Raw genomic sequence first — 51,700 nt, 5'->3', positions numbered from 1 at the left:
TTAGCCAAGAATGGAACAACTTAATTAATTATAAATATAATAATTAGTTTTATTTAGTTATGATTTAAAATTTTGGTTATTAAATGTTTCCCCACGTTCAAATTAGGAGGAGATACGTTCAGTATCATTACAATGTGAATCACGGAAACTGATTCAATTAGCCGTCTCTTCACACTCTTTCCCTCTCCAAATATCTAAAACATGATAAATAAAAAAATAGATTCAGAACAATCCAATTTACAAAGAAAATAAACATTCTAATGCCTAGCATAAGTACAATCCACATAGAGGTTTTGGATTTATCCAGATGCATTTGGCTGATTTTTGGCTGAACCCATCTTGTTCCCTAGCATTATTATTATTATTTCTGTGGTTTGTTATAATTGTCAGTTATATATATTGCATTTTAGTTAGAATAACAGTTGGTAGTTTTAGTTAGTTAGCAGTGATTGACACGTGGAAATTGTAGTTCAGTTAGTTAGCATAGTAGCTCTCTTGTATAGAAGCTTCTTTCCTCTCTCTTCCAATGGAGATTGAAGCTTCTAGTTCTATGTTATCAATGCATGAATAAGAGAAACTCAAACTCTCCCTCCTCTGTTTCTTCTTTCTGTTCCTTACACCACAAGCTTCTTGCTTTTCTTCCTTTCCCTCAATCAATGCAGATAGATTACCTATAAATACCACTCTTCACTCTTCACTTCGGTTCTCTCTACTTTCACTCTGCTCTTCTCTCTTTTCGATAACACGCTCTGTAAGTAACCGCGTCTTCTACAATCTTTACTCTCTCTCTTTTTTTTTTTGGTCCTTCAAGTTTTTATTTCTCTTAGTTATTCAATTTCATTGAAACGCGAGCTTTTTTTCGTTGATTGTATATAACCTGATGTTTTTCGTTTCTTCTAGGGTTTGATTACTACATGTGATGATTGTGTTACTGTAATGCCTAATTAATAATCATCGGTTGGTTTTAAACTGGAAACTGCATGTCCATGGAGTTCATTTTGTATTGTTTGATTGAATATGTTATTATTTGGAAGGTTTGAAAGTTGAAATGGAGGAGAAGCGGATTGATTTTGCGCAAGAATGCAAGCAAATGGTGAAAGGGATTCTCAAGCTTATATGGATCCTGGAAGGTTCACCTGAACTACCTTTCAATTCAAAGGAATATATGATGCTATACACGTATCCATTTCTTTCTTTCTCTTTTCCCCTCTGTCTTGTACGTGTTTATGTGTTAATATGTTGTTATTTATTTCAAGATTTTAATAGCGTTGTTCAATTCATATAGCTGATAAGAATTTGATGATGACGGAGTATGAGTTGCATAGTATTATTTGCAACTGCACCTTGAGAAATTTGGATTGCATTAGACACTTGTTTTGCAACTTTTTGCATTTGCCTCCATTGAATCATCTAGCTTTAGCTCATCAATGTATTTTGGTTCTAAGGTTTCCCATTGTTGTACACCATGACAGAAATTGCTGCTGCATCAGTCATGGATTCTTGTAATATTACATAATTAGATTAGCAACTTGGATCACAGCTGCAATTTAAAACAACTGGCTTTGGTTCTTGTTGTGTTTAATTGATTAGTCTTTGATTCTAGTGTTTGCAGCTGCATCATCGTGGCAATGATTGTGATCATGTGATGTCAATACTATATTCTTGTTCAATTTTTGCATGATTGTTAGAATTGCAATCCAACTGTGGAGAATATAATGTTTTTCCCGCCCTTGATTTTTTTTTTTTTGTTTATGAAAAGAACAAAAATGTTTTAGATATTCCTATGGCTTTCCTTAAGTTTGATTAATATAGAACAATATATAATATGTGTATTGAGAGGGATCTACAGATTTATGTCAAGTACAAGAAGGTTCTTGAACTATATCTTGAAAACTTTGTAAGGAAGCATCACCCCCTCACCTGATGTTTTTCATTTATCATGATTTTTCTTTTGCTTTGATCATGTGACTAAGTTTGATAAAATTAGCTTCTATATGAATTTAATTGTTCTTGTTCTAAAGGCTTTGCGGGCTATAAGAAATAAGCACGATGAGTATATGTTGAAGGAGCTTGCCCAAAGATGGTCAAACCATAAGGTCATGGTCAGGCAGCTTTCTCTGTTCTTCTCTTATCTCCATCGATGCTACATCACGAAATGCAATCTCCCTGGATTCAATGAAGTTGGGATATCTTGTTTCCGGGATGGGGTCAGTGTCGATGTCTTCATGACTTATTTGACACTGATAATGTCTTCATAACATTGTTTGATTTATTGACATGCTCATTTTTATTAATTATAGGTTTATATGATGGTAAAAGCTGATGCTAGGGAAGCAGTGATCACACTTGTAAGAAGATAATCCTTTTTTTATATTATACTCTTGCGGTGCCAATGACGGTTGGAATAAGCATTATTTCTTTTGCTTTTGCGACAGATTAACAAAGAACGAGAGGGTGGACAGATTGACAGATCCCTATTGAAAAACATTGTAGATATATTTGTTGAGGTTGGTCTCGGGAAGTTGGATCATTACGAGCAGGATTTTGAGATACAAATGCTAGATGATACAGCCAATTACTACAAAAGCAAGGGCACAATATGGATTGAGGTTGACTCCTTTCAAGAATATCTGTCGAAGGCAAGTGTATCAAGAATTTGCCTCTAGATTTTGTGTTCTATTGGTTGACCAGCTCTAATAGTGTGTGTGTAGGCTCTGGAATGCTTCAGAAAGGAGAACAATAGAGTATCTCATTATTTGCACTCTAGCACTTGGCAAAAATTGAGAAAGGTCGTCTTTTGACTTATTCTTGATTACATGGATTTACCTGATGTTAACTGTTATATCTTTTGGTTCATCAACTGCATCTAGAATCACATACTGCATGATAATGATGTAAAACTAGGGTACTGTGCCGGTTAAACCTTGTTTTGATGATTAAATTAAATATTAATGTTATTTTAATTAGATTCTGTTGTTTGTGAATAACATGTTATCATATATACTTGAATAACACCTTTGGATGATAACTTTGTAACTGACAAATAACAGCTAAGTTTGAATACTCATGGAGCAAAGTTCCCATGTTGCTAGTCCCCCCCCCCCCCCCCCCTTCTGTGTATCGAGAACATGTTTGACTTTTTTAGTCACTTTTATTACTTTTCATCAGAAAGTGCATCATGAATTGTTCGGGACAAATGGATCTCAATTAACTCGAAAGGTGTACTTTGGCTTCCCTGCCTTGCTTACAAATGATAAGGTATTTGATAATCTCATATAAAGCCCAAAAAAGTGTTTTGAGACTAAATTACACTCCTCCCATGAGCTGATGATTAATTTTCATCACTCATACTATTGACTATTTGGTACCTTGGAAGACAATATGATGTTTTGAGCATGATTTATCATTGTTTATTAGGTATTGGAATTAAGAAAATTACCTTTTTAATAATATTTTTAATTGATCAAAATATTCTTAGTACACCAATGTTATGTCAACAATTATAAATAACTAGAATGAGACCCGCGCGATGCGCGGGATGGTAAATTAACGATAGTATATAATAAATATTAGAAATTGCTATGTTTTGTAGAATTAAATTAAATGTGTAAATTAAAGTTAAATTTGAAAGGTGTTTTATTTAAAATAATTTGTAATACAAAATATTTGGATGTTAGAATTGTACAAAGTAACATTTTTACTTGGTGGTTTGATTTTTGTATTTGCTTTTGTTGATGGACTTAGTCTTCTTATGTAGTGCTCGTCCTCTTTTTTTTATTATTGGTTGTTGTTAGAGTTGTTGCTTTCTTCTTTCTGTCGTAAATTCTTGTGAAGACGTAGTCTTTATAAATTGTTGAGTTGTATGCACTTTCTATTGTGTTGTTTGTTCCGTCTTTGCATGTATGTTCTTCTTCCCAAGATGTGTCTTGAATTTGTATGATTTTCTTTCTCCTTAATCTCTTGATGGGTATGTGATCTTCGTCTAATGATATTAGTGTTGGCGAAGTTGGTTCCTATAATCAATAAATAATCTAAATTAGAAATAAAAATAATCTCTTGAATAAGTGAATTTTTTTTGGAGTATTACCTGTTTTATTTGTTGTAATGGGTGTTGAGGTTTAGTGTTTTTTATTGGAATAAATGTCTTCGTAACCGTGTATTGTTGACAATCTTTTTTTAGATTAAAATCATTTACTTTGACTTCAAATATAAGTGTAAGGTTGCACAAATTTTTCAATTGGGATGGTGTTTCAATTCATTACTTTTCTAGAATGTCATTAGATTTGAAGCAGTTGTTCCCAACACTTTTTTTTCTTCGCCATCAAATAGTACAAAAATTGTTGTAGCACTTTGATCTGAAATAAGTATTGGGTTAGTAACTAATAATTTGATAGATGAGATTATGAAAAGTATATTGGGTTACCTTATTGTTGGATATTGTGGTTTTTGATTACATGTGCCACAAATGTAGTTGTCTCATTTTCATCTAATATAATCATTTCTAAGCAAAGAGGCTCCTCTTCATTTGTGGTTATTAATGTTTTTCATAGATGAACCACGCAAACTTTGATAAACCAATCGTCTGTTTGTTTGGTAATATTATCCAAAGAACGATGTTTCGTTAAGTAAGTTTGAGATGTTTTATAGTTTGAAAATAAATTTCTTGTGCTAAATTTGATATTATTTGAAGGAATAGTGATAATAGACTTATATAAGTAGGTCAAATAGTATGAAATTTGAATATTTGTAACGTAAAATTTATTATGATTAATAATATTATTATGACATTTGTAATATAGATGTTTATTACATTTAATGAATTATTTATAAAAATTAATTACTGGGCCTTATAAATTTATTGTATTGTTTATAACAGTAAGATATAATAAATATAGGGATATGCATTCAAGGTCTTTGTAAGTTAATTTTTAATTATCGGTGTTTTTTATTTTTTTTATAGTTTATTTTTTTTACTGATTTAGAAATAATAGGTGATTTGGCAAAAATGGAGTGGTTGATTCTAAAATTTTGCCAAGTAAGCGACGTTGCTGACATGACATTAGTAGGAAAAGAAACATGTCTTAAAAGTAATGTATGTAAACTTATATATCTACTTTTATATATTAAGAATAGATAACTACTATTGACACTTATAAATTACACTCCTCCCACTAACTGCTAGTTTTAATCACTCTTACTATTGACTTTGGTACCTTGGAAGACAATATGATTTTTTGAACATTATTTAGTTTTTTTCTTATAAAGTTCAAAGTCTATAGTAGTGTTGTATGCATGATCCAAACTGGCTGTTGATGCGAGTCTCAGAAATAGGAAAGTCTCCGTATCGTACACATTTTCATCTTTGAAGTGTTCAATTTTTAAAAAATAATGGGGATCAAAGTGTAGTTTGAGCCTCCCAAGGGAGAAGAGAGTGTACCTAGACTTCGAAACAACTTTGTTTTACTATCTTATACCGGCAGCATCATTTCATTCATGAGCATCTGGTTGACCATTTTGATTTATGTGTAGGTGGAAGATCTCTCTAGAATCTATAGGATTTCCCAGCGAATACCTGGATTCTTTAAACTTCTTGTCGATTTATTCAAGGAGGTTGGTTTCTTTGGTTTTATTGTTTGGGATCAAAGTCAACTATTTTTTCAGAGTCTTGTTGCAATGATAGCATTGTTGATTATGCTTCCATTGCAGCATATTACAGCTGAAGGTACGGTATTGATCCAACAGGAAGAAGAAGCTGCTAACAATCAGGTTTATATGCATTCCCTTTATGTGTTGGCATACCTGCAGTAGTTATGCATCTTATTCTGACTTTAGTCATTGATTATCTAATGCCGACAAAAAAAGTTTTTCTTCACTTCAGACTGCAAGAGGGTCTAGCATCCGTGGACATGTTAGTTTCCATGCCTTTTTCTTTTAATTTTTTGTAGTAATAGCTGTAAGGCTGTAAGTATAATCATGTCATGTAGCAGGTACTAATCAGAAAAATTATCAAGGCCCATGACAAGTATATGGCATATGTCAATGATTGCTTTATGATTGATACTAAGTTTCACAAGGTTTGAGGCAATTTTGATATTCTGTTAGTTTCTTTGAAGAACAAATACTCTAAATATCTTAAAAAAATTTAGTTATTAAATGATATATTTGATTTTGGTTGTCTACAGGCACTGAAGGAAGCATTTGTGATATTTTGCAATAAAACTGTTGCTGGCTGTACCACTGCAGAACTATTAGCTGCATTTTGTGATAATATCCTAAAAAGGAGAGGGAGTGAGAGGCTGATTGATGAAGCAATTGAAGAAAATCTTGACAAGGTACTTTTTATATTTTCTTCATCAGATTCCCATTGCTATGAATTGTGTTGACAAATTTGTTTAATCTCCTGCAGGTAGTCAAGTTGCTTGTTTATATCAATGATAAGGATCTTTTTGCAAAATATTGCAGGTCAAACTTTTATCATCGTAAATTTTTACATTTGTTTCAGCCTCCATATTGTAGTACAAGAACTATTTATTTATTTATTTGTGCATTCTATAATTGCAGGAAGAATCTTGCCCGCAGATTACTTTTTACCCCGGATGCTAATGAGGAGCAGGAGAGGATTCTTTTATCAATGCTAAAGCAACAGCTTGGGGGAAATTTCCCATTGAACATGGAGAGAATGGTCAGTTGATTTCATTGCCAACTAACTAAATTTTAGTACTATCTTCTTTTCTTGGTTTGATAATATAACGTCGTGGTAACATGACATACACAACTGTCATGCATGCAGGTTAATGACATGATATTGGCCAGGGAATGTCAAAGTCAATTTTTGAAGCATCTTCATAATAAGAAAATTCAAAATCTTGGAATGGACATCACAGTTACTGTCCTTACTACAGGGTCTTGGCCAACTTACAAAACATTTGATCTCAATCTCCCTTCCATGATGGTAAGAACATAGTGAATTACTTCAAGTTTCCATCCTTACTGTATATTTTATTTTATTTTTGTCTTTTCACAGATTAAATGCATGGAAGTTTTCAAGAGATTTTATGATTTAAGATACGGGAGAAAGACAAGAAGACTTAGGTGGATTTACTCATCGGGGACATGCAATGTCAATGGCAACTTTGAACCAAAAATCATTGAACTAATTGTATCCACAAGTCAGGTGATTTCCTTCCCAGCAACCCAAAAGAAAAGTCAGCACTATGGAAGTATTGTACATAACAATCATTGGTTCATTACTCATGTTTATGATTAGAAAATTTTGTACTTTACAGGCTGTTATCCTGCTGCTATTCAACAATGCAGATAGATTGAGCTATTCAGAGATTATGACTCGGCTGAACTTGAGCCACGAAGATGCAGGTAGATTACTCCACTCGCTGTCCTGTTCGAAGTATAAGATACTTAACAAGGAGCCCAACACAAAATCTATATCTCCAAATGACATCTTTCAGTACAACTCTAAATTTACTGACAAAATGAGGAGGATCAAGGTTTGTTCTTAGTTTTATCCATAGGCCACATTTGATTTGCAATCTCATAGCTAGTTTTCATTGTTTCAGTTTTCTTTGTTGTCAAAACATAACAAGACATGTTGTCTTTTTATTGTAGATCCCCATTACACAGCATGAGGACAAAAGGAAGATGGTTGAAGATCTCGACAACGATAGGCAGTATACCATTGACGCTGCAATTGTGCGCATTATGAAGAGCAGGATGGTTTTGGACTATCAGCAACTGCAATCGGAGTGTGTCGAGATGTTAAGCCCCTTGTTCAAGGTATAGCAATATGCATGCATCTCCTAATTTGAGTGAATTTGTATTGGCTGAATTATTTTCTGGTTTCAAGTATTATCTTAATTTGCAAATGTTGGTATTTGATTTGCAGCCTGAAATCGAAACAATCAAGAAACGCATTGAACATCTCATTGCAACGGACTATTTGGAAAGGGACAGAGATAACCAAAATATATTCAAATATGTGGCATAATGGAAGCAACTAATGTGCAGTGGCCAATGTTTATTGTCTAGTAGTTAAATGTAGTTAAATGCATGATAGAATGATTGCTCCATGCTTCTTTGTCGATTGTTGTAGACAACAGAGGCTATAAATATTTGGAAAGGAAGAATTACTGAAAAGAAATTGTTAAAATACGTGTCTAGCAACATAAGATATAATACATTTTTTTCATCTTAGTCTATAAGGAATTTGGACAATCTGTTTTTAAAATTTTAACAAAATGAAAAGGAGATCTCACATCAAGCGATATGTCATGCAAAGTCCCGAGAAGGGCAGCATCTAAAAATGTAAACCGGTAGTATTAGGGTTAGTTTGGTAAAGCTTTTACTTTTTAAAAGTAGCTTATGAAAGCTGTCTTTTAAAAGATGACTTTTTAAAAGCTACAGCACTTGCGTTTGGTAAAATCACGTTAAAGATAGCTTTTAATAAGCACAAGTATTATAATTGTATTTGGTAAAACAACTTTTAAAAATTAAAAAATTATAATAAACATATTTTTAACTAAGAATAATACTTTTTTTTCAAATTTTAGAGACCAATAATTTAAATATTTATTTGATTTACTCTCTATACTAATATAAATAGAGTTATCATTAGTCAATAATAAAACTTGTATGTAATCCAATGTTAGTACTGATATGTCTATTACCCATCTATATATATTGACTCACTTCTACAAATCACAAAAAATGAGACACATATCTCAAGTAAAATTATATGAAGATTGTGTTAGAATTTGTGAAGGTTAGGTTGAGAAATTAGAAATATATGATGATTCTAATGACAATATAATGACAAAAAATATGTGTGAAAAAATAAATAAAATCTAGTGTTAATAATTAATAATGGTAATTTTGAATATTTATTATATTAGATTTTTTTTTTTTAATTTTGATAAGCACAAGTCAACTTTGAAAAGCTCCCTCTTAGGTGCTTTCAAAAGCACCCCTAACTTTTAAAAGCCGCAAGCACAAGCACTTGGGCTTTTTAATTTACCAAACGCAAAATGAGGTGCTTATGCTTTTAAAAAGCACAAGCACCTCTTCAAAAAACTTTACCAAACCCAGCCTTAGTAGCTGATTTTACGGCTTGAATTTGCAATCTTAAGTCAACCCAGAAATAGCTTCTTGTCTACCTCCGTTCTCATCTCAGCTGTGCAGATGTCTCAAACAACATCAGACCCTCTGCCTTTGATTCCTAATAGAAGGTCAAAGATGGTAGTTGGAAGAATCAGCTTCTACCTTCAATGTTTCAATTTGATAGAAGTTAACAATAACAACATTCATTCACTGGAAAATACTAGGACTATCTCACATTCTAGAAGAGACAAAATTAAGAATGAGTGCGTTAGAGAATTGTGACAATGGAAGGACATCCATTAACATCCATTAGGCCAAGTTTAAGAACTCTACAAGAGGAAAGAGAGGTGGTATTCTCCAGTCTCTTTATTCAACATCAAAATTTGCTTTACACTCAGCATGCTTTCTTATACTAACTACTCAGGCCACTACCCTTATTCCCATCAATTACATTCCCAATTCCATTATTATAGTAACTAACCTAACAACTACTACTGCTAACTAACCCTCCTATCTTTACCTAAATGGACTTAACAGCTTTCTAAAAGGAGCCTGCTTCCCTCGTTTCCAATTGTATACAACTTCGTTTATATCCTAAGGATGAGTAACATAATCCATCGGCCCATCTTGGAGCTCCAGGAACTCTGAGCAGCGCCAAAGATTTCTGAATAGATAGAGCCATGGTGGAGCTGATGACATGTTTGATGTACCCTAGAAATCTGAAGAACATGTCCAATTAGATTAATATTTTAGCTACCTCAGGAAAATAAAATAAATGAATAAATAACAAACAAGACTAAAAATGTAATTTGTATATGCCTAACGGTTAAGATACATGGTGGTTAAATCAGAGTTGATGCATCTACTCTCTACTCTAAAGTTGGCATTGACATTGGTGCTCTATATGACAGAGTGAAGGTACAAGTCCAATATATATAGCTCTAGAGACATTCATAATATATAACTACCAGAACGACCAAAATTCAGAGGTAACAGTGCCAATAAAATTAATCTTAGGAAACAGTTGCATGAAATGAAACAATGGTGTTAGTAGTATAATATGTAATCATCATGCAACAAAACAATAATTTAAGAACCCAACAAATTATACCCGAATAACTTTGATTAAAGTTATGACAACTAAATTAATTAAGCACCCCCAAGACATCATTATGTGATTGGAATTAAAATTTTATATTCCTAGAGCATATTTCTTCCATTTTATTTATATTTATACAAAGAAGGAAGCAATAATGTATATGTTAGTTCACATTACGAAGAAGAAAAATGAAGCAAATATGGATGCAATGAAAGGGTGAAAAGTTGCTTACAATTCTCAATGCAAGACCAGCGAAAAGCAGTATGGATAAGCAAAGAGCAAGAGGAAGGTGGTCCAGGCAGCCCAAAAAGCTGTTACCACAACAAAAGCAAGAAAGTGATTAGGATTTAGGAATGTCTTGGAGCAAATCAAGAAAAATCACAAAATTGTCCACAAAATTAATTACCAATTATCAACTCCAGAGAATATCAAACAACTATTCATGAGGAGATAGTTTCTGCAAAAAAGAGACCAAAAGTTATTTACTATTTTCTTATGCAATAGTCCAATGATGAGAAGAAGCTTAAAAAGCGGAAGTAACAGAGTGATAGCTCTACACCCTAGAAGATGGGCCAATTGAATTATGAGTTATGATACACTAACAGCCACATAATGCTACTCAAAAGCGAAAAGTCAAAACTAAATTTGCCTCGACCATGTACTGTAGTGGTGATTGAGTGTGTCATAACAGAGGATTCTGTTTTATATTTAGAGTAGAAGGACATGAGACACATGATTTGAAACAGTGTAGAGTAGATTTCATAAACAACCAACATGACTTGTTACAATTAAAAAATGGGTTGATGAAATTCAGTAAGAATAAACTATCATGATGATAATATAATGTATGAAAAATGAATGTGATGTTAGAGAAGATGAAGTGGCTTTGGGATAGAAAGGGCAAAAGAGTTACCTGTTTTAAGATGTTGAGTCATTGCGAATCGATCTCCCATTAACAAAAATGTGGGGGGTGTGGGAAATGGATGGCCAAATGTGGGGATCCTTCCTCTCTATGCCTTCACCCAACAACCCACATTTAATAATGAAGAGTCGACTTAAAGAGGCAGGCAACCTTATGTTCTCCAGCTTAGGACATTCTTCAACCCGTAATTCTCGAAGGGACTGTGACTGTGACAACTCCCCTAGAGATGTCAAATTTTCTCGTCTTGCAATTATGAAGGACCTGAGATTTGGGAACGCTGACAATGGGAAGGATGTAAGTGAATCACAGCTGTTGTCTATTTCAAGACTCGTTAGTGACTCATATTGTTGCTGTTGCATTGGGAATTCCACATTCTTGCAATCCTTGATTGATAGCTCTTGCAATGAAGGGGGCAGAGAATCCCCTGGAAATGATATGGCTGATGAGCAGTTTAAGATTCTTAACTCTGCGAGAGAGGTTGGTTGGGTGTGGATCATGGCATCAAACACATACTCCACTTGCTGCTCTCCATCAATGGATAGAGTTTGCAACATCGAAAGTGGTAGCTCCCGAATTCTTGCTTCCTTTGCGCCATATATTTGTGAATGGCGCAACATGGGAGCTCTTGGCAGATAACAACCAAGCTCCTCGCATTCTTCAATGCAAAGTAATTTCAAAGACGGAAGGAAAGTGGGGAGATCTCCTCTTAACTTAGGACAGTTCACTATCGAAAGATGCTCAAGTTGAGGAAATGGTGCATCATCTTCGTCACATTCAAATGACTCCCATTCCTCCCAGCAAGGCATATAAAAAAATGAGAGATGTTTAAGGGATCGGAAGGGTGTCTCCTGATAGAATTCACCACCAATCATCTTCAGCTTCTCACAATGTGAAATCTCCAATCTAATTAGAGAGGGTAACTGTCCAAGTGAAGGAAGCACCCAACAATTCCTGCATCCCAACAGCTCCAACTTAGTCATGTTGTGGTACGAAGACTGCCCTACCCAATCCGGAAACATGGTACCTCTGTAACCCCATAAGCTTAGCCTCTTCAAGTCTTTGTGAGGTTCTAATTTGGCAAGTACATCTTTTTCGATTTGGGAATCAACAATATCACTATCTTCACCTGATGACCACTCCAAACATAAATGACTGATGTATTTCTTATCAACCATCCTTGCCTTCCAAGCTTCACTGCTATCAACCACATTCTCTAATTTCTCAATACTGAGTGACCGTTGAAGATTTACAAGTTCTCCCAATTCCTCTATCCCATTCTCTTCATGCTTTCCAACAATGTAGTGACATAAAATCTGCAAGTCTTTCAATTTGCTCATCCCTTTAGGCATCTCTTCTAAATTAGTATATTCAATATGGAGATGGCGTAGATTTATAAGATCTTGCATCCTGCTTGGAAGCTTTTTTAGTCCTTTACACCTGGTCAACTTCAGTGTATGTGAAGGATTACCATGTGTTCATAACACGCAGCGGAAGAAAAGAAAGTAATCCTAAAGATCTATTTTGTGCTTAAATTTTATTCCAATAATAAATATATAATAGATCAAATCTAAATACCTGAGTACGCTAGTAAAAATCTTTTTCTCCTTCGATGGTACGAAGGCGCTATGCGTATCCACACCGAGACCAAACTTTGCTGTCAACTCTTTGACCAATGGATATCTGATCTAAATTGAGAACCTCTTTGCAACTTTTGCACACCATAAAATTCTTCTCCAAGAATTAGGCTCACATACACTTATGTGTGTAGAGGTAAAGGAATAAAACCCTTGTGTTTTATTCTCTCTGTCTTTCTCATCTGTTTTTCCTCTACTCTTGGCATACATATATATAGTATGAGATTTGTTACTGATTTTAAATTTGAATCTCAATTCAAATTTAAATCATATCTTAAAATTCTAAATCTGAATCCTTCAAATTTATGAATTATATCATAACTCAATTTAAAAAAGAATTAGTTAGGATCTCATCCAAATTTAGAAATAGAATAACTAATTATTCTCAAATCTCATTTAATATTCTCAATTATCATACTATTATTATATTCTTGGTGCTAGCAAAAAATATAATAATATTCCATTTGAATTAATATAATTATTTATTTGATCAAATCAAATTAATAATTAAATAATTCTACAGCAAAGATTAGAACACTCGTTAGTGTGTGACCCCATAGGTTCAATACTAAGCGGGTAGTAAATTAGTCATACTAAATTTACTAATCAAGGTTGGCGTCTAGCAACACTCCTCAACGACCCGATAGTATGAAGTAATATATTTTTACTAAGAACCTCAGAAGAACAAAGTATAATTCCTTCCATCTTTCCAGCTCTTGATTAACCTTTAGAGTATGGTTTAATTGTCAAACTCTAACTTGTTACCATTATTATAATGAACTGTGAATGACATAAGAAACTCATTTCTTCATTCATTCAATCCCCTTGGCCAAGGTTTTATTCATCTCAGTCATTATAATCATAGAGCTCAAACTCTTTACCGAGAGTTGACGGATTCCTTATTGACTAATCATTAATTCTACAAGTATTTAAATTATACCCAATATCCATTCAACTAGCACCCTAGGGTATTAGGTGTCCGGAATCAAAGTATAATAAATACATTGTTAATTACTATGACAGTCGCAGGTCAAAGGAAACTCTATTACTATGTTCATCTTGAGAATATCCTATTGACAAATATGCGGTAATTATAACCATTAGGAATTCTCAAAGTGAGTCAGTTCAATGGTCATATCTCTATATGCACCATCTATATATATAATTTAATAAATGAGATCTATTAATCTTCATCCAATGAAGACCATTATATATATATTGATCTTTTCGGATTATTAATGTCCTTTTTAATAATCCTATGACTAAGAACAATTTAGATTAAATTATAAAAGATTTATCTCTCAATATTATGATCACTATCACAATGATAAATCTCTAAATTTAATGAAGGACCTTATTATATTAACATTTTAATATAATAACAATAACAAATTATTTGACACATGATTGATTGGATTGTGGTCATACTCCTTATTCCCAACAATCTCCCACTTGCACGAGAGCCAATCATGATAGATTGGATCTTGGGCATACTATTATCACAATAATCTCCCACTTGCACTAGAGCCAATCAATCATGTGTATAATTTTCAATGCACATTTGTGTTTATCAAAACTCTTTTGACCTTAAACACCTTAACTCTTGAGCATATGTGCTTGACCTTTTGCAAAATATGCTTAGTGCATAATAAATATCACATTTTCTTAAAACATGAAATCTCCCACTACAATAGTGCATAATTTTATTTTAAGGACAATCCTTATTGAACATGATTATAAAAAATCTAAGTAACCATTAGATCTATCTTTATAGAATTATATCATTATACAAATAGGCTACTTTTTCGAAAAGTTAGTTTGACGATCAAACCTTTTATACTTTGTCATAAGAAGAGTGATAAAAATAATCTTATTATTTCTTTAGGGTAACCAATAAATCTCATTTATTAGACCTAATATCAATTCTATTTGTTGTACAATCTCTTAACACATATAAGACATCTCCAAACTCTAATGTTCTTGAGTTTCAGCTTATGCCTTTTCCATATCTCATATGGGTAAAAAAAATTGATTTAGTGAGAAATTTGTTAATTTAGTCACATTTCGAAAATGTAGTCTAAATATTTAACAAATAGTGATATTCAACTAAATCAAATTTTATGTTTCTTAAACATGATGGAGTACATAGAGTACTAGTATTTATGCATGGAGAGAATCCCATTCTCTATTTAATAGAATATCAATTAGATATTAGAGATTTTACTTTAAAACTCTTATAATAAAAATACTCAATATTTTTATTATTGGTCAAACCAACCCTTAAGAGCAATTTTGATTCCTCAACACTCATGTTGAATTTTTCTAAAAGGATCACAAACCTTAATCATATTAAGGAAAATTTTGTTTGTAACCAAATAAATTTCCAAAATTGCTTGCAAGAACAATTTTCGCTAAAGCCTTTTGCCTAATGACATTACAACTTCTAAAGTTGTTTAATTCAAAATATATTGCCCAATACTCCCACTAGTTTAAATAAAATCTTTGATAGTCATACTATCTTACTTTGGACATCATACATCTTCTCAAGATGTTCAATAATAAATAGTGGGGAGATGCCTTTGAAATTAGAACTTATGGTTGTCAAAACAACCCATGTAAAATGATATTACAAATATTTCAAAAGTTATAACCACTCCAAAACCAATTTTATTGGAGGATATTATTTTAATAAAATTATCATCTCCATGATAACCCTTTCATACATGAGAACAATTCTCAGATGTTAGCCAATATATTACTTTCAAGTATGCCACACAAAAGGGAGACATATTTAAAAATTTAAAATATGAAAGTAAATAAGAAATCTATATTTCTGACAAAATTATTTAGAATCGTGAATGAGTACCTTGGTTGTCAAGTTGTTACTCATACCTATTCTAAATAAACATGATTAAATTATATCACATATAATTATAATCCCAAATAATTATCTGGTTGTCAGACAATTATTTAACTGAATTATATTTTATACCCCTAGGTTGTCTAGGTTCAAGTATAAAATTAATTCTCCTTATACATCATCATATGCATAAATAAATTCTATCTTTGAGTACAAGTCTCCTGGTTGTCAGGTTGTTCCTTGTAAACAAGAGATAAATTTATTTTTTGACAATCTCCCAACTTTTAGGATTTATCTCCATTGTTAGAATATTTCTACCAGTATTCATGGATTAAATTTTATACTCCCAGGTTGTCTAGGTAAAAATATAAAATTAAATCCTTAATACATCAAATGTATATACTGATTATTATCTTGAAAATAAAACTCCTGGTTGTCAGGCCGCTCTTTATAATCAAGAATATTAGAAAAACTAATTTTTAATATTATAGTGTTCAAAACACATAAATCAAATCAAAATTTGATTTTTTCATGTATTAGCGTTTAGCTTTAAAAATTATCAAATCAAATTTGACCTTTATATATACACTTATATATATAAGAAACAAACAAAAAATATTTTGCATCTTATTCCTTTTATTATGATCAAAATCACAATAAAATTTAATAAATAAAAAAAATCAAACAAAATATTTGATTTTAAATATAACTTTTAAATTAAAAAAATGATAATTTAATCACAATTAAATAATTAAAATTGAAATAAATTAACTATTAATTTATTAGAAAACCATCTCAATGGAAATAACTGCATCGCATGCTTAAAAAAAATTTGAATTAATCCTATTAATTCACAAATTTAAGAAAATAGGAATAAAATTTAAACACAAAAAGCCAATGCTCTGATACCACTGAAGGATTACCATGTGTTCATAACACGCAGCGGAAGAAAAGAAAGTAATCCTAAAGATCTATTTTGTGCTTAAATTTTATTCCAATAATAAATATATAATAGATCAAATCTAAATACCTGAGTACGCTAGTAAAAATCTTTTTCTCCTTCGATGGTACGAAGACGCTATGCGTATCCACACCGAGACCAAACTTTGCTGTCAACTCTTTGACCAATGGATATCTGATCTAAATTGAGAACCTCTTTGCAACTTTTGCACACCATAAAATTCTTCTCCAAGAATTAGGCTCACATACACTTATGTGTGTAGAGGTAAAGGAATAAAACCCTTGTGTTTTATTCTCTCTGTCTTTCTCATCTGTTTTTCCTCTACTCTTGGCATACATATATATAGTATGAGATTTGTTACTGATTTTAAATTTGAATCTCAATTCAAATTTAAATCATATCTTAAAATTCTAAATCTGAATCCTTCAAATTTATGAATTATATCATAACTCAATTTGAAAAAGAATTAGTTAGGATCTCATCCAAATTTAGAAATAGAATAACTAATTATTCTCAAATCTCATTTAATATTCTCAATTATCATACTATTATTATATTCTTGGTGCTAGCAAAAAATATAATAATATTCCATTTGAATTAATATAATTATTTATTTGATCAAATCAAATTAATAATTAAATAATTCTACAGCAAAGATTAGAACACTCGTTAGTGTGTGACCCCATAGGTTCAATACTAAGCGGGTAGTAAATTAGTCATACTAAATTTACTAATCAAGGTTGGCGTCTAGCAACACTCCTCAACGACCCGATAGTATGAAGTAATATATTTTTACTAAGAACCTCAGAAGAACAAAGTATAATTCCTTCCATCTTTCCAGCTCTTGGTTAACCTTTAGAGTATGGTTTAATTGTCAAACTCTAACTTGTTACCATTATTATAATGAACTGTGAATGACATAAGAAACTCATTTCTTCATTCATTCAATCCCCTTGGCCAAGGTTTTATTCATCTCAGTCATTATAATCATAGAGCTCAAACTCTTTACCGAGAGTTGACGGATTCCTTATTGACTAATCATTAATTCTACAAGTATTTAAATCATACCCAATATCCATTCAACTAGCACCCTAGGGTATTAGGTGTCCGGAATCAAAGTATAATAAATACATTGTTAATTACTATGACAGTCGCAGGTCAAAGGAAACTCTATTACTATGTTCATCTTGAGAATATCCTATTGATAAATATGCGGTAATTATAACCATTAGGAATTCTCAAAGTGAGTCAGTTCAATGGTCATATCTCTATATGCACCATCTATATATATAATTTAATAAATGAGATCTATTAATCTTCATCCAATGAAGACCATTATATATATATTGATCTTTTCGGATTATTAATGTCCTTTTTAATAATCCTATGACTAAGAACAATTTAGATTAAATTATAAAAGATTTATCTCTCAATATTATGATCACTATCACAATGATAAATCTCTAAATTTAATCAAGGACCTTATTATATTAACATTTTAATATAATAACAATAACAAATTATTTGACACATGATTAATTGGATTGTGGTCATACTCCTTATTCCCAACAGTATGTAAATTGTACAATTCGCTCAATGACTCGGGCAATACCAAAATAGGCGTATAAGAGACATCCAAATGACGCAAATTTACAAGACCCTGCATGTTGATTGGAAGCTTTTCTAGTCTTGTACAATTACTCAACTTCAATGTTTGTAAATTGTACAAGTTAGTCATTGACTTGGGCAATGTCACGATAGGTGCACCAGAGAGATCCAAATAACGCAAATGGATCAACTCACCTATTGAATCAGGCAATGTATCAAGTGGAAAGAATTTAAATGACAAAACTCTTACATGCTTCAACTGTGCAAGTAAGCCACAAGGATCAAATTTCTCTGAGGAATCATGCCATTTATCAAATATCAGCAATGTCCTTGCATTTTTTAAGCTTTCACATTCTTCCAATATCTTTGAGAACAAAGCATTCATGCTACTATCATATGAAAGATGACGAGAACAAGCATCATGCATATATGCAGTTTTGAGTTCAATGGTTCTAGAAAAGCACTTCCCACCATAGAATATCGATAAATCATGCATGAGATCATGCATCACAAATGAATTTTCAAGAGAGTTAGAATGTTGAAAAAATGCTCTTGAAGCCAAATCGTTAAAATATTTATAACCAACTTCTTGTAAAGTGCTGCCGCCCTTTGGTTGCTGCAAAAGACCTTCTGCCATCCATAATAACACCAGTTCATCTCTTTCGAATTCGTAGTCTTTTGGGAATAAAGAACAATAAACAAAGCAACGTTTTAAGTATGAAGGGAGGTAATGATAACTAATTTTTAAGGCAGGAAGAATGCTACTCTCATCTTCAGAAAACTCCCAAATTTTGCTATTCAAAACATCAATCCAATCCCTTTCATGATCTTTTGTTCTTAATAATCCCCCAAGTGTTTGAACAGCCAATGGTAACCCTTTACACTTTTCAACAATTTTTCTACCAACAATTTCTAAAGTTGAACGGTCTCTAGATTCAGTAGGAAAAAATGCATGTTTTGCAAACACTAGCCAACAATCTTCCTCATGCAAGAAACTCAAATTGAGAGGTTGATTATGATTAGTTTTCACCATAGAAGCAACTCGATCAAGACGGGTTGTTACAAGGATATGACCTCCCTCACTTCCACATTCAAAAGGAGTTAGAAAACTTCCCCAACCCTCACGATTACTGCTCCATACATCATCTATAACAACCAAGAATTTTTTCCCTGCTAGCTCATCCTTCAAATGATTTTGAACTGTATCTAAATCACTTGAGTGACAAGAACTACCAGTTTTTTTTATCACAGTCTTTGTCATCTTAAGAACATCAAATTCCTCCTCACCAACACAAACCCATGCTTTAACATGAAATTTTTGCTTCACTTTGACATCATTATAAACCAATTTTGCCAGAGTAGTTTTGCCTATCCCACCCATGCCTACTATGGGAATCACAGACAAATCACCATTGTTAGTATCATCTAACAACAATTTCACTATAGCATCCCTCTCTTTGTCCCTCCCAACAAACATATCAGATTTTTTAACTAGTGAGGTTGATGGAATCCTCCCAGACATATTCTTGGCTGCAATATTTTCCAGACCAAGGATATCTTTGTGTTTTGCAATACCCTCTAGTCTAGCAATGACTTCTTCAATCCTAGTAACAACCATATCCCTATCTTGTGAATTGAAGATACGAGACAGGAAGTTACCTGGATCCTCTTGAATGGCAGCTTTGGTGGTAATTTCATCCAACAAGTCATCAGCATCATAAACAGCATCTTGAAGATTTTGAAGCCACCTCTTGACAGCATGGACAGTGATCTGTTTCTTCTCAGCATCATTCAGCACAGCTTCAACCACGTTCAGAATTGTCTCCAACCTTTCTAGCAGATTCTGGTCAAGCTTCTTTCCTCGAATCCATTTGACAAACTTATCATCGGACAACCTGTCAAAAAGAACATTGAGGAAAGAAGAGAGAAAAGCTCCTCCAACAAGTTCTGCAACCATGTTCACAAGGAAGCGCTTTGCACTCAACTCAGATTTCTTACAAAGAAGGAAATAGTAGCAAGTAATGAATTGTTTGGTATGTTTACATTAAAGTGTACATTGAAGTCAATAATACGGGCAAGTTTTCGCCGTTGAAAAAATGCCAGTTCTACTGTGACTGTAGTTTTGATGACTACAAGTGTCTATAGTTTTCTCTACAAATCAGCAAATGCCACCTGGTTTAGTTTTGAAAGTGGTTGACCCTTTTAAATAACTCCTAACTGAATTTAACATAAGTGCTGAAAGTTGAAACTTCTAATTAGAAAAGAAAAAATTGAATAATTAATTTATTTGGTTTTGAATTATTGTTTGTGACTTTGTGGATCACTCCTTGAAGAACACGGTGGTTTATTATAGTAACAGTAATTGGCGCCCACGCAAGATCTGATCCGATCATCGTGCGCCCACCCTAACCACTCCTTCCGCCACTCCATTGGATCTCGCTCACTCTCCACTTATGTTACCGCTCTTCAGTCTTAGTTGTTGCAGCAGTAACCGTCGCCTTCCACCGAGCGAGTCGCACTCAAGATCTCCGACTCTGTGATGAGTTGACCTGGACGCGGAGCCAGTTGAAGAACATGAAGGTGGGAACGGTGTCGTTTCAGTGGCACGGCCTAGGAAAATGTTTTTTTTTTCAACTAGAATGTATGGAAATGGTTAAGATTAATAACAAAGTTACTGTCATAAAAATTTGGAACTAAACCAATTAAGAGCCAACTAAAAGGATCAAATTAGCTTTAGAGTCAAAATTCTTAGGCCAGCTGTCTTTAGCTGATTTGTCTTCTATATTGTAGCCACAGTAGAATGCACCTTGAAAATTTTGGTGTGTTAATTAATTATACCGAATAAAACATAGAATTTTTGTTTTTAAACTTTAAATTAAGGGAGTCATTTAGATAAAGACGCTTAAAACGTCTTTTTTTAAAATATTTTTTAATAATTAAAATTTAATACGTATAATGTGTTATTTTTTATTAAAATTAGGCCAGATAAATTAATTTGACCGAAAAAATGGTAAATCAAATCTTGAATTACTCTAAATTAATATTATTTTTTTATAAAAAATAACTACAATATTCTTATTATAAAAAATAACTAAAATATTCTTATTATATATATTAATTTTAAAAATTCTAAATTCAAACCCTTTTCTTCCCTGTTGTGATAGAGTTAGGATTTAAAATTTTCAATATGTATATATAAAATATGAGTATTTTAGTTATTTTTTATAATAGAAATATTATAGTCATTTTTTATAAAAAATATTAATTTAGAGAGATACTTTCACAAATATTCTTATAGAACTCAAAATAAAATTGAAATTAAAACTAATATTGGAGATGCTCTTAACTCTTCGAAATTTGAATATTTAGTTAGATTTTCTACTTTTCTTAATGGAATACAAAAAGCTCTGCTTATTATTATATAAATAAACCTATAGAAGAATAATTGTTTAATTTGAGATTAGGAATAAGTTAAACCATGTAATCATCCTTTAAAAAAAGCTAAATGGTTTCTAAGCTTCATTGAGGTTGAAATATGATTTCTAAAAATTGTCTTTTTTCCTGGTTTGGTGACTCTAAAAGCTAAATGCATAAATTGAAGACATGTATCCCAACAACCTCAACAACATTTTCATGTAATCTTCAATAATGGTTGCAATCTGATTTTCTTATTAAAAAAAATTGTTAATATAAACTACTTTTACCATTACAAGCCCACGTATTAAAAAGAGATGGCACAAGGTCAACCACTCACCAAGACTACTAAACTTATCAGAACATTCACACAATTTTGAACAAGAAAATTTACAAAACAATCTCAAAAAACTACTAGTATGTGACACAGTTTATAAGTTGTAATAATGCATTAATTAGTTTTCAATGACCTAACCACACAATAATGCAAACCAAATCTTTATCAGTATGACAGTAACTATATAGCACTATAAAATGTATGCATTTTGAGATAAATTTGGTATATCATATGGACTGAAATTATTCAATAATATATAAGTTTGAGCATAATTTTATAGCAATAATTTCTACTAAATTTAGCCATCAATTATCTTGGTCCATCATGCAACTTAAGATGCTCATTTATTGGTACATACCTAGAAGTTTTAGCAAAACTTTTTTATTAGGATGGTGTGAAATATCACATTCATTAGGATTACTCATTGGAAAATACAGGATTACCAGAAAAAGCAATAAAGAAAGAGATATACCATTTCAGAAATGTATATAGGAGAGTTGCCAAAAAGGAACTTGAATTTACTCAATTATTGCTATAAATCCCATGGTGTGACAGAGTACTGAATCAACCAAAGCCACTTAGTCATACAGAAAAGTAATCTACTTGGCAAAAAAAAGATAGAAAAACATAATTCTAAATCAAATGGCATAGAGTATCTCAGTAATGGACTCAGCTAAGCAGTCAAAATTATCAATTTTATGAACAAATCTGAATGCACAAAGTTTGTAGGTTATTCCCAACGTTCAAAAGAGAGAGAGAAAGGGCTGCTCAGTGGTTACACATCTCCTATTTCCTTCCATCCAAGTGGAATCTGAATTGATAGAGCCATATGGTGGAATGGGTGACATGTTTGATGTACCCTAGCAACCTGAAGAACATGACCACTTAGATTAAAATATTATTGCTACCACCAGAAAAAAAAAAAAAAAAAAAAAAAAAAAAAAAAAAAAAAAAAAAAAAACAACAACAACAACAACAACAACACTAAGAATGTAATTTGCTACTTGTCATGTCCTTGTCCTCAACTACTATGTAATTTGCATATGCTTAGTGGTTAAGATACATGGTGGTTAAATCAATCAGAGTTGATGCATCTACTCTCTACTCTAAAGTTGCCATTGACATTGCTGCTCTATATCAATCATCACAGAACGAAGGTACAAGTACAATATATATAGCTCCAGTGATATTCATAATATATAACTACCAGAACGACCAAAATTCAGAGGTATCGGTGCCAATAAAATTAATCTTAGGAAACCATGGTGTTAGAGTATAATATGCATCATGCAATGAAACAATGAGTAACTTAAGAACTCAAAATTTTTTTTACACGAATACCTTTGATAAAAGTATGCCAATTAATTAAGCATCCGAAGACATCATTATTTTAATGTTATTAAAATTTTATATACCTAGATCATATTTCTGCCATTTTACCTATATTCAATTATTATTACAAGGAAGGCATTTTGTTTATTCCCATTACGGGAGAAGAAAAATGAAACTAATATGGATACAATGATTAATGAAAGGGTAAAAGTTGCTTACAATTCTCAATTTAAAACGGGCGAAAAGCAGTATGGATAAGCAAAGAGCAAGAGGAAGTTGGTCCAGGCAGCCCAAAAAAGCTGTTATGGCAACCAAAGCAAGAAAGTGATTAGGATTTAGGATTGTGTTGGAGCAAATCAAGTACAGGAATATATAGTTGGGGGCATAAATGTTTTTCTCTTACAATAGGCATACCTTTTTATCCTAAAATCACAAATTTGTCCACAAAATTACCAATTGTCAAGGGCAGAATCATGCATACTCCTTCTGAGATGGTTCCTGCAAAAAAGAGAGCAAAAGTTCTTTACTATTTTGTTGTGCAATAGTCCAACTATGAGAAGAAGCTTAAAAAGTGGAAGTAGCAGATTGATAGTGAAGATGGGCCAATTGAATTATGAGTTATGATACACTAACAGCATATAATGCTACACAAAAGTCAAAACTTGGTTAAAAAACATGCTTCAGAATTCCTTTCTGATATCATGACAACTAAATTTGCCTCGACCATGTACTGTAGTGGTGATTAAGAGTGTCATAAGTGAGGACTGGGTTTTATATTTAGAGTAGAAGGACATGAGACACATGATTCGAAACAGTATAGAGTAGATTTGATATAAAAAATAAAAAGGATTGATGAAATTCAGTTAGATTAAAACTATCGTAATGATAATATAATGAATATGATGTTGCTGAAGATGAAATCCTTTTGTTTAGAGAGAGAGAGAGAGAGAGAGAGAGAGAGAGAGAGAGAGAGAGAGAGAGAGAGAGAAACAGTACCTGTTTTAAGATGTTGAGTCATTGCGAATCTGTTTCCCGTCAACTTTAATGTAGGGGATGTGGGAAATGGATGGCCAAATGTGGGGGTCCTTCCTCTCTATGCCTTCACCCAACAACCCACATTCTCTGATTTTGAGAGAGAGAGAGAGAGAGAGAGAGAGAGAGAGAGAGAGAGAGAGAGAGAGAGAGAGAGAGAGAGAGAGAGAGAGAGAAACAGTACCTGTTTTAAGATGTTGAGTCATTGCGAATCTGTTTCCCGTCAACTTTAATGTAGGGGATGTGGGAAATGGATGGCCAAATGTGGGGGTCCTTCCTCTCTATGCCTTCACCCAACAACCCACATTCTCTGATTTTGAGAGAGAGAGAGAGAGAGAGAGAGAGAGAGAGAGAGAGAGAGAGAGAGAGAGAGAGAGAGAGAGAGAGAGAGAGAGAGAGAGAGAGAGAGAGAGAGAGAGAGAGAGAAACAGTACCTGTTTTAAGATGTTGAGTCATTGCGAATCTGTTTCCCGTCAACTTTAATGTAGGGGATGTGGGAAATGGATGGCCAAATGTGGGGGTCCTTCCTCTCTATGCCTTCACCCAACAACCCACATTCTCTGATTTTGAGTTCCCTTAAACAGGCAGGCAGCCTTATTATGTTCTCCAGCTTAGGGCAATCTGAAATTGATAATCTTAGGAGGGACTGTGACTGTGACAGCTCCAGAGATGTCAAATTTTCAAGTTCTTTGATGCTAAGATAATCGAGATTTGGGAACGCTGGCAATGCGAAGAATGTAAGCGAATTGCAGCTGTTGTGTATTTCTAATCTCTGTAGCGAGTGATGTTGATGGTGTTGCATTGGGAATTCTACGTTCTTGCAATCGTATATGCTCAACTGTTTCAACGAAGGGGGCAAAGCATCCCCTGGAAATGATACCACTGATGAGCATTTTGAGATTTGTAAAGAACTGAGAGAGGTTGGTTGGGTGTGGGTCATGGCCTCAAACACATACTCCACCTGCTGCTCTCCATTAACGATTAGTGTCTCCAACATGGAAAGTGGTAGCTCCCGCATTCTTGCTTCCTGTTTGCCATCTATTCTTAATGAGCGTAGGATGGGAGCTCTTGGCAGATAACAACCAATCTCCTCGCATCCTGAAATGTAAATTTGTTTCAAAGACGGAAGGAAAGTGGGCAAATCTCCTCTTAACTTAGGACAATCCCATATCTCAAGTGTCTCAAGTTTCGGAAATGGTGCATCATCATCATCATCACATTCATATGACTCCCATTCCTCCCAGCAAGGCAGTTTTTCAATAGTCAGATATTTAAGGGATCGGAAGGGTGTCTCCTGATGCTGATGAGTTCCATCACCCTTATAGAATGACCCACCAATCTTCTTCACCTTGTCGAGCTCTCTAATGACCAGCCTCTCCAGAGAGGGTAACTGTCCAAGTGAAGGAACCACCCAACAATTCCTGCATCCCCTCAGCTCCAACCAAGTCATGTTGTGGTACGAACACTGCCCTACCCAATCCGGAAACATCGTACCTCTGTAACACCAGATGAATAGCTTCTTCAAGTCTTTGTGAGGACGTAATTTGTCAAGTACATCTTTTTCGATTTCGGAATCAACAATATCACCATATTCAACTGATCTCCACTGCAACCTTAGATCATTGATGTGTTTCTTATCAAACATCCTTGCTTTCCAAGCCTCACTGCTATTAACGACATTCTCTAATTTCCTAATATGAAATGACCCTTGAAGATTTACAAGTTCTCCCAATTCTCCTACCCCATTCTCTTCATGCTCGCCAACAATGTAGTAACTCAGAATCTGCAAATCTTTTAATTTGCTCATCCCTTTTGGCATCTCTTCTAAATTAGTATCTTCAATGTCGAGATGGCGCAGATTTACAAGATCTTGCATCTTGCTTGGAAGCTTTTTTAGTTCTTCACAAGCACTCAAGTTTAATGTTTGTAAATTATACAATTTGCTCAATGACTCGGGTAATTCCACAATAGACGTACCAGAGAGATCCAAATGACGTAAATTTACAAGATCCTGCATGTTGTTTGGAAGCTTTTCTAGACGATCACGATCATTCAACTTCAGTGTTTGTAAATTATAAAATTTGCACATTGACTCTGGCAATGTCTCGATAGATGAATAAGAGAGATCCAAATAACGCAAATGGATCAAATCACCTATTGAATCAAGCTCATCAGGAGGAAGGGATTTAAATGACAAAACCCGTACGTGCTTCAACTGTGCAAGTAAGCGACAAGGATCAATTTCCTCTGTGTAACCATTGCATGTTTTAAAACTGATATCCAGCAATGTCCTTGTATTTTTTAAACAATCACGTACTTCCGAAATCTCTGAGAATAACGAATCATCGATTACAAGACCATTTGAAAAATGACGAGGACAAGCATCATGCTTGTCTGCAGTTTTGAGTTCAAAGTTTCTCAAAAAGAACTTTCCACCGTAGAATATTGCTAAATCATGCATGAGATCGTGCATCACAAATAAATTTTCATCAGTGTTAGAATGTTGGAAAAATGATCTGGAAACCAAATCATTAAAATATTTAGAACCAACTTCTTCTAAAGTGCTGCCACTCTTTGGTCGCTGCAAAAGACCTTCTGCCATCCACAATAACACCAGTTCATCTCTTTTGAATTCATTGTCTTTTGGGAATAAAGAACAATAAACAAAGCAACGTTTTAAGTACGAGGGGAGGTAGTGATAACTGATTCTCAATGCAGGAAGAATCCCACTATCTTTTTTGGGAAGTTCCCAAATTTCACTCCTCAATATAAACTCCCAATCCGCTACTTCTTTTCTTGCTCTTAATAAACCTCCAAGTGTTTGAGCAGCCAAAGCTAACCCATTACACTTTTTGACAATTTTTCGACCAACTACTTCTAGATCAGAACGGATATGAGGTTCAGCAGAATTAAGACATGCATGATCTGCAAACACTGACCAGCAGTGATCATCACCCAAGAAATTCAAATGGTAAGTTGGAAGAGTTTTCACCATATCAGCAGTGGAATCAAGACGGGTTGTTACAAGAATCTTAACACCCCCGTTACTAGATTTAAAAGGCTTTAGAAAACTTATCCAGGCATCATAATTGTTTCTCCACATGTCATCCAAAACAACCAACAACTTCTTCCCTGCTAGGACTTTCTTCAAGCTCTCCTGAATTGTGTTTAACTCAGTTGAGCTGCAAGAACTAGAAGTTGCTTCCATCACAGCCTTTGTCACCTTAAGAACGTCAAATTCTTCTTGCCCATCACAAACCCATGCCTTAACATCAAATTTTTGTTTCACTCGGTCATCATTGTAAACTATCTGAGCCAAAGTAGTCTTTCCTATTCCACCCATGCCGACCATAGTAATCACGGATATTCCACCGTCATTGGTAACATCTAACAACAGTTTTACTATGGCCTCCCTGTCTTGGTCCCTGCCATATATTTGATGCACACCAACCAGAGATGTTGAGGGGATCCTCCATGACATGTCCTCCACCGGTATCTCCTTCAAGCCAAGACCATCTTTCTCATTTACAATTGACTCTAATGCATCAATGATCTCTTCTATCTTGGTTACTATCTCACCATCACCATGCAAATTGACATAGCGAGACAGAGAGTTACCTTGAACCTTTTGAATGGCAGCTTTGGTGGTGACTTCATCAAGTATGTCTTCAGCATCGTACACAGCATACTTCAGCCTGTCCAGCCAGTCCTTCACAGCTTCCTCTTCGATCTGCCTCCGCTCGGCGTCATTGATCACAGCATGAGCAGCCTTCAGAACTGTCTCCAGCTTCTCAACCAGCTTCCGGTTAAGCTTCTTTCGCTGGATGAAGTTGACAAGTAAGGGTGAAATCAGCATGTCGTAGATAGTGCCAAGTGCAGAGTTGAGAAAAGCTTCTCCCACAAATCTTGCAGCCATGTTGATCTCAAGATTAGAAGAAAGAAAACAAGGAAAGTAGTGGATGATTGTTTGCAATGAAGGTAAAGGAAGTAGTAGCAGTAGGTTCAGAAAGTGATGCTTAATTGCTTATGTATTTTGTTTTCCTTGTAGCAAGAAGACATTGACTTCACACATGCTCATTGGTCTTTGGGACAAGTTCATATGATGATTCCTTCTCTCTTCCTCGGAAAAAAAAAGTGAGTGCTTTCATAATTCTATGTGTGGTCCACACTGCATCCAATAGCCAATAGCATGATGGATTTGTCTTCCGCGGTGGAAGTTGGTTCTGATCCTTAAAGAACCTGACTAGAATATTCAATTCAAAATATGCGGCTAGAAATGGTGTGTACTGCTGAAAATAATTCTATGTTTGACTTTAGACTTCATGTAATTGCAAATCGGGTTAAAGAGATTTAGAAAAACTAGAATGTGATTTGCGCTATACAGAGGACGTAAATTAATAATAGTATATAATAAATATTAAAAATTATTATATTTTATAAAATTAAATTAAATATGTATGAACTAAAGTTAAATTTAAAAGATATTTTATTTAAAATAATTTGTAATATAATAAATTTGGATGTTAGAGTTATAAAGTAATATTTTTATTTGATAGTTTAATTTTTGTATTTATTTTAGTGGATGAACTTAGTTTTTTTTTATGTGATTTTCGTTCTCTTTTTTTTATTGGTTGTTGTTAGAGTTATTACTTTCTTCTTTCTGTTATAGATTCTTATGAAGTCCAATAGCCAATAGGGTGGTGATATTTGCATCAATTTTTGAGTTGAAACTTTCAACACACTAACATTTTCCATTCTATTTATGGCCATCTAAATCATGAGGGCCTTCCTCCACCCAACATGATAACGAAATGTGGATAACAATTGATTGGTAACACATGACAAGAAGGATTTAACATGGTTAGACTCTCTACTTAGTAATAGATTACACGGATATGATGATTATTAATTTATTATACTAATAAATTACAGCAGGGGATAATGAAGATTCCCTCGTAGTTGAAGCTGTTGCCAGAGTTATAGTGTTCAAGGTAACAAGGGAAAGTGTGTGTACATCTAATAACATTGGCAAAATATAACCATACGTATCTTCAAAGTATTTGACATGACATGTATCTAATGGAAATACGGTGACTAGTTTGAAGTATCTATGCATCATAGGTTGATAGTGCTGCCACTAGTTAAATCTTAATTTAATCTACTAGTTTAGTTCAACATTAGGCTTTTTCCCCCAACCTTTGTTTATGAATCTGACATCTAGCATGATGAACAATGTTCGGAAAATATGTGATAGAGCTACACGAGGCGTAACAATTTTTCAACCCAAAATAAAAAATAAAATAAATAAAAATAAAATAAAAGAATACTCTATTGTGATTTTATGATTAAGCTATATTCTACCCTCATATATGCCACCTCCATGCATTTGTAAGCCAGAGCAGCTCCAGCCATGTCTTTTAATTTCATATTCGTGGGCACAAAACCTATCAAATAAAGAATATCAAAAAAAGGAAATCACATTCACAAGGAAAAACAATTAACCTTTCAATAAGGTTTTTTATATTTTTAAAAATAAATTAATAAATAAAAACTATCAACTTACTCGCACAATTTTGTTGTGCTACTATAAATTTGGATAGACTGAATCATCTCATTCTCGTTACTATCATTGTTGGTAGATTCTAATAGAGAGGCTCCATGAAAAAATTTCAGTTGAAAATGCTTACAATGCATGATTTTCTTGTTCTTTTATATACAAATTGCATTCTGCAGAAGCTATATATCAGATTATTTATAGGAAGGTTTTATTTATAATACTATAATAATTCTCAAGATGATTTGATTTCTTCCTTTTGAATTGTTTCAGAAGATGTTAAACTAGCAGGAATAACAATTAAAAATGAATATCCATTCAACATGCGTTGCAAACAGTACATAAACACCAGTATCCTATACTACGCTAACAGATAAGCACATTCATTATCTGGTAAAATTAAGATTTTGATAAAATTCGCAATCTTGAAGTCAATCCAGAGTTAGCTTCTTGTCTACCTCCATTCTCGTCTCAGCTCTGGAGGTGTCTCAAACAACATCACATTCTCTGCCTTTGATGCCTAATGGAAGGTCAAAGATGGCAGTTGGAAGAAATGGCTTCTACCTTCAATGCTTCAATTTGATAGAAGTTAACAATAACTGCACTGATTCACTAGGATATACTAGGACTTTCTGACATTCTAGAAGAGATAAAATTAAGAATGAGTGTGCCATTTCATGTGATGTAGAAAAGATTATACAAACTTGCCTTAGGTGGTAAACATATGCAAAGAAGATCTGTGGACCAGGCACCAGAAAGTCAAACAATTCAACTTCAATATTTGTAGATGACTCAGGTTATATCTTTATAGATGATTCAGAAAGATCCAAATAACACAAACTTATCAGTTTAATGTTGAATTGGCCAATGAATCAAGAGGAAACCATTCAAACGAAAAAACTCTTAAGCTCTCCAGCTTTGATAGTAAAAGTCATACACAAGGACTATTTCCTTTGAGGTTGTAATAATGGAAGGGCATCCCTTAACAATGTTCTTGCAAATTTAAAATTATCACATGCTTCCAAATTTTTTGAGACTGCAACATTACCATCAATATCAAATGAAACATGACAAGTTTTACTATCAATCTCATCCCCACCCCTATGTCCAATACCAATCTCTCCATATGTTAACGGCAAAAACACCAATGTAACACTTTGTTTAGACCAAGGTTAAGAACTCCACAAGAGGAAAGAGAGGCGGTACTCTCCAGTTTTTTTTATTCAACATCAAAATTTGCTTGACAATGAAATCAGCAAGCCTTCTAATACTAACTGTTTAGGCCACTACCCTTATTCCCATCAATTACATTCTCAATTCCATTATAGTAACTAACCTAACAACTACTCCTACTAACTGTCCTATCTTTACCTAAATGGCCTTAACAGCTTTCTAAAAAGAGCCTATTTTCCTCGTTCCAATTGTCTACAGCTTTATCTAAATCCTAAGGATGACTAACAATCCACCGCCCCATCTTGGAGCTCCCAGGGATCTGAGCGGCGCCAAAGAGCTCTGAATTGATAGAGCCATGGTGGAATTCATGAGATGCTTGATGTACCCTATCAACCTGAAGAACATGGCAACATAGATTAATACTATAGCTACCACAAGAAAAAATAAATAAATGACAAACATCACTAAGAATGTAATTTCTTGCTTGCAATGTCCAGTGTCCTTGTCCTCAACTACTATGTAATTTGAATATGCTTAGTGATTGAGATACATGGTGGTTAAATCAATCAGAATTGATGCATCTACTCTCTACACTCTACAGTTGGCAATGACATTGGTGCTCTATATGATAGAGTGAGGGTACAAGTCCAATATATATAAGCCCTAGTGACATTCATAATATATAACTTCCAGAACGACCAAAATTCAGAGGTAACAGTGCCAATAAAATTAATCTTTGGAAAACATGGTTCTAGGAGTATAATATGCATCATGCAATGAAACAACGAGTAACTTAAAATTTTACCTGAATACCTTTGGTAAAATTAGGAAAATTAATTAAGCTTCTCAAGGCATCATTATTTGACTGGAATTAGAAGTGTGTATTCCTAGATCATATTTTCTTCCATTTTATCTATATTCCATTATTCATACGAAGAAGGCAAGAAGGCATTAAGCAATAATGTACATGTTCGTTCACATTACAGAAGAAGAAAAATGAAACAAATATGGATGCAATGAAAAAGTGAAAAGTTGCTTACAACTCTCAAGGCAAGACCAGCAAAAGCAGTAATAAACCCAACATTGAATTGGAAGGGGAGGAAATAGCAAAAGGAAGGTGGTCAAGGCAGCCCAAAAATGTTACTGCAACAAAAGTAAGGAAAATTAGGATTTAGGAAAGTGTAGCAAATCAAGTACAGGAAGTCAGGAATATATAGTTGGGGGCATAAATGCTTTTTTTCTTACAATCATAGACATCTTTTTATCCGAAAAATCACAATATTATGAATTGTCAACTGCAGAGAATATCAACCAAACTCTTTATTCCGATATGCTTCCTGCAAAAAAGAGACCAAATGTTTTACTATTTTGTTGTGCGACGGTCCAATGATGAGAAGCTTAAAAAGTGGGAGTAGACGAGTGATAGCGAAGATGGGCCAGTTGAAATATGAGTTATGATACACTAACAACCATATAATGCAACTCAAAACTGAAAAGTCAAGATTTGGTCAAAAGGCATGCCTCAGAATTCCTTTCTGTTATCATGATAACTAAATTTGCCCCGACCATGTGCTGTAGTGGTGATTGACAGTGTTATGACAGAGGATAAAGTTTTATACTTAGAGTAGAAGGACATGAGACACATGATTTGAAACAGTGTAGAGTAGATTTGATAAACAAGCAGCATGACTTGTTACTACAAAAAAATAAAATGGGTTGATGAAATTCAGTATGAACAAAATTATGTTAATGATAATATAATGTATGAAAGAATGAATTTGATGTTGGTGAAGACGAAGTGCCTTTGGGGAAGAGAGAGAAAAAGAGTTACCTGTTTTAAGATGTTGAGTCATTGAGAATCAGTTTCCCATCAAGTCGAATGCGGGGGATGTGGGAAATGGATGGCCAAATGTGGGGGTCCTTCCTCTCTATGCCTTCACCCAACAACGGACATGCTCTGATTTTGAGAGTCTCTAAAGAGGCAGGCAGCCTTATTATCTTCCCCAGCTTAGGGCATTCTTCAATCCATAATTCTCGGAGGGACTGTGACTGTGACACCTCCAGAGATGTCAAATTTTCACGTCTTGCGATTCTGAGATCCTTGAGATTTGGGAATGCTGGCAATGCGAAGGATGTAAGCGAATCACAGCTGTTCTGTATTGTAAGATTCGTTAGTGACTGATGTTGTTGGTGTTGCATTGTGAATTCTACATTCTTGCAATCGTAGATGTACAGCTCTTTCAATGAAGGGGGCAGAGAAATCCCTGAAAATGATATGGCTGATGAGCAGTTTGCGATGCTTAAAAGTGTGAGAGAGGTTGGTTGGGTGTGAGACATGGCATCAAACACATACTCCACCTGCTGCTCTCCATTAATGGATAGTTTCTCCAACATTGAAAGTGATAGGTCCCACATTCTTGCTTCCTGTTTGCAAAATATTCTTAATTCGCGAATGATGGGAGCTCTTGGCAGATAACAACCAAGCTCCTCGCATCCTGAAATGACAAGTTCTTTCAAAGACGGAAGGAAAGTGGGCAAATCTCCTCTTAACTTTGGACATTCAGAAATACGGAGCTTCTCAAGTTTCGGAAATGGTGCATCATCATCATCATCATCACATTCATATGACTCCCATTCCTCCCAGCAACACATATAATAAAATTCCAGAGATTTAAGGGATCGGAAGGGTGTCTCCTGATGCTGATGAGTTCCATCACCCTTATAGAATGACCCACCAATCTTCTTCACCTTGTCGAGCTCTCTAATGACCAGCCTCTCCAGAGAGGGTAACTGTCCAAGTGAAGGAACCACACAACAATTCCTGCATTTCCACAGCTCCAATTCAGTCATGTTGTGGTACGAAGACTGCCCTACCCAATCCGGAAACACGGTACACCTGTAACCCTTTATTTTTAGATATTTCAGGTCATTGTGAGGTTCTAATTTGCAAAGCACATCTTTTTCGATTTGGGAATTAACAATATCACTATCTTCACCTGATGACCACTTCAAATATAGATCACTGATGTATTTCTTATCAACCATCCTTGCTTTCCAAGCTTCACTGCTATCAACCACATTCTCTAATTTCTTAATACGAAATGACCCTTGAAGATTTACAAGTTCTCCCAATTCCCCTATCCCATTCTCTTCACGCTCGCCGACAATATAGTAACATAAAATCTGTAGGTCTTTTAATTTGCTCATCCTTTTCGGCATCTCTTCTATTTTAGTACCTTCAATATCGAGATGGTGCAAATTTATAAGATCTTGCATCTTGCTTGGAAGCTTTTTCAGGTTTTCACACTCTCTCAACTTCAACGTTTGTAAATTATGCAATTTGCTCAATGACTCGGGCAATACCTCAATTGCCGTAGAAGAGAGATCCAAATGAAGCAAATTTACAAGATCCTGCATGTTGCTTGGAAGCTTTTCTAGATATCCACCAGTAAACTTCAGTGTTTGTAAATTATACAATTTGCTCATTGACTCTGGCAATGTCACCATAGGTGTACAAGAGAGATCCAAATAACGCAAATGGATCAAATCACTTATTGAATCATCAAGAGGAAGGAATTGAAATGACAAAACCCTTAAGTGCTTCAACTGTGCAAGTAAGCGACAAGGATCATATTCCTCTGGGGAAAGATCCCACGTATAAAAACCGATATAAAGCAATGTCCTTGCATTTTTTAAACAACCACATACTTCCAATATCTCTGAGAATAGCGAATCATCGATCCAACCATCATATGAAAGATGACGAGGACGAGGACAAGCATCATGCTTGTCTGCAGTTTCGAGTTCAAAGTTTCTAGAAAAGAACTTTCCACCATAGAATATTGATAAATCATGCATGAGATCGTGCATCACAAAATATCCTTCATCGGTGTTAGAATGTTGGAAAAATGATCTCGAAACCAAATCATTAAAATATTTAGAACCAACTTCTTCTAAAGTGCTGCCACTCTTTGGTTGCTGCAAAAGACCTTCTGCCATCCACAATAACACCAGTTCATCTCTTTGGAATTCATAGTCTTTTGGGAATAAAGAACAATAAACAAAGCAACGTTTTAAGTGTGAAGGGAGGTAGTGATAACTGATTCTTAATGCAGGAAGAATCCCACTATCTTTTTTGGGAAGTTCCCAAATTTCACTCCTCAATATAAACTCCCAATTCGCTACTTCTTTTCTTGCTCTTAATAAACCTCCAAGTGTTTGAGCAGCCAAAGCTAACCCATTACACTTTTTGACAATTTTTCGACCAACTACTTCTAAAGCAGAACGGATATGAGGTTCAGCAGAATTAAGACATGCATGATCTGCAAACACTGACCAGCAGTGATCATCACCCAACAAACTCAAATGGAAAGTTGGAATAGTTTTCACCATATCAGCAATCGAATCAAGACGGGTTGTTACAAGAATCTTAACACCCCCGTTACTAGATTTGAAAGGCTTTAAAAAACTTATCCAGGCATCATAATTGTTACTCCACATGTCGTCCAAAACAACCAACAACTTCTTCCCTGATAGGACTTCCTTCAAACTCTCCTGAATTGTGTTTAACTCAGTTGAGTCGCAAGAACTAGAAGTTACATTCTCCATCACTGTCTTTGTCGCCTTAAGAACATCAAATTCTTCTTGCCCATCACAAACCCATGCCTTAACATCAAATTTTTGCTTCACTCAGTCATCATTGTAAACCATCTGAGCCAAAGTAGTCTTTCCTATTCCACCCATGCCGACCATAGGAATCACTGATATTCCACCGTCATTGGTAACATCTAACAACAGTTCTACTATGGCCTCCCTATCTTGGTCCCTGCCATATATTTGATGCACACCAACCAGAGATGTTGAGGGGATCCTCCATGACATGTCCTCCACCGGTATCTCCTTCAAGCCAAGACCATCTTTCTCATTTACAATTGACTCTAATGCAGCAATGATCTCTTCTATCTTGGTTACTATTTCACCATCACCGTGCAAATTGACATAGCGAGACAGAGAGTTACCTTGAACCTTTTGAATGGCAGCTTTAGTGGTGACTTCATCAAGTATGTCTTCAGCATCGTACACAGCATCTTTCAGCCTGTCCAGCCAGTACTTCACATCCTCCTCCTCGATCTGCCTCCGCTCGGCGTCATTGATCACAGCATGAGCAGCCTTCAGAACTGTCTCCAGCTTCTCAACCAGCTTCCGGTTAAGCTTCTTTCTCTGGATGAAGTTGACAAGTAAGGGTGAAATCAGCATGTCGTAGATAGTGCCAAGTGCAGAGTTGAGAAAAGCTTCTCCCACAAATCTTGCAGCCATGTTGATCTCAAGATTAGAAGAAAGAAAACAAAGGAAAGTAGTGGATGATTGTTTGCAATGAAGGTAAAGGAAGTAGTAGCAGCAGGTTCAGAAAGGGATGCTTAATTGCTTATGAATTTTGTTTTCCTTGTAGCAAAAAGACATTGACTTGACACATGCTCATTGGTCTTTGGGACAAGTTCATATGATGCTTCCTTCTCTCTTTCTCGGAAAAAAAAAGTCACATGTTTGAGTGCTTTCATAATTATATGTATGGTCCACACTGCATCCAATAGCCAATAAGATGATATTTGCATGACATTCTTTCACACATTTCTTACTTTTTCTACTGTTTTTTTCAAAAGTTACTTTTATTTTCCAAATGGAATCAAATTTATTCAGACAAAGTTGAAAAAATAAACCAATGATAATTATGATGTTTTACATAATAGGCCCTCCTGCAGTAATCTGCATTATTGCCTTTGTCCTACTTGCCTAAATTATTGCATGAAGAAATTGTAATGTACTATCAAATCAAATGTAAACCCAATGTGCCATGTAGCTATTTCTAAGCTTCATTGTGAAAGAACCATGGTTCTAAATTAAGTACTGTTGAGCCTGTTTAGATTGGTAACTCAAAATTTAGTAGGTATGTAAACTCAAATTCATTTGTCAGTTTATGAACTACATTTCAGTTTAATATTGTTAAAAAGATAAAATGGAATAAATAAAACAATTGAATAGTATCACGTGTCAAGAAGGTTTTAACAAGGTTAAACTCTCTATTTAGTGGTAGATTAGAGAGATATAATGAAGATTCCTTCGTGTTCAAGGTAACAACGGAAAGTGTTAAGTCACTAACTACCCATTCCCCTTCCCTTAGAGCTGGAATGTGAACATTGGTGATATAATCTTTCCAATTTATTGCCTTTACATCAAATCCAAATTCCCTTTTCTCTTCTTCAAACATGATGTCCATTAATCTTTCTTTGTTACTGTTATCAAACCAGCATCACAATAACAATTGGTCTTCGGTCTAGAAAAGACCAAAGAGTACTACTATTCACTTTGATTTTTGCCTCAAAAGTTGAATTATTAAGTATGAGATACTGCATGACATAATGCAGATATAAGGACATGACAATGTTTAAAAATTATAAGATACTACAATACGGCTTTAGTATAATATCTGATAAAATTGGAATGATTAGCATAAAACACAACTTTTTTTTATATAAGAGCATAATACTAATATCAGAATTAATACAAATCAGTTTAAACCCAAATTTATTTGGTTTATTATTATTGAATATTACTTGTTTAGATATATAATTTATGAAAAGTAATAAAAATTAAATATAACTAGAAGTATCTTCAATTTATTTGACATGACATGTATCAAATGGAAATAGCGCAACTAGTTCGAAGTATCTATGCATCATAGGTTATTAGTGCTGCCACTAGTTAAATCTAATTTAATCTACTATTGATATAAAAAACGAACATCATTCAATCAACTTTGTGTGTGTATAACATTTTTTATAATATAACAATACATGAATAATGTAACGATCTTATAATCCAACGGTGGTGTTGAGAAATAAAATCTATATTTCAAGCCAAGCATCTTCTTTTAGTGCTTTTATGACTATCAGCGTTATATTATATTTCTAATGCTGTCTTAATCAGTAGAGCAACCTTGTTCATGAGATATTATATTATATCAGAAAAATTGATAATATTACAAACTGCAACTTAAAAAGTGAATTTCCTGCTGTACATGCTCCCACTGCCAATTGTTATTTATTGTCTTCTGTTCTCTATCAACTACCAATAGCCTTTTTTTTATAACCCACAAAAAAAAAAAAGGAAGAGGATGAGGAAAGAAAGAAAAGAAAAAAAGTTTCGCCAATGATCCTAAATTTGTACAAGGCAACCTGCATACAAGTTGAATAAGAATCAGAAAGTGAAATGGATTCTCTCAATCCAAAAATTCAGTTTTACTACTGATTGATCCAAGTGATAACCAATCAATGGTAAAATCAACATGGATTTTTCAATTGAGAGGATTTAGCAAAGGAAACCAAAGTACAAGAGAAAAGGCTCACTTACATTCAACTCCCTTCAACTCCTTCCTTTGGAGTGATGATCCAAGAGTGACTCTATTTTCAACTGGAACATGGGTGACTACATTTGAATGCAAAGCTCTACAAAATCCCTTTCTCTAGCATATATAACTTTACATTTTTGGGTCGCAAAAAAAATAATAATAATACTCCCTCGAGAAAGAGAAAAGACCAAGCAATGGCAAGAATTTCAAAGGAGCTAAGAACTTGCTTTAAAGAAACTCCAACTCCAGAATTTTGATACCTCCATACTTTCTAGAGATTTACCACACTTTTCATTCTTGGTATCTGATCCCCATTTCTGTGTGTATGCATCGCAGACATGTATATACACAAGATTTTATATGATAAACCGTGCCCTTCATAGTACGGTTCAGCCCATCATTTGTCTCAGCGAAGGCATAGACTTAACCAACAAGCAATGCTTAACAGGCTAGATGATCTTGCAACTGCCTGGATGCTTCACCGAGCTATCGCCTCCATAGCAAGTCGAACCAATTGCAGTAAACCTTCTATATCCTGAAAGCTAAAGTCAAGAGCCTTCTTGATGGATGACAAACCCTCTGCATACTTACCCTCACCAAGGTTTGAATTAGCAGCTGCAAAAGCACTCCGTGATCTCCTTGAGGCTTCCATAGCAGAATTCATATCCTGAACCTGAAACATGACAAGTCACTTATATTCACATCCTATTGGATCCACCTGATCAAACAAGATTTTTAATTGGAAAAAAATAAAATAAAAAATATTCAAAGACAAGTATGAATGTAAATTAAGTAATGGCCTAGGAAAGAGAAGGTATTTTTATTTATGCATACTACCTGAATTGTAGAACAATGTCCCTATTTAGAACTATCTTAACCCTGTTTCCTTGATATTCTAATTCCCTTTGTTTTGGTGTTTCAATCCTTCAACTCATTCAGATTAAAGACCTTGAATGTTTTAGACTTGAACAACTCTTTTGTTGCTATGTATTATTTAAACTAGGATCTTACTACTATTCACAAGTTTTTAAATTCTCCTTGATCTGAATCCAAGAGAAAGGTCCCAAAAATGTATTTTTTAGCTAAGTTGTGCACCATGTTCATAACTTACTGTAATTTAATATGCTGCATTTGTTAGTATCTTACTAAATATAATAATCTAGGTTCCAATCCTAGTACTCCAAAATAAATAATTGAGATAAAGCCCAATTTGTCAGCACAATTTTCATGTGTATGCTTACATAATTGAGCAGTCGCGCCATATTAGGACGATTTCTGGCAGCAATAACATGGGTTCCAGCAACTTGGGGGGAGCTGGTAATCTTGCACAAGGCAACCTTGTCTGCTGTTATAGAGTTGTTAACATTATCAACATCAGATGCAGACGACGAAGGTGACTCGCCTAACAAATGTGACAAGGAGCTAATCAAAATAGTGATATAATGATGATAATATAGAGAAAAAGATATAGGGGTTAAAAAAGAGGAATTAGACGTACATCTACTCCCATTTCACCAACAATATTCTCACAGTTAATGGAGCTGGTGAGGAAGCGAAGAATGGGTACATAATAAAAGGAGAAAAAATACAAAGAATCTTAAACTTGCTATCATCTAGCAAATTGGCCATATCTACCTGTCCTTATTCTATCACCATGGCTTTCTTAATTATACACCAACTGATGAGATCTGTAATTATGATTCTTTTTGGTCTAAACCACCAATATCTGAAGTCTACTGGACTTCAACTAGTCTAGCTCAACATTAGTTTTTTTTTTTTTCCCAACCTGTGTTTATGAATCTGACATCTAGCCTGATGAACAATGTTTGGAAAATATGTGATAGAGCTACATGAGACATAATAATTTTTGAAACCCAAAATCAAAAATTAAAAATAAAAATAAAATAAAAGAATACTCTACCGTGATTTCATGCTTAAGCTATATTTTACTAGCTATTTACCAAAACGGACTGGTATGCGGTACGATGTCGAGCACAAATTTAAATGGTGAGTGAGAACTCCAGTAAGAAAGAAATGATAGCATCATTCAAACACCAAAATCTGGTAAAATAATTCATTACCAAGAGGAACCATTTGCATAGCTGTCTGCAGCTCATGCCGATCTCTGCTTGCATTAGTGCTTGAGGAATATACAACCCTCATATATGCCACCTCCATGCATTTGTAAGCCAGAGCAGCTCCAGCCATGTCTTTCAATTTTTCATATTCATGGGCACAAAACCTATCAAATAGAGAATATCAAAAAAGGAATTAAATAAAAAACTTGAGGCTACGATATGCCACCCAAAAGTAAAAATAAAGCTCAGCTAAAATCCATCAATTTTATGTACTACCACCAACATGGACAAACTACAAATATGAAATAAGTTATAAACATGTATAACAGTTACATAGAGTGAGAAGGGTCTATTGAACTTTTCACAAACATTTGTGGTACAATGTTTATAGTTTTATTAGATTGTATGTACCAAATTCACAAGGAAAGACAATTAACCCTTCAATAAGGTTGTGTGTTTTTTAAGAAATAAATTAATTAAAAAAAACTATCAACTTACTCGCACAATTTTGCTGTGCTACTATAAATTTGGATAGACTGAATCATCTCATTCTTGTTACTATCATTGTTGCTAGATTCTAATAGAGAGGCTCCATGAAGAAACTTCAGTGCAGCCCGTAAGTAAATCCCCGTGCTCTCGAGAGTGGATTCTAAATTCTGCATGATAAACCCAAAATCTTTAAAATAAGTACCAATGAGAATTAAAAAGAATTAATCCAGAAGTGATTGTATGAAAAAAACCTTAAGACGATCAGCCAGATGCTTTAGGTCTTTAGCTTCTTTCAAAGCATTATTAGAATCTCTTCTGTTTGGAGTAGGGTTGTCAAGCTCCCTGGATTTGTGTCCATTAATCGTGGGATGTCTGGAATTAACTTGCTGTGTTCCATTTTGATATTCACCCTTTCGAATTTGTTTCTTTTGCAACTTCGATTCATCGTCTACTTGGGGAAGATCACCTGCTACATCTCCAGAGGGTGGCAATGACAACTTACCTTTTCCAATTACTCCTTTGTCATTTCTTTCTGAAAGAGGCCTTTTTGAAGATCTTTCAATATCACATTCTGTCAACTGGCTCTGACTAGTAGCAGGCAATGCCTCCTGCTTGCAAATGCCATTTGTACGGACTTCTTGAAAGTTGTGCTCTTTATTTAATCCATTCTGTATTTTCCTAATATCATTTTCTGTATAATCTTTCTTCCCAACAAGTATATTCTCGCTTTTGTCAAGCTTTGATTCAACATTCTCTTGCAGCTTTGCATTGCCTTCCTTACGCTGTTTTGCCTCTGATGGAGGAGATTCATCTTGCAGTTGGATAGAACTTTTGACCTTTACAGCGATAGACTCAGACTTATAGCTGCCACCATTATCCTTCAAAAGTGATCCTTTGCCAATCTTCCTTGGATGAGTCACATTAGCATGATAAACACCGGTGCTGTCTTCACCATGACATCGATCTTTAACTTGCTCAGTTGCACTACCCACAGCAGCAGCATCATGAAATCCATCTTTCACCGTCAGTTCCCTATTTGTAAATTTATCTGCATTTAAAATTCTCATAGGTGATGAAGAAACTGATTCCACTGGCGAGCCTTTCAATTCCTGGAAGCTAGCTTTGGTTTGATGTGAGCCAGAAACCTTTGACGAGCTTGAAGTAGTGGCAGCAGCAGAAGCCCTCAGAGGCCCCAAATCTACCTTTGAACTCTCCATACCACCCACACTCCGTTGTGATGGCGCACTCCCTGGATTTTGCCTGAATTTGTGGTTCTTAGTATGACTACCTTTTTTGTCTGTCCTGCCACTTCCTTTACTGGAACTTGATTCTCTACCTTCAGATTTTGAATTTCTTGGCTTCTTTTCCTTCCGAGAGTCACTAAACTCCACATGACTCTCCTGTAATTGAGCATCCTGATATTCCTTCAGTTTCCTCTTTTTAAGAGCACCATTGGAATCATAATTCCCAAAATTCAGGGATCCCTCATCCATGGAACCCTGACCCTTATCTTTTGCTATCTCAGCTGAAGGCAGTAGCTTGTCATTACCATTGTATTTAGAGTCCCTTGAAGAGGAGCGATCTTTTGGTCTAAGTGGATCTTTGCCAACTGAAGTAGTTGGAACATTACTATTCGAGCTGTATCCCCCCTTCCTAGTAGGCCCATTCTGCGGCATCCACTCTTCATCATTACCATCAATCTTACTTTTCTTGTATGGTCTAGAACTATCTTGATCAGGGTCCTTCCTGATTTTTGCTTTCACATTCTTTGTATCACCTACCAACAAATTTTGATAAACAGACATAAACACCAGTTGCTAATACTACAGTAATAGATAAGCACATTCATTATCTAGTAAAATAAAATTACCTCCATCAGGATCCTGCTCCAGCATTCGCTGCTTAGTTTTGTGTTTCTTCACCAAAACATCAGGGTTACTCAAAGCAGGAGATTTATTTACATCATTTAAGCTTCTACTTTTCACTGATGAGGGCAAGCTTTTCTTCATAGAAGATGAAAATTGAGAAGAGCCATCTTTATTGGCAGAGTTCAATGTCTTTTTCATAGGTTTTTTCTTCCCTCCAGGCATTGCAAACAGATCATTGTTTTGCTGGGTAGTTGGTATAATTCCTGCTACCATAACACTTGCAGGGACATTTTGCACGTTGCTTTGACCATTATGAGGAGGCACTTGATATAATGTAATAAGGGCTTTTGTGGTATCGTCCTCACTAACATTACAGCGATTCATATCAGGCCTGCACATTATGCAAATTTTGTAAGGTTCGAACAAAGAAACATTTATGTAGTTGACTTAGTTTGCTATCCAAATAATTCACAATTCAACATAAACAGATGTCATTATATGTTACCAAGCAAGCTCAAGATTCCTAACTATTTATTTTAATAAGGACTTTTGGATAAAAAATGGGCAAATATCTTCTAAATATTTAATCACAGGACTAGAACTTACAGCCAATCAAGCATACTACACAACCACTTTTCAGGCAGGCTATCAGGATTAGTGCCGGCTGGAAGAAGGCGCCACTTATGACACCGGTCACACTGCACCCAATTATCTTCCATCACAACTGGACCCAGTGATACAGGATCTCCTTTTCCAATATCCGCCGCAGCACCATTCACATTAGTGTACTGGACATTTGTAGCTCTTTTAGGATCTTCATCAGATATTAATGACTTATCAACCTTCTCAGCACCACCTAATCTCTCCTTTATTCCACGAGTAATTTCAGGTGTGCACCTCTTGACAGCCTCGGTTTCCTTCAGTTTACCCCCATATGAGGTTTCTGGCGAGGCCATTCTGTCCTCCTCTTCATCTAGTTCCCCAAAGAAGTCTCTGTATGTATCTCTAGCCTTTCCGGGGCCTTTTTGTACCCTGGCCTCTTCAGTTTCATTTTTTGACATCGAACTACCATCAAAACTCTTCTTTACTTTAGGCACCAAAGAGGTGCCAGACTTTAACTTCTGCTTTTGTATCCCAGCAGTGACAGTGCCATGGCTTCCTTTTGAATTCTTAGGAGTATTTGGCTCACCCCACACTGAATCACAAATTCTAACTCTCCCAGGATTGTCTTTTTCTGTACAAGCCAATGAATCATTTAGAGAAACCTTCTCTCCCACAAATTTCCTCCCTAAACCTCCCTTTGTCTTACCATTCACTTCAGAAGTTGTTGGCTCAACCAGGCTCCTTTGTGCTGGATCACCTGAACCTCCCTTTATTCTTTCAACAAAACCATTTTCGGTAGATGTTGACTCCACTAAACCCTTTTGTCCATGATCAGAAAATGTCTTCTCCCTCACTGTACCCTTGTTAACTTCCACAGCCTTTACTGAATCATCACGCAAAGAATATGAACTGGATAGAAGTGGAAGCTTCGGGGTTTTCGAAAGCCGCTCCTCAGTATTCACTGCATTTATACCCTGTTCCTTCCGTGATAGAGCATTCTTCTTAGTGTCGCTCTTCATGTCCATTGAGGACTCATAACCGTCTACAGACTTAATTTTCTTCCTTCCTGACGATTTTTTGTTGCCTTTGCCTCCTAGAGTGTTAGATTCTTGCGGTAACATCCCAGAACTTTCTGGCTTATTAATATAAACAGGGACAGGTGTGCTCTCTCTGGCACATGTTTCCCTTTCTATTAACTGAATGAGATCATCAGTTAGAGGCGACAGCAGCATAGGGAGGTCCGTCATAATCTGTTTCAAGACACCATAAGAGAAAACATTTTCCAGTCTCTTCAAACACAATATGGAGATAGCACAGAATCAAATTGGAAACAGAAAGTTCACCTTAAGGATACAAGATGGAGATTCAAAAGGAGCATCTTGACGCTCATGAGAAATTCCTTCACTTTCTGAGGGGCTGTCATCAAGTGATGATGATGGAGACACATCAAGACCAAGTCCACTATAGATAGCAGCATTTCTCCGTGTTGGTAAATTGTCAGCACCCATCTTGATTCGAAATTTCAGTGTCTTCCGGTCTGATGTGCTTCTAGGCTTTATGCTTAGAGAACCATTTTCTTGAGTGAGAGCGTCATTAGAAGTGAACACCTCAGCACCAGCAGTTGTCATGCCATTTTCTTGAGTGATAGCATCATTAACAGAAGGTGCCTTAACAGCAGGCAGCCTTGAGTAGCCAGCAGAACCTGGGCCAGGTCTCAATGACTGATTTCCATTTGAAAATTGTACAGCATCCCCTTGCCCACCCTGTTTAGAGGTACAATAGATTAATTTGGAATAACAAAACCTAAAGCCATGATCAATTTGATAACACAAATGTACATATACATATTTGGCCCCATATTAGTGTAAGAAATTTACCTCTGGTTGCAACTTAGGGGAAGATTTGGATGTATTTTGACTATGAGCTTTTGATGGAGTCCTTGGATGACCCCATCCAGGAGAGCGCTGACTGGAAGGTAAAAATGATCCATAACCACCAAATTTAGCCCCTGTAATGATGAAGTGTTCCCCAATGCCGTTAGAACACTAGAACGGGAACTGATAACTATTCAGGACTGCACTTGAATCTTGGTTATAAGATGTAACAACTTACCAAGATTCTCTGCACACACCCCACCCTCAAAATCCTTCTGAAAGTGTCCCAGAACATCTTGAAGTTTTGCATCCTTTGAAAAATAAAATTCCAAAAGGCATAAACCATACAGTAGAGAAATGTAACGATGAATCTTTAACAGCCATCACACGCTCAGTCAGCTCAATTTCCAAATTAAATAAGTTTCTCCAATTCATACAAACTTCCCAAAATGTGAGCTCTATGAACTGAAATTGTAAACACAAATTCAAAAAAGAACAAACAAAACACTCTTATATCTTTCAGTACATGGTTGACATTATATGTAATCCTATCCTATCAAAGGATAAAAGTTATAGAACTATAAGCAGGTATGTGAGAAGCATCAACAACAAATCTACACCAACAAAGGGTAGGAGAAAAGAAACCCTTTACACTATCAGCTAGATTAAAGCACCACCTTTATCACCGTCTAAAGAGACATTCTGAGCAAAAGTTTCTTCAATCATCTAATGCATCAAGTTGAGGACCAAATGCCACCAAAATTAAGGATTTTTTTATCACACCCTCTATGTGAAACATCACACATAAAATAAAATACATTCCAAATGTTCAATTCAATCCTAATAAAGCGCAATTCTGTAAAGCACAACTCCAAATAAATTGCACAAACTAGGGAAACACATAGTTAAGAGCTAAGGCATTGAATCCAGGATAGTAAAACAAGCAAAAAAGAAGTCGTAATATACAGGAATTTCAAAAGCACAATTTGAGTACAAGACCCTAAACATCTATAATTAAAGGAACACAAAAACAGCACTTACAATGTAAGAGAGATCAACATCAGGATCGATGCTAGCATCATCAAGATCCTCCTCGTGGTTCTGGAATGAGCATGCCTCTCCCTCTTCAAGTTCAGACTCCTCCATTCTGCTCCTTCCACCACCACCAAACCCTAACCCTAACCCCTTTCTCGCATCCCTAATTTCCACAAAATTCATCAAAAAATAAAATTAAAAATTACACAGAAAACAATCCCTGCAACTTAAAACCTCCGCATTCAAAAGACCCAAATTTTCCACCAAACCATTCATCAGAAATAAAAAGCACACTTAAAAAACTTCACCCACACGATCGAGTTACGAATCATAACCTCAAATTGCAACTTTTTCTTCACAATCTAAATTATAATTTAAACTGAAAAAAAAAAAAAAAACTAAAAGCACTAGCCTTGTTCGACAATCGGTGGAAGTAAACGACTCCCTAATCTTAACGAAACCCTTCTTAGGTTTCGAACGTTATTCCAATGATCAACACACAAAGAAGTTCTCCTTTTTGTTTGTGTTTTTTTTTTTTTTTCTGCCTCTCTTCTCTGGTTTTTGATGAATACAGAAACTCAGAAGCCGCTTTTTTTTTCCTCTTAATTATATTTACTTTTATTTAATACTATTTTCATTTCTTCCTTGGGAGGTTAAAAAATAAAAATAAAATGTTTTTCTTAATCCCATAAACTCATAAAGAGAGAGAAACTTAAGATGAATGAGTTGTTTTATTATTTTTATTTTTTCCGGTAGAGAGAAAGAAAGAAAGAAAGTTTGGAAAGTAATTCGTGAGATTATGTAGGTTATTTTATTGATAAAGTTGTGTTAATAATTATAAAATATATTTTTTAAATTTTTATATTTGAAGAATAATATTTAATTACTTTTAATTATTATTATTAAATTTTGTTGTTAATTAAATAAAATACAATTAAGTTATTGTGAAATCTATGTTTTTTTTCTTAACATCTTTCTTTTTTTTAAACGAAATTTTTTCAAAAAAATTTATCATGATAAAGAAGAAGAAAACAAGCACATTTAGAGAGGACAGTATAGCAAATAGTTGTATACTGCATTTGAAAAGGATTAATAACTCCTGTAAAAAATCTACTCAATCTAGTGATTTTTTTTTTCATTGGTTGAATTAGGCTGTAGGTGCAATGATTTACTTCAACAGATGAGATTTTTTGTTCAAAGTCCAAGATGCCCAGGTGCGCCAAGAAAAAGAATAAAAGACTAACTTCTTCGTGCATGTTTCACTTGGCTCGATAAGATATAGTTTAATTGGTAGAACTCCACTCTTACAATTAGGTCATTGCGATTACGAGTTAGATATCTAATTGTCTAGGTGGTAATGATAATTTTTTGTACCTGAATCGGTGGCTCACATTTCTAAGTAATAGAAAAGAGAACCAAAACATGCATACTGAAAGATTCTACTCAGACAAAAATGGACTCTTAAGAATGTACATGAGGTAGAATAGGTAGCTAATGACAATAGTTGGAGTCGGCGGCTCTTCTAAGGTTTTCTCATTTGGGATCCTGGAGAAGAGGATCAAGTTAGTCCTTACAAAAAATTTGATTCACTATCTACCTTCAACCTTTGAACGAAAAAGGTATGGTATCATATGCTTCAACAGCAATCAGATTGCTCCACATATACCTTAGGGCGAAAAATCTTAAGCGCGCAAAGCAAATATTTAAAATATTGAAGGCTTAATGCTTCCAACCAAACGTAAAATAATGTGTGTTTTCATAAGACTGAGATCAATAAAAAAATATAATCAAACCGAACCATCTATTAATAAGTAAATGGACAGGGAATCATCTTCTTTTTTGTAAAAAAAAAATAGTAGACTAATGATAGAAATATCAGTTAATAAAAGAGTAAAATACAAAAAAAAAAAACATGTTGAGTTTTTTAAATAATCAAAATTATTTTTTTAATAAGCAGTTTGATTTGTTTTAATACAATTTTTATTTCTTCTTTGGGAGGTTAACAAATATAAAAATATTTTTCTTAATCCTATGAAGAAAGAGAAACTTAGAATGAATGAGTTTTTTTATTATTTTTGTGGGTAGAATGAAAGAAAAAAAAACTTTTACAAAATATTTCATAAGATTGTTAAGGGTATTTTATTAATAAGATTCTGTTAATAATTATAAAATATTTTTCTTTTAAATTTTTAAATTTGAAGAAGGACATTTAATTACTTTCAATCTTAATTATTAAAATTTATTGTTAATTAAATAAAATACAATTAAGTTATTGTTAAATATATGTATTTTTCTTAATGACTTCTTTTTTCTGAAATTTTTTTACAAAGATTGGTTATGGTAAGAAAAATGGAAGAACAAGCACATTTGGAGAGTGCAGTATAGCAAACAGTTGTATGCTATATTCGAAAAGGATGAATAACTCCCAAAAAGAAATCTATTAATTCTCTCCCAATTGATTGGATTGGATCGTAGGTGCGATAATTTATTTCATGAGCGAGGTCTCTGGTTCAAGTCCATGATGGCCGAGTTGCACCAAGGGAAACAACAGAAGAGTGATTCCTTCATGCATGCTCCACTTGATCCGGGAGGATATAACGCTGTTGGTAGAATTTTGCTCTTGCTATTGGGTCATTGCTATTACGAGTTGGATGTCTAATTGTCCATGCGATAATGATAGTTTCTTGTACATGAACGTGGCTCATTTTTTCTACGTAATGGAAGAGAGGACCGAAAAATGCCACTAAAAAACTCTACTGAGACAAAGATAGACTGTCAATAACGTAGAGGAGGTAGGATACATAGTTGGTCAAATCTAGTAGGGATCGTACATGCAGTGGCGGAGCTTAGTTCAGACAAAGGGGGGCCATGGCCCCCGAAACTTTTTTATAAAAAACTTAGTAGTACTTTTTCAAAAGATAAAAAATAGTTCAATTGACTTAAATACTTTACTATAACTTAAAGTATCTAATAAGTTCAATAAACAACACTCTCTCTATCTTTAAGTTCAAATATAAAAAATTAGATATTTTTTATTTACTTAATTTAATATTATTTTATATTTTACTATTTATTTAATTTAATTTTTTATATGATAAAAAATAATAGAATATTCAATAAGTATTAATATTATTGTATTTGTATAAATTGATAAAAAAATTCAATAAATATTATAAATTTTAATATTTATCCTTCTAACTTCTTTACATATTTTACAGGATATATATTCAAATTTTTATATAAAATAATAATAAAAAATAAAAAATTGATACATTTTTTAAGAGGAAGGCTAATATTTAAGAAGAAAAACATATAACTTTTACAATATCAACACATGTTGATAGTTTTTCTACTTTAATGAATCACGAAGAAAGTGAGATATAACCTTCAAAAGTTCAAAAAGTTACATATGATGACTTTAATCTTAACTTTTTGGAACGAGATATTGAAAAACGACTTTAAATTTGGCAATATCACCCAAACTAGAGAGATGAGATTAGACTAGCTTATCTTAAATGAGGTCCATATAAAAAAAATTTTGACAATTATTTTCTATCTGGCCCCCCAAAATTTTGTTTCAAGTTCCGCCACTGCGTACATGAACGATTTGTTTCAAGTTCCGCCACTGCGTACATGAACGATAGTTGGAATCAGCGGCTCTTGTAGGGTTTTCTTATATGGGATCCTAGGGAAGAGGATCAAGTTGGCCCTTGCGAATAGTTTGATTCACTATCTCCCGTCAACCATTTGAACGAAAAAGGAATGGAAGCATATGCTTCAGCAGCAATTGAATTGCTCCACATGTACTGCAAGGTGGGAAATTTTGAATGCGCAAACCAAACATTTGAAATTTTGAAGGCCCAACGCTTTCAACCAAACGTAAAATAATATGTCTTTTTCATAAAATTGAAATTGGTAAAAAAATATAATCAAATCGTACTATTTCTGTAATAAGTAAAAGCACAGGAAATCATCCTTTTATTCTTTTTGTCAAGAAAAATATGATAGACTAACTTATCGAAATATTATTTATTGAAAAAATCCAATGCAATGCAAAATTGCATATCGAGTTTTTTAAAAAATTTGAATTATTTATCTAATAAGCAGTTTGATATTTTTAATATTATTTCATTTCTTCTTTGGGAGTTTAAAAAATAAAAATAAAACATTTTTGTTAATCCCATGAGGAAAGAGAACCTTAGAACAAATGATTTTTTATTTTTATTTTTCAGTAGAATGAAACAAAGAACGTTTGGCAAAGTATTTCATGAGATTGTTAAGGCCATTTTATCGACAAGGTTGTGTTAATAATTATAAAATATTTTTTTTAAAATTTTAATATTTGAAAAATAACATTTAATTACTTTTAATTTTAATTATTAAATTTTGTTGTTAATTAAATAAAATACATTTAAGTTATTATTAAATATATGTTTTTCTATTAACATCTTCCTTTTTCTTCGCATCAGAATATTTTTACAAAAAATGGCAGAACAAGCACATTTGGACAGTGCAGTACAAGGATGATGGTATGCTGCGTTCGGAAAGGATTAATAGCTCCTAAAAAAAATTTATTGATTCTCTCCCAATTAATTAGATTGGACCGTAGTTGCGATGATTTACTTCACCAACGAGGTCTCTAGTTTAAGTCGAGGATGGCCCAGCTGCGCCAAGAAAAAAGAACAGATGACTGACTCTTTCATGCATGCTCCACTTGGCTCGGGAGGATATAACTCAGTTGGTAGAGTTCCGCTCTTGCAATTAGATCGTGGTGATTACGAGTTAGATGTTTAACTGTCCCAGCGATAATGATAGTTTTTTGTACATGAACTAGTGGCTCACTTTTTCTAAGTGGTAGAAAAAAGCACCGAAAGATGCCACTAAAAGACTATACTGAGATAAAGATGGGCTGTCAAGAACGTACAGAAGAGAGGATAATTAGTTAGTCAGATCTAGTAGTGATTGTTCACGGACGATAGTTGGTGTCGGTAGTTCTTCTAGGGTTTTCTCATCTAAGATACTGAGAAAGAGAATTAAGTTGGCCCTTGGGAATAATTTGATTCATTATCTCCCTTCAACCCTTTAAACAAAAAAGGTATGAAAACAGATGCTTCAACAACACCCGAATTGTTCCACATGTACTGCAAGGTGGAAAAATTTTAGCATACAAACCAAACAATTGAAATCTTGAAGTCCCAATGCTTCCAACCAAACATAAAATAATGTGTCTTTTTCATAAAACTAAGATTGATAAAGAGATATAATCAAATCGCACCATTTTTATAATAAGTAAATGCACAAAAAATCATCA

At 34.3% G+C, this 51,700-nt stretch overlaps 6 protein-coding genes across 9 annotated transcripts; 1 reads left to right on the top strand and 5 right to left on the bottom strand.

Annotated features, from left to right (window-relative positions):
* Window positions 1-1,994: 1,994 nt before the first annotated feature.
* LOC107627935 (cullin-1-like) lies at window positions 1,995-8,164 on the top strand. Its single transcript, XM_088506227.1, has 16 exons — window positions 1,995-2,207; window positions 2,301-2,348; window positions 2,436-2,639; window positions 2,712-2,789; window positions 3,169-3,258; window positions 5,530-5,610; window positions 5,707-5,766; window positions 5,988-6,074; window positions 6,183-6,332; window positions 6,407-6,462; window positions 6,562-6,682; window positions 6,791-6,952; window positions 7,025-7,174; window positions 7,287-7,505; window positions 7,624-7,791; window positions 7,901-8,164. The coding sequence occupies exons 1-16, from the start codon at window positions 1,995-1,997 to the stop codon at window positions 8,000-8,002; spliced, it is 1,989 nt and encodes a 662-aa protein (XP_088362353.1). The 3' UTR covers window positions 8,003-8,164.
* Window positions 8,165-9,387: 1,223 nt separating this feature from the next.
* Window positions 9,388-20,375, bottom strand: LOC107627934 (putative disease resistance RPP13-like protein 1). The gene is made up of 5 exons (XM_016330741.3): window positions 18,163-20,375; window positions 11,124-12,588; window positions 10,617-10,667; window positions 10,443-10,521; window positions 9,388-9,830 (listed from the first exon to the last, which is right to left on the bottom strand). Exons 1-2 carry the CDS (start codon window positions 20,150-20,152, stop codon window positions 11,129-11,131), a joined length of 3,450 nt encoding a protein of 1,149 aa, XP_016186227.1. The 5' UTR covers window positions 20,153-20,375; the 3' UTR covers window positions 9,388-9,830; window positions 10,443-10,521; window positions 10,617-10,667; window positions 11,124-11,128.
* Window positions 20,376-22,443: 2,068 nt separating this feature from the next.
* Window positions 22,444-28,438, bottom strand: LOC107626126 (putative disease resistance RPP13-like protein 1). Of its 4 annotated transcripts, XM_088504072.1 has the most exons (6): window positions 24,745-28,438; window positions 24,495-24,597; window positions 24,275-24,377; window positions 23,693-23,776; window positions 23,498-23,577; window positions 22,444-22,814 (listed from the first exon to the last, which is right to left on the bottom strand). In XM_088504072.1, exon 1 carries the CDS (start codon window positions 28,224-28,226, stop codon window positions 24,750-24,752), a length of 3,477 nt encoding a protein of 1,158 aa, XP_088360198.1. In that variant the 5' UTR covers window positions 28,227-28,438; the 3' UTR covers window positions 22,444-22,814; window positions 23,498-23,577; window positions 23,693-23,776; window positions 24,275-24,377; window positions 24,495-24,597; window positions 24,745-24,749. The 4 variants fall into 4 exon arrangements, with proteins under 4 accessions (XP_088360198.1, XP_088360197.1, XP_088360196.1 ...); XM_088504071.1 differs by having other exon boundaries at window positions 24,495-28,438; XM_088504070.1 differs by having other exon boundaries at window positions 24,275-24,597.
* A 2,612-nt stretch (window positions 28,439-31,050) lies between these two features.
* Window positions 31,051-36,572, bottom strand: LOC107626127 (putative disease resistance protein At3g14460). Its single transcript, XM_016328917.3, has 4 exons — window positions 32,869-36,572; window positions 32,283-32,374; window positions 32,078-32,180; window positions 31,051-31,431 (listed from the first exon to the last, which is right to left on the bottom strand). Exon 1 carries the CDS (start codon window positions 35,643-35,645, stop codon window positions 32,874-32,876), a length of 2,772 nt encoding a protein of 923 aa, XP_016184403.2. The 5' UTR covers window positions 35,646-36,572; the 3' UTR covers window positions 31,051-31,431; window positions 32,078-32,180; window positions 32,283-32,374; window positions 32,869-32,873.
* On the bottom strand, window positions 35,727-36,353 carry LOC148575418 (putative disease resistance RPP13-like protein 1). Its single transcript, XM_088504068.1, has one exon. The coding sequence runs from the start codon at window positions 36,351-36,353 to the stop codon at window positions 35,727-35,729; it is 627 nt and encodes a 208-aa protein (XP_088360194.1).
* Window positions 36,573-38,021: 1,449 nt separating the features above from the next.
* LOC107626125 (cysteine-tryptophan domain-containing zinc finger protein 3) lies at window positions 38,022-46,987 on the bottom strand. The gene is made up of 13 exons (XM_016328914.3): window positions 46,802-46,987; window positions 46,396-46,552; window positions 45,593-45,665; window positions 45,358-45,488; window positions 44,824-45,243; window positions 43,484-44,730; window positions 42,880-43,268; window positions 41,261-42,786; window positions 41,019-41,176; window positions 40,524-40,684; window positions 39,684-39,844; window positions 38,445-39,115; window positions 38,022-38,269 (listed from the first exon to the last, which is right to left on the bottom strand). The coding sequence occupies exons 2-12, from the start codon at window positions 46,498-46,500 to the stop codon at window positions 38,921-38,923; spliced, it is 4,566 nt and encodes a 1,521-aa protein (XP_016184400.1). The 5' UTR covers window positions 46,501-46,552; window positions 46,802-46,987; the 3' UTR covers window positions 38,022-38,269; window positions 38,445-38,920.
* Window positions 46,988-51,700: the final 4,713 nt, after the last annotated feature.

This window comes from Arachis ipaensis, chromosome B2 (genome assembly GCF_059453495.1).
Source record: "Arachis ipaensis isolate K30076 ecotype BB chromosome B2, ASM5945349v1, whole genome shotgun sequence".
NCBI lineage: Eukaryota > Viridiplantae > Streptophyta > Magnoliopsida > Fabales > Fabaceae > Arachis > Arachis ipaensis.
Note: the sequence above shows the minus strand (reverse complement) of the source record. Positions and strands in the feature narration are given on the sequence as shown.

Bases quoted from the DNA above. Each gene is read 5' to 3' on its own strand.
- LOC107626125 (XM_016328914.3), bottom strand. From the start codon at position 46,500: ATGGAGGAGTCTGAACTTGAAGAGGGAGAGGCATGCTCATTCCAGAAC. The intron at 44,731-44,823 runs GTGAACTTTCTG...GTCTTGAAACAG, and splicing joins CTCCATCTTGTATCCTTAAG to ATTATGACGGACCTCCCTAT. The intron at 39,116-39,683 runs GTAAGCATACAC...GTCATGTTTCAG, and splicing joins TGGCGCGACTGCTCAATTAT to GTTCAGGATATGAATTCTGC.
- LOC107627935 (XM_088506227.1), top strand. From the start codon at position 1,995: ATGAATTTAATTGTTCTTGTTCTAAAGGCTTTGCGGGCTATAAGAAAT. The intron at 6,463-6,561 runs GTCAAACTTTTA...CTATAATTGCAG, and splicing joins CTTTTTGCAAAATATTGCAG to GAAGAATCTTGCCCGCAGAT. The intron at 7,792-7,900 runs GTATAGCAATAT...TTTGATTTGCAG, and splicing joins TGTTAAGCCCCTTGTTCAAG to CCTGAAATCGAAACAATCAA.
- LOC148575418 (XM_088504068.1), bottom strand. From the start codon at position 36,353: ATGGCTGCAAGATTTGTGGGAGAAGCTTTTCTCAACTCTGCACTTGGC.
- LOC107626126 (XM_088504069.1), bottom strand. From the start codon at position 28,226: ATGGCTGCAAGATTTGTGGGAGAAGCTTTTCTCAACTCTGCACTTGGC.
- LOC107627934 (XM_016330741.3), bottom strand. From the start codon at position 20,152: ATGGTTGCAGAACTTGTTGGAGGAGCTTTTCTCTCTTCTTTCCTCAAT. The intron at 12,589-18,162 runs ATACTGTTGGGA...GTAATCCTTCAC, and splicing joins GAGCGAATTGTACAATTTAC to ATACACTGAAGTTGACCAGG.
- LOC107626127 (XM_016328917.3), bottom strand. From the start codon at position 35,645: ATGGAGAATGTAACTTCTAGTTCTTGCGACTCAACTGAGTTAAACACA.